This window comes from Bombina bombina, chromosome 4, assembly GCF_027579735.1.
Source record: "Bombina bombina isolate aBomBom1 chromosome 4, aBomBom1.pri, whole genome shotgun sequence".
NCBI lineage: Eukaryota > Metazoa > Chordata > Amphibia > Anura > Bombinatoridae > Bombina > Bombina bombina.
The window spans coordinates 1,055,863,595-1,055,935,683 of record NC_069502.1 but is presented as its reverse complement, the minus strand read 5'-3'; positions in this window follow the sequence as shown (position 1 = coordinate 1,055,935,683).

The window sequence follows — 72,089 nt, the reverse complement described above, 5'->3', positions numbered from 1 at the left end:
CTGACTTTGCATTTTGTTGATTACTAAAAGTAAACTATTAACAGTTCTATTTTGAAAGCATTTTTACTTTACAGCATTTTTTCACACCTGCCTAAAACTTTTGTGCTGTAAAGACTTTACCTTGAAACTTTTTTTATATCAGAATAAGGTTTACATATAGATTTAAGGGACTTTGAGGGCAATGGTCCCAATCACTGTTCCTTATAAGGTGTGCGTGTGTGCGTGTGTGCATGTACACACCTCTTCTCAAGATAACGCACATATAATTTTAAATTGTGCTCTCCCTCTTGAGAATTAATTGCGCTAGAAGTAAGCTTTTTGCACCTGTCGGGTTGTCCTCGTATTATGAGCTGAAAGTAAACTGTTTTCCTCTATATGCGTGCCTCTATTTTGGTTTCTGGGAAAAATATCCATGTGTTGGACTCCGCCACAATGAGTGACCCACGTCTCTATGTGGCTTACGCTACATAGATGACGTGTTCCTCTTGTGGCGGGGTACCAAGTTGCAACTCAAATCTTATGTGATTCCCTAAACAAGTAACATTTAAATTTAAAATTTACACTAACATATGATTTGGTGTCTATCAATTTCTGGATGTGACTGTCACAGTCGATTCAAGGCACTTAATCGCAAAGTTTATCGTAAAATGACTTCTACTAATAGTCCTCTTAAAGGCTGATAGCTTTCACCCTAAGCATCAAATAAGGGAATCCCAGTGTCCCCAATTTTTTCGAGGCACGAAGAAACTGCACAACAAATGAAGATTTTACTTCGGAATCAAATGACGTTGACAAAGGCGGTTTTAAAGACAGAGGGTACCCTAAAAAAAATGATTAGTGCAGCTTATCAACGTCAGTATAAGCGAACACAGGAAGAGAGTATCTTTGATGGCTCAAATAAAAAACCAGAGAAGCAGAGAGGACTAAGTAAGATATATTAAGTCAAAATATAATGAGAGTTGGGAGGATTTGAGGAAAATAATGGGTAGATATTGGCATATCTTATTGTCAGATACTAAACTATGTGAAATTCTGACCTCAAAACCATTAATGGACTACACGAAGGGCACCTAACCTACGTGATAGCCTGGTACATAGTCACTATGTCAGACCTCAGCTAGATGGCAACTGGCTTGACAGGAGGAGTAGGGAGCCAGGGTGTTACCCATGTAACAGTGCAAAGCATTGTAACTATATAGAAAGAATACGTTTTTTCTCAGACAGACAAGGGAAAAATCTATAGGATTCGTTCCAAGATAACGTGCAGAACGGAGGGTCTAGTATATCTAGCTAAGTGTAATTGTCCCCAATATTACGTGGGTAAAACCACAAGGGCTCTACGTGATCGTACACTTGAACACGTGAGAGACATTGAACATGATGTTACAACATCAAGTGTGGCGAGACACTTCACGGAGTTCCATAATTCCTCTCCAAACTGCTTCAAACTTATTGGAATTGACCAGGTCAATTTGGGTATTCGTGGTGGCAATGTAGATAAAATATTGCTACAGCGAGAAAGTAAGGGGATATTCAGGCTAGGGACCCTTACGCCCCATGGCCTGAATGAAGAAAATAATTTAGGACACTTTTTATAATTTTGTATCAGTTTTCCAATGATTGTCACTGTGAGTGAGCATGTCTCTACTCAAGTTAGCAACTTTATGGTAATAAATATTATGTAATAAACACCAGTATGGTTGCCAAGAAGCAATTATCATGTTACTTCAACAATAAATTGTTTATAATTGTAAAAATAATCAGAAACAGATGAATGAGTTTGTTATTAAGTTAGTTTCTTTAACAAAACAAAGTTGATAGGAACCAATATTCACCAGCAAAGTTTCCGGAGATGGTGGCACTGAGTATACCTTTAAATAAGGACTATACTAACTTCTTTTATATAATAGCCCGGAAGAAGCCAAAGTATTGGTGAAACGTACGTCGGCTCAATTTTGGCTCATTTGGATTTGAGCTAAAGTAAGGAATAAGCTTGTGAAGCTGTGTAAGCTAATGAACAGTGTTAGCGGTGTTCACGCAAAGATTCCCGTGACTAACAGCAAGTAAACCAGGTGTAGAGGGAGGTACGAACGCTATCATATCATTTCGCGCCACGGCTTGTGTGTGCCGGGATTCACCGGCCTTCGGCCGTCAAGTGGCTTAAAGGTTTCCCCTCCAGGATCACCGAATTGCTATTTCAAACAAGAGGATTTATATTTACCCTTGAGGATTTGTTTTTCTCTCTCGGATTACAATAACGAGGACATATCGTCACTTACCCGAGTATGGCTCATACGGATGTATAAAGACAGCAAATACACAGCACCTACATTGGCCAACGATAAGTATATCAGTGCTGTATGGCTTTACCTGAACATTCGTATTTACCTTGTTTGAAATCTGTACTAAGAGCTTTCTCCTTAATTTTCGTTTATACTGTTTGCAAACCTACCTGTTTCGATGTTATGCAGGTTGATTTATGTATGACAGATTTAGAATTATGTACACTGTGCACAGTTGATAGTTTATGAAAAAGTGTAAACTATTATTTACTTAGTAAACTTATTGGATCAAGAGTGCTGGTGTGAGATATCTTTATTTCTCTTTAGTTTTATTATAAAGTTAAATATTACATGGAAATTGTCCAAATCACTAAATATTCAAAAGAATGAAAATGCTCTAGGTATTAACAAATCAAAGTAATATGATATCAAGCATATTTTACACAATGTTCCTTGCTAGGAATGAATCTGATAAATTGTAGCAGGTTATTACTAGGCATGTTATGAGGAGGGAATGCTTTTACCCTTTCAGAAACTATAAACACATTTCTTCTGGGGGGTTTTCTGCAAAATACTAAAAGAGGACAGCCACAAGAGAAATAAACCATGCTGATATGTTATTCGCTTGCAGATACCAGCTGATGAGACACATTCTCTAATGTTAGCTTATCTGAGTCTGCCTAATAAAATTTCCTGTCAACTCATCTCCAATTCTCTGAATAGCATCATATTATTCCCCTCTTCTTCCTGATGCCCCCCCTGCCCCTTAGCATCAAAGTACACATATGAATAGAGCCGTATTACCTTTTGAATAATCTGTATGTGTGCTGCAATCCCCTGAAGCTTATAAAAGTTGCATATATTTTACACTACTCTGTGCATTTTGTGAGTGGCAGACAGTTCAATATTCAGCATTAGAAAGATTAAATGGACTTCTTAAATCATAATTTAAATTCAGACATACAACACTAATGCAGAGATGATAAATGACACTAGTAAGGAATACTGCATAATTAATATTGGCCTTCTATCATCCTTTGTAATACATATTTTTAATGATATGTGAATCAGAATAATAACCTTAAATGAATCTGTACTATGATTAAGACCATACAGTTTCTATTCTAACTATATTAGGGCTAGTGATTTTGTATGCACAAGTGTGATCCAAGGTTTGAATAGAAAACAAAGGCCCCCATCTTGGTAAATAGAGGTCTGGTACTGTTTTTGTGCAGATATGTTCATGGGTGTGTTTTGTATCCTTATTCTGAGAAAGATTACAAGTTGCGGCAAATCAGTTGCGAAAACACGCGTGTGGCTTTTTTGCATTTGGGGTTGTGCAGCTATTATAAGTTGCAAAATAACTTTTTTGTACGTGCGGTAATGTAAATCGCGAAATCACGTGCACGTTCACGTATTTCCCCATAGAAGTCAATGGAGAAGGACAAATAAATAAAAAAAAAAAAAACTAATATAATATGTTGCACAAAGCCCATGATGTATTCTCCTTGAACCGTGTACATAGAAAATGCAAATATTTCATATTGCGAAAATGTTTTCACAACGGAATATGTTCTATTTATTTCTAAATAAATATTTCTCTATATATGTTATGATATTTGGAGTGATATATCTATATTTATTGGTAGATATGTATATGAATATATATATATATATATATATATGTCTAGATATCTCAAGATCTATATGCGAATATCGCATTGAAAATACATCTGAGGATAGTGCTAAATGTGCATAAGATTGTAATGAAATATTTTCATTATCTCCCTAGTTAAACATATCTCTATACATATAAATCCGATGTTTCTCTATGTATGTGTATGTGTGTCAATGTAAAATCCCTACATCAGTTTTTTTCTTCTAATGCCTGAGATCTCGCATCTTTGAGCCCTTACAACTTTTGTGTGCAATATTTTTATTTAATAATTTTTATTAGACAATGTTAATATGAGTGTAACTGGTACTTTGTAATGTATTTTTGAAGTGTTTCATGAAACTTCTATGTTGCGGAAAACTCTTGACTACTGCTCTCCCCAACGTGCAAAGGATTGTTGCGTAAAAGACTTGTACACCTGCGCAATGGAAATTGATTGCAAAAATCACATCATGCGCAGAAAACTCATAACACGCTACTTGTAATCTTGTGTCTGTGAGTAAATGCTGAGGTATGCAGATTTTCAGAGATCTGAGTATGTGCGAGAGTGTGCGGCTTGCGTATAAATTTGTTTGCTCATTAGATATGTATGTGTGTGTGACATGGTTTGCAAAAGTGCTGGCGTGAGCGTCTCTGTCTTTGAGTAGGTACTGGCATCTAGGAGAGTTGAGCTGAGAACAGAGGTGTCTGACAAGGATGGCGAGGACTTTTGTCCTTCTCCCTGATTCTCACTGTAGGAATATAGATGTGTTTCATGGGTAGGATACCTATTTAAGCCACATAACAAATTTCAAAGGCCAAAGAATTAATAAATCATGACTAATGGGCTGATAATAAAAAAAAAAAACATCAGCATGGAGAGAAATCTTGCAGAATCTTTGGGGGACTTTGTTTGAGCTTTGTAATGTAATGTATATTCGCCTTCATACCCAGAACCCTGCATAGCTAGATAAACAGCTTGCAAGCTAATATGTGCCTATCTAAATATATTTGAGGGATCTCACAGTACTGAAGAGACTTCTAGATAATCTCATCAGATATTTATCCCATCAGGGCCTAAGAGTAAGCCTGAAATGTCCTTTGGAGGGGCACCAGTGAATCATTGAAGGAATTTGTGAAAATATTGAATACAAATATATTCAATATTCTCTTGACCTTTGAATATATGAGGAGGAATTAACATTTTAGATGTAAAAATTTAAAAAGAGGGAAAATCCCTGGCCACTGAAATCTACCGAAAATAAACTACCACTAATAATATATTGGAGGCATCAAGTCACCATCCCCAAATCCCTGATACGAGGGATGCCAGTAGGACAGTTTCTCCGGCTAATGAGAAACTGTTCGAGTATAAGTAAATTTGATACACATGCAGTTGAGATGTATAATAGGTTTGAAAAAGAAGGTACTCTAAACGTAACTTAAGGTATGCCATTATTAGGGATAGGAAAGAAAAGAGGGATGACCTGCTCTATAAACAAAAGACAGGAACTGTTGATCAAAAAGTGCGGTTTTGTCCCATTTTTTGGTAGGTACCCCTCTGTTTCAACTGTTTTCTCTGTTTTTTCCGTTATCGCACTGCCATGGCTGAGTTATTCAAGTGAAATAATACCTGTCTATCATGAAAATTAACTAGCTATTTAAATGACAATGAACTATGTTTAATAAGAATAAGAAAATGGATTTTTAAATGCTATAATTGATCTATTTAAGATCTAATTGGTATTATAGGTTTAATTCATGTTTATTATTTACTGTTAGAAGAATTATTGTTACGATATAAACGTGTTGTTGTCAAATATTTTCACCAATCCTGGAATAGGGAGCGTCTGGAGACTATCCAATTTGATCTTGTAAAAGCTTGAGGAACGAATCAAATTCTGTTACGGACTTTAAATAAGCTGGAAGTCGTTCCTCCAATGAACGTTTGCCCTGAGGAAGCCCCAATGACGTTGTAGTCAAGTGGGGGGATAAATGCGCATTGGCAGTGACGTCATCAGAGGGGGGGCTCTGTCTTAATACCTGAACGGATGGATGGTCTTCCACTGTGGCCGCATAGCTTAATATTAAATGCAGCTGATTTGCTGGAAGTTCGTTTTGGCACTTGCTTTCCTTTGCATATCTGCCTTATACATTCTGGACACCCACTTGGGAGGATCCTTTCTAAGGAAGCATGCTCTCTATGGAGGACTTAAGGTGGTAACTATACACGCACCTTCCTATGCACCTTCCCATAAATGGACTATATAGGCTCACCATGCTGAGTCTTTTGTCGGCTTAACATTGGGCTAAATATCCGTACCATATATTCTAGCACTTTATTGTTACAGCTTATGTAAAATTCAGCCTTGTACTGGTGGCGTTCTGATATATATGGGGGTGCACAGTTTGTTTCATGATGCCCTAAACTATTGGTTATTTGTGGTGTCCTCTGAAATAGGTGCTGTGCATTCCCCTGTATCACCTACGCTACCTTTGTATTTCTATTGTGTACTTTGTAACTTATGAATAAAAAATCTTTGCATAGATCTTCAAGGATCACTATGGTTGTCACAATTTTCGCTAGTATAGCGAAGCTACCCTCTGGTTGAGGTGTTGCAAGGCTTTTTCATTGTGTTTGCTGATTTATCTGCTACTTGTGTACATACAAAGTACTTTTGCCTCTTAAGGTAATTAATATATTTAGATTGTGTAGAATTTAGGCATAGATCCTCAAGGGTCACAATGGTGGTAATTTTTCGCCCAGATCGTGAAGCCACCCTCTAGTGAAGGTGTTGCCTATTTTCATTATTTTCTTTATTTATTTTTTGTTTGTTTCAAAAAGGCTTTATTATGAATAAAAAAAAGAAAAACAAACACATTACAGAATGACGTGCCACATACCAGTAGAAAATATGGTAATAGATAAGCAAAGGAAAAGTCTATTGTCTAACAGGTAATTATGCCATATATATGTCTGACTTTTATAAGACATTCATTCTATCTAGGTAGACATTCACGTCACACCATTAAGGTTACCTTTTAAAAGAAGATTAAAATTACAAACTTAAAAATAACAACTAACTTAACTACATTACCTAACGACCATTCCTGCTAATGAGAAGGTAAGGGAAGGAAAGGGAATAGGGAGGAAAAAGGGGGGGGGGGTTAGATCCGACTGGGTTATGGATCTACATGATAATTTACTTAATAATCTAGGGTGGTTTGTGAGGAGAATAGAGGAGTGAGTGCCAATAGAACTGAATGTTGTGATATAGCGTCAGGCAGCCATTTTTGTAATATGAATATTCCTCTATTGAGAGGAGTTCAGACGTGTTGTGTAACCAGTCCTGCACCGTAGGCACCTCCAAGGATTTCCACTTACGGGCTATAAGCTGTCTGGCGCTATTTAGGCAATATTGGAGGAGTTTCCATCTAATTTTACACCTCTTACCCGGCTTATAGCTAAAGAGTGCTGTGAGAGGTGACAGACTGAACTGATCTCCCATGACTATTTTCATGTGGCTCGTAATATCCCTCCAGAAGGGAGCAGTTTAGAGGCAATGCCACCAGATATGAGCCATCGTACCAGGAGACCCACAACCCCCTCCAGCAAGTCGCATTAGTGTTGGGATAAATATGTTTAAGCCTGTCTGGAGTTAGGTACCAACGTACGAGGATTTTGTGATTCATTTCCAAAATCCTGGGGGAGGAGATGATTTAGAGGAGTGGTAAATATGTTTTCCCACTGCTCTTTAGATATAGGTGAGACCTAAGTCCGCCTGCCAAAGGGAGTCATAGGATGAGGGGGCAGTGTAAGGGTTGTGTCTAATAGCTTTTTTAAACAATCGATAATGACCCTCTAAGTACAGTCCCCTCATAGCAAAAAAGCGCTTCGAAGCGTGTCGTTCTCTCAGAGATCCTTTCTATGGGGTGAAGATCTCAGCATGTTGTAACAATTGGGCGTATTTAACCACTGGGAGAAAACCCCCCCCTTAGTGTCCTTTAGTTGTTGTTCTTGGTTTCAGGGTTCCCCCTGTCAGTCAGGGCAAGCAAATGGATTGTCTGGTTCATGTCTATTTGGTCTGGTTCTGCGGGAGTATCCCCCCACTAAATTCTGCGTTTATTGGTATTGGGGTCATAGGAGATATAAATGTTGAGATTCCCCTATTTTTGGACCTGAGTGAGTCCCATGTCCGAAAGATGTGAGAGTATAACAATGACGTCCTAGCTTGTGTGGGTCTGCAATTGTGTTTAATCCAACAAAGCTGGGCCCATAAAAGCGGTGCCTAGTAAAGTGTTGAATCGATATGTGTCCAATCCTTTGTTGGAGTGCGGTCATGCCACTCCCACACCCTCTGTAGCGATACCGCTTTGTAGTATTGAGAAATCAAGGGTACCCCATGGGCCCCCCCCCCAGTGGCTTCATGAGGACTCTTTTACTGATGCGGGGGTTTGATATTCCCCCATATAAAGGAGTTTATAACTGATTGAATTTGAGTCAAGTACGATTCAGGTAGATGTACCGGGGCAGCCTGGAGGAAGTATAGGATCTGGGGAAGAGTGGTCATCTTAACCGCTTGAATCCTGCCCCACCAGGATAAAGGTTTGGTTTGCCAGGTATCAAAGTCTTTCTTGATCTTATGTAAGAGGGGTAGGTAGTTGTATTAAATATTGTATCTACAGATGGGGTTATGTATATACCTAGGTATTTGATTTTGTCATAGAAAAGTCTGTAATGACAGTGGGTCTTAAGGGCTTCAAATCTCCTCTCCGCATATTAATATTGAGGATTTCCGATTTTGAGTATTTATTAGAAAGTTAGAGTGCTTCCCAAATATCTCAAATTCCTCTTGTAGGTGGGGCAAGGAGTCAGATGGGTGTGTGAGCAGTGTAAGGACATCATCGGCATAGAGAGTGAGTTTGTACTTATTGTCTCCTAATTGCAAACCAGTGATCATGGGGTTGTTCCTAACATGAGACGCTAGAACTTCAATAGAGATGGCAAATAGTAGGGGAGACAGGGGACACCCCTGTCTCGTCCCGTTTCGTATGTTAAAGCTATCCGATAGGGTACCATTCGCTCGAACCTTCGCCATGGGGAGGGTGTATAAGCTGAGATCCTTTGGATCATAGTGGAACCAAAGCCGAAAGCCGCCAGGCTACATTTCAAAAAATTCCAGTCCAGCCGGTCAAACGCTTTTTCGGCGTCTGTAGAAATTAAAAATAGATGGGATGTTTAGACCGGCTGGACTGTTCAATCAGCTGTAGAACTCTGATGGTATTATCGCGGGCTTCTCTCTTTGGTATAAAGCCTGATTGATCGGCATGGATAATTTGGGGGAGTATATGATTAAGTCTAGTGGCAAGGATTTTGGTGTATATTTTCAAATCTGTGTTCAAGAGGGAAATTGGCCTATAATTACTCACTAACGTGGGATCTTTACCGGGTTTGGGTATCACTGAGATATGTGCCTCGAGGAAGCTCTTGGACCATTGCGTACCCTCATCGATAGATTGAAACATCGATGTCAGGTAAGGAGTTAGCAGGTTCCCAAACTGCTTGTAATACATATTCGAAAAGCCATCAGGGCCTGGGCTTTTATAGGAAGGTAGGGACTTTATAGCTATCAACACCTCCTGGGGTGAGATAGGATTATCTAGGGTCTCGGAGATATCATTAGGGATACACAGGAGTTTAGCAGCTGCAATGTACTGTTCTGTAGCCAGAGGGGCATTTGCTAAGTGTGGTGGGGGGCAGGTTATAAAGGTTACTGTAGTACTTCTTGAATTTATCCACGATCGCAAGATTGCTTACAGCGTGATTACCCTGACTCGTCTAATATTTTATGGACATAAGAGTTAAGTTTACGTTCTTTAAGGGTTCTAGCAAGTGACGGACCTATTTTGTTTGATCTGGCTAAATAGACTTTCTTAAGGAATAAGGCCCTAAACTGGGCTTCTGCGTATAGTAGTTGATTCAGTTCGTTCCTAACTGCCTAAGTTGGGTGGAAAGGGAGGTGTCCCAGGGGGCTCCCTGGTGTTGCCTCTCCAACGTGCGTATAGACCGCAAGTACTATCTTGGCGGATTCTAAATTGTTTCCTCTGTCTGGCTTTAAGCTTGATGAATTCACCTCTCAATACGGTTTTGTGGGCTTCCCAGAGGATGTGGGGGGAGGTGTTCTCTACATTGTTAAGTCTAAAATATTCCTCTATTGTTTCTGTGAGCTGTATGGTTAGGACGTCATTTTTAAGTAGGGACTCATCGAGTCTCCAAACAAATGGGGATAGGGGTTAATTCTGACCATCGTACATGTAAGGAGACCATGGCATGATCAGACCATGTAGTTGAGGTTATGTCAACATCGCTAACCCTGTCGTAAAGGAGTTGGTCCACGAAAATATAATCGATATGGGGAATACGTTTTGTGGGGGTTTGAGTAGAAAGTGTAGGTGTGTTGTGAAGGGTGTTTCGTTCTCCATGTGTCTATTAATGTTAATTGTTGGAGTAGGGATATGGTATCAGAAATTGTCTTAGGGGAAACACAGCTTCGGCCAGATGAGCAATCTAGTGATGGGTCTAATACTAAGTTACAATCCCCTGCTAATATTAAGGGGCCTATTTGATGTGTGAGGATATGGCGCCGTAAAGTGTGGAAGAATTTGGTTTGTTTAGTGTTAGGAGCGTATATATTGGTCATGAGTGATTGGTCGGTTATAGAGAGGCCTGTAACTATGAGCCACCTGCCTCCCCGGATCTGCTTCTTACCTTGTTAACTTGAAACGGGGGTATTCCTGTGAAATAAAATCCCCACCCCCCCATCCTTTTTTGTGTTGTGAGCAAAGTATCCTACTGGAAAATCCCTATTCTGAAAATGAAGGTGGGGAAACTTTGGGAAATGGGTCTCCTGTACAAAGACAATATCCGCCCGTGACCTCTTAAACCAGGCTAAGGCTACAAGAACGTTTTAGTAGGAGAATTCAGCCCCTTGGCATTTTGTGTAACTATGTTAAGAGTTTGGAAGCCATGTACTATAGGTGAAAACAATGCTGATGATATGGGTCTGTAGAGAGGGGATGTTGTAGAAATTCCGTATTTGTGGATAGCCATGTGAATCGGGTGGGGCTTACCTGACAGTCGGAGTTCCCAGCACAATTGTGAGCCCAGTCGGACCAGGGAAGGAGGGTTAGGAAAGGGAGAGGTAGGAAATCACATAGATCAGTAATAGTTCTGGAATGGTAAAAAACAAAGGTTAATATTACATCTTTAGACGCATCATAAATACTTAGATATAACATTTTCAACAGTATAAGATACAGAAATATCTCCTAAAGCGATTACTTAAGTGAGGAAAAGTGACTGCTACAGCTCATGGTAGCAGGTCGGCTAACTAACACATTAGAACCTGGGAAAAATCAACATTAGAATACTAATACTATATTACTGAGTAGTCATTCATTATAGCTAGTGCCTCTAGCTATTACTAGGCTATGTAGACAGAAAGTCCAACAGCATTCATAGGAAACCTTAAAAGGTTAAGACATGGAACATAAAACAAGTCAGAGCGAGATTTCAAGTCTTCCTTCCTGGTCTGGGGCAAACTTTTAGTGGACAGTTTACTACTACGTTTAGGGCGGGTCACTCTACTTCCATTTCCTGGCGTTGAGATCTCTGCTCCAGGGGTTCCGGGGCAGAGTCTCGGACTGTGGTAAACTCCGGGGCTTAATTCCAGTTGGAACAAAAGTCGATCATGTCCTCCGTGTTCTGTAGATTACTGTGGAAATTATTTTTCACGACTTTCAAAGCAAAAGGGGGAACCCCCAACTATAAGGAATCTTCATTTCCCTTAGATGAAGTGTAAGAGGTTTAATTTCTCTTCTCTTGGCTAAAGTCATTTGACTAAGGTCCGCAAAGAACTGAAGGGCGTGACCTTCAAAAGATACTGGGGCTTGCTTCCTGGCTGCAGACAGAATGTTCTCCTTTTCTTTAAAAGCAAGGGTGAATTGAGAATAACATTCCGTGGAGGGGGTCAGGCTTTTTGGGTGGTGGCCGAAGGGCTCGGTGATATCTGTCCAATTGAAATTCAATAGGAGCCCCAGTGTGATTGTCAGCACTTATTAACTCATTGAACAGCTTCTGGAGATAGGGTAGCAGTTCTGCAGATTTGACGGATTCGCGGGATACCTCTGATCCGGATGTTTTGGCGTCTACCCCTATTATCCAGGTCTTCGACCTGATCCTGCAATTGTTGTATAAGAGTAGAGTTTTGAGAGGTATGACAAATTTGCTGGTCTAGGATTCTGTCTGTGTGTTCGACTTCTTCCTCTAGGTGCATAATTCTGTTACCTATCTCGTTTATTTCTTTTTTCACCTCCGAGAGACTCGACTTAATCATAGAGCTGACTTGAGCCGATGAAGTTGGTAAAATCTTCCTTTGAGGGGAGTGCCATTATTGTCTGCTTTTGTGAGAGTGGGTATCTTCCCCAGATGTATTATTAGCTGCGGATTGGTTAGTGTCTGTCTCCTGTGGTTTAGGAGAGGAGATCGGCAAAGGGCCTCTCCATATTTTTAAAAAAGGAGTGTACTTTTGACGTTGTTGGAGCAGGGTCCCTTACCGGGTCTTTCTAATCTGGGCCCTTTCTTTGAAGCCATTAAAAAACAAAGTGAAAGGGAGATTGTATTTGCCCCTCTGTCACAGCTCAAAAAAGGGTTGTATGTCTCACTTCAGTATCCTAGTATGTGCCAAGGTTTCTAGGGCAGATGGAGTAATAAGGAATAAGCCATTTAATCTCTGGCCACCTGTGTTCATCAATCATGAGGTATGGGTGAGAAGATAAGTTATCACACTATAAAAGAGTAAAAGGGCTTATGGAAATCTCCCATTTGCAATACAGTTCACATTAGTTAGGACAAGTGTATCACTCAAGATAACAGCTCGCAAGCCCAGGCCCCACCACATTGTATCAAATTAAGCAGAGAGGGTGACGAGTGACTCCATTTGAAGCCTGAGGCCTAGTAAGTGCGTTAGTGTAAGGGCCGCGCAGCAGTGAGAAAGTCAGTAGCCCACAAAAGCAGAGGATTATCAGTTCCACCCTGGAGTATTGCATAATTACGTGTGTCCAGTAGTTAACAGTAGGAGCTGTGCGGATAATTAGAGGGCTTCATCCTATTGCTTTCATATAGTAACGGTTTTGCACTTACATATAGAGATTGTAAGTTCTGCCTCAAATTCAGTTCATCCAATCCCCGGTTTATCCGGTAGCAACTCTGCCCCTGCGCTATGCTGTGGGGCAATCCTGGTACTCGATCGGGTCTCTCACACGGGCAAGTCTCGCAGTTTAGAGTTGACGGGTAGGAGCGTAGAAGAGATGCGGTCCGTGCCAACCACGTGTCTGCCCTTCTGATCCGTGTAGGATACTTTCCTGTGCTCGATTTTACGGCTCCGGGTGGGTACAAGAGTGGCTAACAGGTGCTCCTGTGCCGTAATTTTCAAATCTAGACCATTTAAGTCTATTCCCAGTCGGTTGAGTGGATATTGAGCCGACCGTCACTCCCGAGCTCTAAAAAACCTGCAGCCATCATGGTGGAGTGCTAGCTCCGCCCTCCCTTCATTATTTTCTATTATTATCTAAGAAGACTGAAGCTGCTCCTCTCTGAATGTGATTTGCGTATTAACCATAGTTCTTTTGTTGGTTTTGACTTATTGATGTTTTTCCCTATGTGTTTGGCACAAAAAAGGATACGCACTGATCCATCATCAAATGTTGTGAATTAAAAAATGTAAAAGTGTAAGTTGAAATCCCTGTCTTTGTGTAGTTACTTTCTTGAGTTTCTACACTCTCTCTCTTCTTTAACACATTAAATAATTGACTTAAGGGGTCTGCATACCTACATCGCTTATAAGGGTCGAATACCCACTTGATATCCTGGGTTTTTTAATAATTAAATTAATTAAAAAGATAAATAAAATTTCCTATCAATTTAAAGCCTGAAATGTCACCTATGTTTTAATCTTTGACATGAAACAAAGAAGCTTTTTATAATTTTGTACAAATGTTGATGTATTTTTTTCTGTGTTTTACTGTGTGTTGGGCAGAAGATAAAGTACTCAGAGTAGGGTGGCAGTGATATTTAAGAGGACTAGATTTTTACTTTATTATGGCAGATGAAATGAATAACTTATTTTAGATTATTATTGTGTCATGCAAGTATTCTATGTATGGAAGTAGATATGGGTTTGTCCAACACTTGCACGTGGAAAATAGGTAGGATGACTTCTCTCAGGCTTATGCTCTCAATAATAAAAAGTAGACCGTGTGTTTTTTCTAAATATGAATATTTGTGTTGGTTTCCTGAAACGATTTATCCAAACAAATGCACTAATTATATAAGAAAATGAATAATATACTAACGAAATTTGTTAGTATATATTAGTTTCCTTAATTACATATAAAATGGTAAAATAGTAATTGCACGCTGGGGGAGCCGCACTAATCCCACGCACTCCTATTAGTGCGCCTCTGAACTCTGAAGAAGGGTCGGGGACTAGCATGGTTCTCCCAGCATGCTGCTGGTAAGAAAAAAAAACAGCAGTAAAGGAACATTACATTTGATTTTAACGAAAATGAATTAAATGTTACAGAATATCAGTATTCATTTTGTGTTAAACAAAAGGAATACTGAATAGTGCAGCAACGAATATTCAGAAAAACTAAATAATTTGTTCTGAAACAAATTATTCAGTGCTGAGCACAAGTCCTAAGCAAAAGCATAACTATTACAATTTGTTTTTTCACTTTTATAAATCTCAGATTTAGCTTTTGAATACTGTAGAAAGATTGGCCGTGTTTCAAAGATGCTTGTTTTATATAGGAATGACTTTGAATTAATCATCCACTAATATGTTTATTACCCGAGGTGCCAAAACATTTTAGTAGTAGTATATATCACAATTAAAGTTGAACTTGCTAATGTATAACATGAATTCATAGGTTTACCACTTCTACTTTATTACATTTTACATGTTGTTGCACCATGCATAAAACACCCAAACGAACATAATTTGATTATTATCAGGTATTTGTAAGAGCGCCAACAGATTCCGCACGGCTGTACATAACACTCATAAAACCACTTTGCTTTAAAAAAATCTGCAAAAAGTGATTATAGTGAAATCAGGTTAAAAGACACATGGAGGCTAGTATATTAGCTTTCTATACAGTTTCTGTGGGTTTTAAGATTGAATGCCATTGTAATCCTTTAAAGCCCAGTTGTGTAAATTTTTAAAGGGACGTGGTATTCAGCATTTTTCTATCATGTATGTGACAGCAGAAACCTAAAAATGTAAAAAGAAATGTGTCAGTGTTAAAGGCATTTAATTATTGAAGTTATTTGCAATGACTATAGACCCAATGATCGAAAGGTCTCCGCTGAGTGAGATGATCTAAGATGATCCTCCAGTACTCGCGAGGATCCCTAGTGAAATTTTCAAAAGGCAGAATTTGCAATACTTTCTCTCTAGATAGACAAGCCCAGTGCCATATAGTTTAGCGATGACATGAGAGGTTTTTGCTGCATTTACACTTTGCACTTTGTATTCTATATTACTTTACACTTTAGATTACATTTCATTACATTTAAGCTTTGCAGTTTAAATTTTTATTTCTCTTGCAAGGTGTATCCAGTCCATGGATTCATCCTTTACTTGTGGGATATTCTCATTTCCTACAGGAAGTGGCAAAGAGAGCACACAGCAAAGCTGTTCCATATAGCTCCCCCCTCTAGCTCCACTCCCCCAGTCATTCTCTTTGCGCGCTCTAAGCACTAGGGTCTCTCCTACGGGAGGTAAAGTGAATGTGGGTGTTAGAATTGTAGTTTTTATTATCTTCAATCAAAAGTTTGTTATTTTAAATGGTAACGGTTTAGTACTATTTACTCTTCGTAGCAGAAAAAGTGATGAAGATTTCTGCTGAGAGGAAGAATGATTTTAGCATGTTGTAACTAAAATGCACTGCTGTTCCCACACAGGACTGAGGAGTACCAGAAAACTTTCAGTTGGGGGGAACGGTTTGCAGGGGTAATCTGCAGATGAGGTTATGTTCAGATCATTTATTCTAGACAAGACTTAGGATAATTCTAGAAGAGACTGACAATATCCTATGAGGGGAGGGTAAGCTATGTTCACAGACTTAGTAAGGAATTGAATGCTTACATAACAGGGGCTAATTATGCATGTGTAGCACTGATTCAGGGCAATCGATTGTTATTCAAGAAAAATATCGTTTTGTAGACACTTTGAAAGCCCTTTGGGGGTTTCTTTCTGGGGTTATTACCCACAGGCTGGTTTTTTAGTCACTTAAGAGTGTGATTTACTAGGCCTCACAACTCGGAGTAGAGTGGGAGGGCCTAATTTCGCGCCTCAGATGCCCAGGTTAGAGGGTCCTGCTGCTGTTTGAGGGGCCTTATAGAAGCTATATTCCCCCAAATCTTGATCCCTAAGGGGCAGGTAGGGGACACCAGCAATGGCTGTGGCAAGGTGCTGTACTGTTCTTAACCGGGTGTTGGCTTTAGGCTGCTCCGGTTGGGGCATTAAGGGGTTAATCGTTTGAAACTTGTGGTGCAATCTTATTAAGGCTTTAGGTACATACTGTGAAAATTAAGGAGAATTGCTGCATTTTTTCACTGTTTTGTAAAATTGTGTGCTCTTTTTATCTCTTAAAGGCACAGGATAAGTGTTTTATTTTTCAAATTGTGTTTTTTATTTGATTAAAGTAGTTTCCAAGCCTGCTGTATATATTACTAGTTTATTAAACATGTCTGACACCTAAGGATAATCCTTGTTCATTGTGTTTAAAAGCCATGGTGGAACCCCCCTCTCAGAATGTGTCCCCCTTGTACTGATATGTCTATACACTTTAAAGATCATATTGTTTGCACTTAAAAATGTGGCCCAAGATGATTCTCAGACTGAAGGTAACGAGGGTAGCCCGTCTGGCCTCTCCCCAAGTTCACAACCAGTTAGCGGCCCGCGCAAGCGACGCCTAGTACCTCTAGTGCGCTCTAACTCTTTTACATTACAAGACTTCGCGGCAGTCCATGGATAATTCTCTTACCAGCCTTCTAATCTAAACTGCCCTGTTGTTACCTCGCAAAGCGTGATAGCTCCGTTTAAGAACAGATTATGAGCATTCTGATGCTTTGGAAACCGTATCCGATATACCCTCACAACGCTCTGAAGTGGGAGTGTGGATTTGTATGACTGAGGGAGAAGTCTCTGATTCAGGAAGGGTTCCTCCTCAGACAGATTCAGATACATTGGCTTTTAAATTTAAACTAGAACACCTCCGCGTAATGCTTAGGGAGGTATTAGCTACTCTGGATGACTGCGACCCTTTGGTGATCCCAGAGAAATTGTGTAAAATGGACAAGTACCTAGAGGTCCCTGTTTTACACGGATACGTTCCGGTCCCTAAGAGGATTGCGGATATCATTACTAGGGAGTGGGATAGACCAGGTGGTTCCCTTTGCTCCCCCTCCTGTTTTTAAGAAAATGTTCCCCATACCTGACCCTGTGCGGGACTCGTGGCAGACGGTCCCTAAGGTGGAGGGGGGCTATTTCTATACTTGCTAAAAGCCACAACCATACCATTGAAGACAGTGTGCTTTTAAAGACCCTATAGATAAGAAGTTAGAGGGTTTACTTAAGAAAATTTTTGTTCAACAAGGTTTTTCTTCTCCAACCTATTGCCTGCATTATTCCTGTAACTACTGCAGCTGCTTTCTTGGTTTGAGAGCACTGGAAGACTCGCTCCAGACGGAGACCTCATATGAAGTAAATTATGGATAGAATTAAGGCTCTAAAGCTAGCTAATCTTTAATCACTGACGCCGCATTCCAAATAGCTAAGTTAGCTGCGAAAAATTCAGGTTTCGCCATTTTGGCGGCGCAGGGCAGCTATGGCTAAAGGTCCTGGTCGGGCCGATGTGTCGTCTAAATCCAAGCTTTTGGAACATTCCTTTCAAAGGAAAGACCCTCTTCGGCCGCTGAATTGAAAGAGATTATTTCAGATATCACCAGGGGGAAAAGGCCATGCTCTCCCTCAGGACAAGCCCTTTAAGACAAAGAACAAAGCTAATTTTCGTTCCTTTCGCAATTTAAGGAACGGCCCCTGCTTCGATCCTCTCCGGCTGCAAAGCAAGAGGGTAACGCGTTCAAAGCCCAAGGCAACTTGGAAACCTTACCAGGGCTGGAATAAGGGTAAACAGGCCAAAAAGCCTGCAGATGCCACCAAGACAGCATGAATGGGGTAGGCCCCCGATCCGGGGACCCGGATCTAGTAGGGGGCAGACTCTCTCTCTTCAACTCAGGCCTGGGGCAAGAGATGTACACAATTCCTTGGGCATTAGAGATTGTAGCCCAGGGATACCTTCTAGAATTTCAAGGACTCTCCTCCAAGGGGAAGGTTCCACATTTCTCGTCTGTCTACAGAACAGACAAAGAAAGAGGCGTTTTTTTACGCTGTGTAGAAGATCTACTTACAATGGGAGTGATCCAGCCCAGTTCCAATTGCAGAACAAGGACTGGGGTTTTTACTCAAACCTGTTTGTGGTTCCCAAAAAAGAAGGAACTTTCAGACCAATCCTGGATCTCAAAATTCTAAACCAAATTCCTCAGAGTCCATCATTCAAGATGGAGACTATTCGGACAATCTTACCAATGATCCAGGAGGGTCAATATATGACTACAGTGGATCTAAAGGATGCGTATCTGCATATTTCTATCCACAAAGATCATCACCAGTTTCTCAGGTTCGCATTATCAGTTTTTGGCTCTTCCTTTCGGGTTGGCCACCGCTCCCAGAATTTCACAAAGGTGCTAGGGTCCCTCCTGGGCGGTTCTAAGACCGCGGGGGCATAGCAGGGGCACCTTACCTAGACGACCCTCTTAATTCAGGCGCCGTCGACTTTCCAAAGAACCAAGTCTCACACGAAGATGGTATTGGCCTTTCTGAGGTCTCACGGGTGGAAGGTGAGACGTCAAAAAGGAGTTCCTCTCTCACCCCCTCACAAGAGTTCCATGCCTAGGAACCCTGATAGACTTGGTAGAAATGAAAATATTTCTGACGGAGGTCAGAAAGTTAAAACTGTTAACTACTTGCCGAGCTCTTCATTCCATTCCTCGGCCATCTGTAGCTCAGTGCATGGAGACAATCGGACTAATGGTAGCGGCAATGGACATAGTCCCTTTTGCTCGGATACACCTCAGACCACTGCAACTATGCCATGCTCAAACAGTGGAATGGGGATTATGCCAGATTTGTCTCCTCAAATTCAGTTTGGACCAGGAGACCAGAGATTCTCTTCTCTGGTGGTTGTCTCAGGATCACCTGTCTCAGGGAATATGTTTCCGCAGACCAGAGTGGGATCATTGTAACGACCGACGCCAGTCTGTTAGGCTGGGGTGCAGTCTGGGACTCCCTGAAAGCTCAGGGCTTATGGTCTCGGGAAGAAACTCTTCTCCCGATAAAACATTCTGGAACTGAGGGTGATATTCCAACGCGCTTCAGCCATGGCCTCAACTAGCTGCGGCCAAATTCATCAGATTTCAGTTGGACAACATCACGACTGTAGCTTACATCAACCAATCAAGGGGGAACAAGGTGTCTCCTAGCAATGATGGAAGTAACCATAAATAATCAGGTGGGCGGAGGATCACTCTTGCCACCTCTCAGCAATTCACATCCCAGGAGTAGACAACTGGGAAGCGGATTTTCTAAGTCGTCAGACTTTTCATCCGGGGGAGTGGGAACTCCACCCGGAGGTATTTGCCCAGCTGACTCAGCTATGGGGGCACTCCAGAGTTGGATCTGATGGCGTCCCGTCAGAATGCCAAACTTCCTCTTTATGGGTCCAGTCCCGGGTTCCCCAGGCGGTGTTGATAGATGCTCTAGCAGCGCCTTGGTCCTTCAATCTGGCCTATGTGTTTCCACCGTTTCCTCTCGTCCCGCGTCTGGTTGCCAGAATCATACAGGAGAAGGCTTCAGTGATTCTGATAGCACTTGCGTGGCCACGCAGGACCTCTTGCTATGCAGACCTAGTGGACATGTCATCTGTCCCACCATGGACATTGTCAATATAGGCAGGATCTTCTGATACAGGGTCCGTTCAAGCATCCAATTGTAGTTTCTCTACATTTGACTGCTTGGAGATTGAACGCTTAATTCTATCAAAGCGTGGGTTCTCTGAGTCAGTTTATAGATACTCTGATTCAGGATAGAAAGCCTGTCACCAGAAAAATCTACTATAAGATATGGCGGAAATATCTTTGTTGGTGTGAATCCAAGGGGTTACTCATGGAGTAAGATTAGGATTCCCAGGATATTGTCTTTCTCCAAGATGGATTGAAGAAAGGATTGTCTGCTAGTTCCTTAAAAGGACAAAATATCTGCTTTGTCTATCCTTTTACACAAGCGTCTGGCAGAGGTACCAGACGTTCAAAACGTTTGCTCAGGCTTTAGTCAGAATCAAGCCTGTCTATAAACCTGTGACCTTCCGCCATGGAGCTTGGAATCTAGTTCTTTCAGTTCTTCAAGGGGTTCCGTTTGAACCTTTACATTCCATAGACATTAAGTTGTTATCTTGGAAAGTTTGTTGTTTTTGATAGCTATCTCTTCTGCTAGAAGAGTTTCAGAATTATCTGCCTTACAGTGTGATTCACCTTACCTGGTGTTCCACGCAGATAAGGTAGTTTTGCGTACCAAGCGCTGGTTTTCTTCCTAAAGTTGTTTCTAACAAGAATATTAACCAGGAGAAATAGTTTGTTCCTTCTCTGTGTCCTAATCGATCTTCGAAGAAGGAACGTCTATTACACAATCTTGATGTTAGTTCGTGCTTTAAAGTTCTATTTACAAGAAACTAAGGAAATTCAGACAAACATCTTCTTTGTTTGTTATCTATTCTGGTAAGAGGAGAGGTCAGAAGGCGACTGCTACCTCTCTTTCCTTTTGGCTGAAAGCATCATCCATTTGGCCTATGAGACTGCTGGTCAGCAGCCTCCTGAAAGAATTACTGCTCATTCTACCAGAGCAGTGGCTTCCACATGGGCTTTCAAAAATGAGGCTTCTGTTGAACAGATTTGTAAGGCAGCGACTTGTCTTCACTGCATACATTTTGCCAAATTTTACAAATTCGATACTTTTGCTTCTTCGGGGGCTATTTTTGGGAGAAAGGTTTTGCAAGCAGTGGTGCCTTCCGTTTAAGGTAACTGTCTTGTTCCCTCCCTTCATCCGGTCCTAAAGCTTTGGTATTGGTATCCCACAAGTAAAGGATGAATCCTGTGGACTGGATACACCTTGCAAGAGAAAACAGAATTTATGCTTACCTGATAAAATTACTTTCTCTTGCGGGTATCCAGTCCACGCCCGCCCTGGCATTTAAGGTCAGGTAAAAAATTTTTTGTTAAACTACAGTCACCACTGCACCTATGGTTCCTCCTTTTTCTTCCTAACTTTTGGTCGAATGACTGGGGGGTGGAGCTAGAGGGGGAGCTATATGGACAGCTTTGCTGTGTGCTCTCTTTGCCACTTCCTGTAGGGGAATGAGAAATATCCGCACAAGTAAAGGTGATTCTGTGGACTGGATACACCGCAAGAGAAAGTAATTTATCAGGTAAGCATAAATTCTGTTTTTGTATACAGCAGTGTATTTAGGTTTGTGATTTTACAAGTTTCTGATTAACCTTTCACAGTTTCTTTGTAACTTTAACAAATTAGAATCTACTTTGTATACTTTATGTGTATCTATAACAATTATATTGCACTTTGCATTTTTTCTATTTAAATAAAAAGAAAAACCTGTTTGTGACCGCTAGCTATCATAACAGCTGTTTCTGGCGAGCACAGGGGCATCAAGCTCCATTCGGAGCTTTGATAGATAGGCCCCCATAAACTTTAAAAACAATCAGAATTTATTAAAATATCTGCTGAGTCTAAAGGTAATAAAATATAAAAGAGAAAGTGCAAAGCTTAAAGGGACACTCAAATCAAAATTAGACTTTCATAATTCAGATAGAGCATGCAATTTTAAACAATTTTCCATTTACTTCCATTAGCAAAATGTGCACAATCTTTTTATATTTCCACATTTGGAGTCATCAGCTCCTACTGAGCATGTGCAAAAATTCACGAGAATTCACCAGAATAAAGCTATATGCATTTGTGATGGCTGATGGCTGTCACAAGGTACAGGAGGAGTGGAATAGACATAACTGAACTTTGTCAGAAAAAAATCTACTACTCCATTTGAATTTGAGACTAATAGGTGCTATTGCATGTCCTTTTTATCATGCATTTGTTGTTTATGCAAAATTCTACTGTATTTACTGGTCCTTTAAATGCAATAATACTGAAGGGGACCCATTATGAAATGTATAGTATATTAAAATACAATACACAAAAGGTAAGTGTAACAAAACTCTCATATCAGTAGTGCTATATTGCACTGGGCTTGCCTCTCCTTTTAAATCACATGCTCTATCTGAATAATAATAGAAATTGGGTCTTATGTCTCTTTAATAAAACAATAGAACCTGTAACTGAGTGTGATTTCTGAATGCAATTGCTACAAGCCATTTCTAGATTGTTGCTAATTGAGTGATTTGAAATTTAAAGGGACAGTAAAATCAAAATTAAAGGGACACTACACCAAAAATTTTCTTTCATGATTCAGATAGAGAATACAATTTTAAGCAATATTCCAATTTATTTCTATTATCTAAATTGTTTAATTCTTTAGATATCCTTTGTTTAAAAAATAGCAATGCACATGGCTGAGCCAATCACACGAGGAGTTTGTGTGCAGCTACCAATCAGCAGCTACTGAGCATATCTAGATATGCTTTTCAGCATGGAATATTAAGATAATGAAGCAAATTAGATAATAGAAGTAAATTAGAAAGCTGTTTAAAATTGCACGCTCTTTCTAAATCATGAAAGAAAAAAAATGACCCTTTAAACTTTTATGATTTAGACAGAGCATACCATTTTAAACAACTTTCCATTTTACTTCTATTATCAAATTTGTTTTGTTCTCTTGGTATCCTTTGCTGAAGACTAAATCTAGGCAGACTGATCAGAGATGAGGAGTGTGCACGTGTCTTTAGTACTCTATAGCAGCAGCATGTTGTTGTTAGCAGTTGCAAACACTGCTGCCATAGTGTACTAAAGAGATGTGCATGCTCCTAATCTCTTATGAGTCTACCTAAAATTACGCTTCAGCAAAGGATACAAGAGAGACAAATCATTTTGAAAAGAAGTAAATTGAAAGTTTAATTTTGACTTTACTGTCCCTTTAATCTCGTATTGATTGTTCACATATATATATATAATATATATATATATATATATATATAATACATTTTTTTATTATTTAAATGTGTCATTGCACATTGCTATCTCAGTGGCTCCGGCCACCCCACTGCGACATACGCTTTTCTACCATTAAGTGCCTGCTTACCCACCCTCTAAACCCAATAAGCCGTGCGTGCATACAGAACACTGTCAGCTGACACTCACAGCTATTGGTTTAGAGGTGCAAACATCCACCTAATCTGAAGGAGAGCGATGTGCCGTGGGCAGGGCCAGAGCCGCTGAGTTTAGCTATAAATTGTTGCTATCTATATGTGTTCACATTAGGATTCGTACCGTATATCTGTTTAAATTTTAACTTTACTACCTTAGCTTTATTTATAAATTTCCCACTTAACTCGCATATATCTTCCCTATTTTCATATTAATAAGTGCCTCAGCAATTCTAAAAGTTCTATAATTTCTAAACACTCTAAAAACGTCTAAGGGTAAGGGTCAGAATGGTCTATAAATAAGGCTAAGCTAAGCCGAAACGCGGTCAGACTGCCTGCCTGCAGGTCTACGCATACAAATGCATTTATGGACTTGATTTGCTTTTAAAGTGTTTTTAATAAAGGAACTCAATTTTTAAACCGTGTCCTTATTTTTTGTTTTAAATTTTTGTTTTTTCAAATAATGTCTTTTTTTTTTTAATCAATATAATTTTCAATAATAAACTAACTTTTTTTTGTCAGGTCTATTTTTGTGGTCTCCTTTCATCAATGCACCCATAAGCGTTGTTCCCTCAGTCACCGCATATTAATAGTGTCTATTGTCTTGCTAGCTTTTTTCATTTCAATTAATCATGTTTAACTTAACATTTTCTAATACTAAAGTAATGTATTTAATTGCTTGTCTTTCATTACACTTGTACAGAGAACATTGTTAAATACATGTTGGAATGTTGAGTGTATTCGAAAGGCTATGGAAGAGCATATGCTGACTGAGACGGTAAAACAGACAGACTCCAAGCTGGTAATCAGCCAGTGGTTGAAGGGCATTATCGCAGATGTTTTTCTGTTCATTCCTTGCATGCTTTACTTTGTTCTACGATATGACATACGCCTTATTCTGACTATAATAAATGCCGGCAGACAGTATTTTGTTTCTAAATGTCTATACTCTGGTTTCTCTGGTTACAGACAATTTAAATGATAATTACTCACACATTTGCAGCTTGACAGATGTAAATAACCTAAATTAATGAAAGCGTGTCCAGTAGAGGTCATTGGAGATAAATGGCAAAAGATTGTATGAACCCAATTTGTTGTTTATTTAAAATTGCTTGAAATTGTGATACAGATTGGCAAGCTTTAATTGACATTTTTTTACTTTAATGAATAAAGTGTTATGGTTATCTTTTAATATGTAAAATGCTCATGTTCTATCAAATAGCTTTCAGATAAATAGATTGTTATCATAGTATTTTTAGCTACCTTGGTTGTATAGGTAACAGTGATATCAGCATTTAATGTGCGCTTTTACACATTTACAAAGAGTGAGCACAATTTGCAGTTATTTTATCATCCTAATTCAGACTTTATATAAACACAAGTGTAACAAATAAATTCATATTGCACTTTTAACATACCCTGTATAAACTCTAGGGCGAGATTACATATGCAGCGTCGCCTGCAAAAGCCAGCGTTTAGTCCGGTTTTGCTATCACATATACGGCACCGCATAAAAATACAGTGCGTATATTTCAGTCGTCGCCTGCTAATTTTTCTCCCATAAGCTAACATAGAACCGTATCGCAAGTTTGTACCACATTTTTCAGCGCAAGGACTTACGCGGCAAAAATGGAGAAATTATACTCCATTTTCACCTCGCCACACAATAGGCAGACGCAGCAAGCCTTACTCTGAAAATGTTAAGCACCGTAAACTTCCTGAAAATATAAACTAACACCAAACGCATGCGCATATTTACCTGTCAACCGCAATCCCCCCACCACAATAACTAATAAAGTAAATTAACCCCTATTCCGTTCAACCCCCACATGGCAATATGCCTAATTAAACTATTAACCCCTAATCCGCCATTCACCCACATCGCAAACTACCTAAAACAAGTATAGTAACCCCTAATCTGCAGAACCCCACCACAACGAAATAAACCTAATAAATCTATTAACCCCTAAACCGGCCAACCCCCCCACAATGCAATTAACCTAATTAATGCTATATAACTCCTAAACCGCCAACCCCCCACACAACGTAAATAAGTAAATTAAATATACTAAGCCCCCCTAACCTAACACCCTCTAAATTATACCCCAATTACATAAAATTAAAAAATACTAAATTACAATTAAAAATAAAGAACCTAGATGTTACTTTAAAAATAAAAAACTAAAGTTTCATTTAATCTAAAATACAAAAAAATAAAAAAGTTTACATTACAAGAAAATAATAAACCAAATTATCAAAACTAAAAAAATTAAACCTAAGACCTATGAAAATAAAAACACCCCCTAATTTAAACTAAACTACCATAGCCCTTAAAAGGGGCCTTTTGTAGGGCATTGCCCTATAGTAAACAGCTCTTTTACATTTAAAAAAACTAAGTTCCCTCTAACAGCTAAAAGCCCCCCCCCACGAAACCCCCAAAATAATAAAACCTAACACAAAAAAAATCCTAAACTACCCATTGTCCTTAAAAGGGCATTCAGCCCTTAATTAAATGGCTAATCTAAAAAAAAAAAAAAGTCTAACCCCCAGATAGGTATTCACAGTTCCTGAAGTCTGGCGGTGAAGTTTTCTTCCAAGTGGCGAACATCTTCTTCCATCGCGGTGACCTTTTTCTATCTTCATCCAGGACAGCGACCATGGAGCATGGAGGATCAAATCAGAGCCAATAGGATATTCAGTAGCGCTCATTCCTATTGGTTGATTTGAATTTAAAGATTCAAATCAGCAAAAGGAATGCAAGGTACACCATATTTAAACACGTAACTTGAAATTCAATATTCAGTGAATGCCGGTGATCGTCATGAAAAAGATCCTCCCGTGCTCCATGACTCTCGCGAGACGCCGGGTCTTCAGTTCCGCGGTCCTGGATGAAGATAGAAGAGGTCGCTGCGATGGAAGAAGATGTCGCCGCTTGGAAGAAGACTTCACTGCCGGACTTCAGGAACTGTGCAGTACCTATCTGTGGGTTAGATTTAGGCTTTTTTTTTAATTAGGGATTTAATGGGCAATTGTAAAAGAGCTGAATGCCTCTTTTAAGGGCAGTAAAAGAGCTGAATGCGGCCTTTTAAGGTCAGTAAAAGAGCTGAATGCCTATACAAATGCACTTTAGGGGCAATGGGTAGTTTAGTATTTTTTTAGTATTAAGTGTTATTATTTTGGGGGGTTTGGTGGGTGGGGGAGGTTACTGTTAGGGGGAACTTATTTTTTTTAAATGTAAAAGAACTGTTTAATTTAGGGCAATGCCCTACAAAAGGCCCTTTTAAGGGCTATTGGTAGTTTAGCTTAGATTAGGGGGTGTTTTATTTTGGGGGGGGGGCTTTTTTATTTTTATATGGATTAGGTTTAATTGTTTTATTTTTGATAATGTTAGACTTTTTTATTTTTTGTAATTTTAGATTAAATTAATTTAATCTTAGTTTTATCTAAGTACCGTTAGGATTTTTTATTTTAATTGTATTTTAGTATTTTATCTAATTTGGGGTTAATTTAGGGGGTGTTAGGTTAGGGGGCTTAGCAATTGAATGAGTTATTTGCATTTTGGGGGGTTGGCTGCTTAAGAGTTTAGGGGTTAATTCGTTTAGTTACTTTGCGGTGTGGTGGTTTGGCAGTTTAGGGGTTAATACTTTTATTAGGTAGATTGCAATGTAGGTGAATGGCGGATTAGGGGTTAATACATTTATTAAGTAGATCGCGATGTGAATGAAATGGCGGATTATGGGGTTAATAGTTTAATTAGGCATATTGCCTTGTGAGGGGGGTTGTCGGTATAGGGGTAATACTTTTATTATTAGTTCCCGATGTGGGGGTAATTGCGGATATAGGGGTTTTTACGTGTCAGGTTTATTTTTTGGGAGGTGGGTTAGACTTTTACGGCAGATTTAACAATTTTTTTTTCTTAGGCGCCAGCAGTTTCTAAAGTGCCGTAAAACCACTGGCGAGCTCCAGGAAATTTGTATTTACGCACATTTCTGGGACATCGCCAGTTTATCCGACTTACGGAACTTTAAGAACTTCCGGCGGGGTTTTAGTGTGATTCCTCGATGTGCGAGGTGAAATTACGGGCGGCGCGGGTTTCAGCATTTTGGGCTGAGGCCTGCACCGCATATGTAATCTCGCCGCTAGACAACAATTTTTAATACTTAGCAAAAATTGTAAACACATTTTTACAATATGCCTTCAGAATTGGGTTCATTATAAAGGACATTAAAGGTATAGTCTAGTCAAAATTAAACTTTAATGATTCAGATTAGAGCATGCATTTTAAGCAACTTTCTAATTTACACCTATTATCAATTTTTCTTTGTTCTCTTGGTATCTTTATTTGAGTATAAGGTTAGGAGCTGGTCCATTTTTGGTTCAGCACCTGGGTAGCGCTTGCTAATTGGTAGCTACATTTAGACACTAATCAGAAAGCGCTACCCAGGTGCTGAACCAAAAATGGGCGGCTCCTATGCTTACATTCTTGCTTTTTCAAACAAAGATGCCAAGAGAATGAAGAAAAATTGATAATAGGACCCATATTTATCAAGCTCCGTACGGAGCTTGAGGGGCCGTGTTTCTGGCGGGTCTGAAGACTCGCCAGAAACACACGTTATGAAGCAGCGGTCTAAAGACTGCTGCTCCATAACCCTGTTCGCCTGCTCTGAGCAGGCGGACAGGAATCGCCGGAAATCAACCCGATCGAGTACGATCTGGTTGATTGACACCCACTGCTGGCGGGCGATTGCCCGCGAATCTACAGGGGGCGACGTTGCGCCAGCAGCTCTTGTGAGCTGCTGGTGCAATGTTAAATGCGGAGAGCATATTGCTCTCCGCATTTAGCGAGGTCTTGCGGACCTGATCCGCACTGACGGATCAGGTCCGCAAGACCTTTAATAAATAGGGGCCTAGGAGTAAATTAGAAAGTTGCTTAAAATTGCATGTTCCATCTGAATCGTGAAAGTTTAATTTGGCTACACTATTCCTTTAAAGTGAATGTCAATTTTGATGCTAAAGTGCCCATTTTTTAAAAATTTGTTTAAAATCAGGGGCACTTTAATTCATCAAAATTTACATTTCACTCTTGTTGAGAAAAAAAACTTACCTTTTAATCTTCACAGCAGCTCCAGCTTCCTCCGGTCGTTGCAAGCCATTTCTGACGTCAAAAATGATGGATAGGCCATCCTCCAATCACGGCTTCCCTCCCGGGGGAATCAGTGTCTGATTCAACGCCGTGATTGGAGGAAAGCCGGATTCCTCCTTTTAGATCCAGGAAGAAGCTTTGCGACGGGCGAGGAAGCTGGAGCTGCCGTGGAAGATAAAAAGGTAAGTTTTTTTATCAACAGGAGTGAAATGTAAATTTTGATGAATTAAAGTGCCCCTGTTTTAATAAAATTTTAAAAACCGGGCACTTAAGCATCAAAATTGACATTCACTTTAATGGTAAAATTTGAATGTATGCATCAGCAATTAGTCTTTGTATTCAAAATATCTCTCTTGGTATTCTTTGTTGAAAACTAAACCTAGGCAACTGTTGAAGGCCGTCCTATTATCGGAGGGCATTTTGACATTTGTTCACAGTTAGACAGTGTTAGTCATATAGATCATTATGCTCATTCCTATGGAGTTATTTTTTCGAGCAGAGACATAGAATAAACGGTTATCATAGTGGTAAAATGTATATTAGTGCGTGCGGAATCTGTTGGCACTCTACAAATATCCGATAATAATAATATTAATATAACCATGTTGGTTATGCAAAACTGGGGAAAGGGTAATAAATATCAATCTTTTTAAACAATACAAATTGTCAATTCAAATAGACTGTCCCTTTAAATCAATTAACATTTTAAATCCAGCCAAACAATTCAATGATTATTAAAATCAATAGTGATATGTGACAACCTTTGGTAGGCCATAGTTCAGGGTATATTTGGATTGCTTTAGGACGTAATTAAAGAAAAGCAGGAGACAGATTTTCAGTCCATATTTAAAGAACATTAAACCCCCCCTTGCCTTTGTGTAAAACTGCTTATGCCACGGTCCCAAGAGATGTCGTAAAGCAAAATCTGTAACATGCAAACCAAATAGCTGCTTTAGGTAATTTAAAAACAATTTAAATAATTTAAAAAACATTTTAAAACCTAGTTTACAGGTTTTGTTTTTTTACACAAAAACAAAAAAGTGTTTATTACGCCTTGGTCACAGAATTTGTTTTTGTTCTCTATAGTGAGCATGGGCACTACAATGTCAGGGATGGAGGTATGAGAAGGTGCAATATACGTCCTGTAATTAGTTATAAAGAAGTGCTATATGGTATTAGGAGTGTAATATCTATATATTTAAAATATTAAAAAAAGAAGTCCAGACTGTACTCATCACTGCACAAGCTCCAACAGTTTAACCAAGGCAGAGTGAAATTTTAAGTTAGCGTGTTTTAAGACATAGGGCACCCACAAGAAAAGGATTTTTGGAAATTACGTCCCTAGGGGGTGAAAAAGTGGGGTGAACTTTTTTTGAGGATACCTAGTAGCTCACAAACTGACCATGTTACAGACTTGAAAATTGGTATTTAGATTCTCCTTGAAAAATAAAGAACCAGGTGTTTTACATTTCCCCAAAATCCACTTAAGGGGGTCAAAAGAGGGAGGCTGATTTATGAGGATACCTATATCTCAAAAACCCACGATGTTACTGACGTGAAAATTGATATTATAGATTCTCCTTGAAAAATAAAGAAACAGGTGTTTTACCATTTCCCCAAAATCCACTTAAGGTTTATGAGGATACCTATATCTCAAAAACCCACGATGTTACTGACCGTGAAAATTGGTATTTAGATCTCTTGAAAAATAAAGAAACATGTGTTATAACCATTTCCCTAAAATTTACTTAAGGGGGGGGTCGAAAGAGGGTGGGGGGGCTGATTTATTGAGGATACCTATATCTCAAAAAACGACGATGTAACAGATGTGAAAATTGGTATTTAGATTCTCCTTGAAAAATAGAGAAACCAATGTTTTACCATTTCCCCAAAATCCACTTAAGGGGGATCAAAAGAGGAGGGGCTGATTTGTGAGGATACCTATATCTCAAGAACCAAAGATATTACAGACGTAAAAAATTGGTATTTACATTCTCCTTGAAAATAAAGAAACGTGTGTTTTATACCATTTCCCCAAAATCCACTTAAGAAGGGTCAAAAAGAGGGGGGGGCTGTTTTATGAGGATACCTATATCTCAAAAACCTACTATGTTACAGACGTGAAAATTGGCATTTAGATTCTCCTTGAAAAATAAAGAAACATGTGTTTTACCATTTCCACAAAATCCACTTAAGGGGGGTAAAAAGGAGGGGCGTGATTTATGAGGATACCTATATTTCAAAAAACCGACTATGTTACAGACATGAAAATTGGTATTTAGATTCTCCTTGAAAAATAAAGAAACATGTGTTTTACCATTTCCACAAAATCCACTTAAAGGGGTGTGAAAAGGAGGGGCTGATTTATGAGGATACCTATATCTCAAAAACCGACGATGTTACAGGCATGAAAATTGATATTTAGATTCTCCTTTAAAATAAAGAAACACGTGTTTTCGCATCTTCCCACAATCCACTTAAGGGGGTCAAAAGAGGAAAGGATTATTTATGAGGATTCCTATATCTTAAAAACCGCCGATGTTACAGACGTGAAAATTGGTATTTAGATTCCCTTTAAAAATAAAAAAAACAAGTTTTTAACCATTTCCTGAAATCCACTTAATGGGGATCAAAAGAGGGTGGGTTATTTATGAGGATACCTATATCTCAAAAAAACAAAAGATGTTACAGACCATGAAAATTGGTATTTAGATTACGAGAAATACAGAGAATTAACGAAAAATCAAGACGTTCAAGTCTGCGAGGTGTACAACCCGAATGGGCACACACGTGAGTGCACATGTTGATTGCGAGTGGTTCCGGTTTTCGATATTTTTTTTTACAAATTACAAAACCATGCGAGCAAAGCCGCGGACAAAAGCGTAGTGTATATAATATATAGTGTTTTGATTTATACAGGTGATATTAAATGTTGGACAGTTGTGGGTCATACAGGTGTGGGAAATAAGGTCACATTGACTACAAATTTGTCTTGCCCAGGGCCCTTCAAATACTAAGAGTGGCCCTGCATGAGGCAGACAAAGTTCCTGCACAAAAGTAATAGTTGTTTAAAGGGACAGTCAAACAATATAATTGTTATTGTTTTAAAAGATAAATAGTCCCTTTATTACCCATTCCCCAGTTTTGCTTAACCAACAGAGTTATATTAATATACTTTTTACCTCTGTGATTAACTTGTATCTAAGCATCTGCTGGCAACCCCTGATCACATGACTGTGACTATTTATTATCTATTGACTTGCATTTAGTTTTTGTGTTGTGCTAAATCTTAAATAACTTCTCAAGTGTGAACACAATGTTATCTATATGGCCCACATGAACTAGCAGTCTCCTGTAGTTAAAAAGCCAAATACAAAAGGCATGTGATTAGCGGCTGTCTATATGGGCTTAGAAAAAGGCAGACATTTATAGGTTTAAATGTTATAAAGTATATTAATATAACAATGTTGGTTGTGCAAAGCTGAGGAATGGTTAGTAAAGACATTATCTATAATTTAAAAACAATACATTTTTTGTGTAGACTGTCCCTTTAATTGCACCTTTAAATGTTTGTAAAGTTGCTCTCAGGCACCAACAGCAATTACAAAACTACCTGATTTAACTAATTTGAAAACATATGACTGCACTTGCCACTATATAGATATGCCATATTTGATATTCGATTTAGAGATATATGATGCAAGACACAATGTAAATATATAAAGTATGGCGGCATAAACCAGCCACCAATCACAAGTCTTAAAAATTCTGTTCTATTCCTACACACCATTCATGGTTTGTTTATACAATCCATCTGTGAATAATTTACTAAAACACAGTCTCATGATTCAGATAATTATTTAGAACGTGCAATTTAAAAAAGAATCTAATTTTCTTTTATATTCATGGAAAGTTTTTAAAAAAAAAAGACACCAAGAAAAAAATGGATTTTATTTAATGTTATGGTTCTATCTATCTGAATCACAGAGGTTTTCAGTTTTGAATTACATGTTCATTAATTCAGTTAAGGGACACTGACCAATTTTTTTCTTTTTGTGATTCAGATAGAGCATGCAATTTTAAGCAACTTTCTAATTTTACTCCTATTATCAAATTTTCTTCATTCTCTTGATATGTTATTTGAAAAGCAAGAATGTAAGTTTAGATTGCCGGCCCTTTTTTGGTGAACAAGCTGGGTTTGTTTTTGCTGATTGGGACAGCACCAATAAACAAGTGCTGTCTATGTGTTCTGAACTGAAAATTTGCTGGCTCCTTAACTTAGTTGCCTTCTTTTTCAAAAAAGATAGCAAGAGAATGAGAAAAATTGATACTAAAGTAAATTAGAAAGTTGCTTAAAATTACATGCTCTATCTGAATCATGTGCAATTTTATAAACAACTTTCCAGTCCTATTTCTATTATCATATTTTCTTTGTTCGCTTGGGTATCCTTTGTTGAAGAGTAAATCTATGTAGGCTGATAGGAGCTGAGTGTCTTTAGCAGTGTATGGCAGCAGTGTTTGCAACTATGCATAAGATTTCTTTAAACAATGTTGTATACACTGCTGCAGATGACTAGAAACACGTGCACGCTCCTGTGCTTCCCTAGGATTAACTCTTAACAAAGTTTCCCACTAGAATTATGCAAAATTGATAACAGAAGGGTAAGGAAAGAGGAAGTTGTTTTAAAAGGGATATGAAACCAAAAAGCTGGCTGCGACGTTGTGGGGGCAGGTTAGGGGTTAATAAATATAATATAGGGGGTCGGCGGTGTTAGGGGGCAGCAGATTAGGGGTAACATAAGGATAACGTAGGTGGCGGGTCGGCAGATTAGGGGGTTAAAAAAAATTAAATCGAGTGGCGGCGATGTGGGTGGGGGCCTCGGGTTTAGGGGGTACATAGGTAGTTTATGGGTGTTAGGGTGTACTTTAGAGTACAGTAGTTAAGAGCTTTATGAACCGCGTTAGCCCAGAAAGCTCTTAACTACTGACCTTTTTTCTGCGGCTGGAGTTTTGTCGTTAGAATTCTAACGCTCACCTTCAGACACGACTCTAAATACCGGAGTTAGAAAAATCCCATTGAAAAGATAGGATACGCAATTGACGTAAGGGGATCTGCGGTATGGAAAAGTCGCGGCTGAAAAGTGAGCGTTAGACCCTTTTTTGAGTGACTCCAAATACCGGAGGTAGCCTAAAACCAGCGTTAGGGAGCCTCTAACGCTGGTTTTCACGGCTACCGCCAAACTCCAAATCTAGGCGTATAATTAATTATATTAACTAAATAACTATATTATATTAGTTATATGTAACTAAATTAACTATATGATATATTTAAACACCCAACCCAACTCAAATAATTTAAATCTACACTAAAAAATTACTAAGTTAGCCAAAAACTAACAACTACAGGGAGTGCAGAATTATTAGGCAAGTTGTATTTTGAGGATTAATTTATTATTGAACAACAACCATGTTCTCAATGAACCCAAAAAACTCATTAATATCAAAGCTGAATATTTTTGGAAGTAGTTTTTAGTTTTGTTTTAAGTTTTAGCTATTTTAGGGGGATATCTGTGTGTGCAGGTGACTATTACTGTGCATAATTATTAGGGAACTTAACAAAAAACAAATATATACCCATTTCAATTATTTATTTTTACCAGTGAAACCAATATAACATCTCAACAATCACAAATATACATTTCTGACATTCAAAAACAAAACAAAACAAATCAGTGACCAATATAGCCACCTTTCTTTGCGAAGGACACTCAAAAGCCTGCCATCCATGGATTCTGTCAGTGTTTTGATCTGTTCACAACAACATTGCGTGCAGCAGCACCACAGCCTCCAGAAACACTGTTCAGAGAGGTCTACTGTTTTCCCTCCTTGTAAATCTCACATTTGATGATGGACCACAGGTTCTCAATGGGGTTTCAGATCAGGTGAACAAGGAGGCCATGTCATTAGATTTTCTTCTTTTATACCCTTTCTTGCCAGCCACGCTGTGGAGTACTTGGACGCGTGTGATGGAGAATTGTCCTGCATGAAAATCATGTTTTTCTTGAAGGATGCAGACTTCTTCCTGTACCACTGCTTGAAGAAGGTGTCTTCCAGAAACTGGCAGTAGGACTGGGAGTTGAGCTTGACTCCATCCTCAACCCGAAAAGGCCCCACAAGACTCATCTTTGATGATACCAGAACCAAACCAGTACTCCACCTCCACCCTTGCTGGCGTCTGAGTCGGACTGGAGCTCTCTGCCCTTACCAATCCAGCCACGGGCCCATCCATCTGGCCTATCAAGACTCACTCTCATTTCATCAGTCCATAAAACCTTAGAAAAATCAGTCTTGAGATATTTCTTGGCCCAGTCTTGACGTTTCAGCTTGTGTGTCTTGTTCAGTGGTGGTCGTCTTTCAGCCTTTCTTACCTTGGCCATGTCTCTGAGTATTGCAACCCTTGTGCTTTTGGGCACTCCAGTGATGTTGCAGCTCTGAAATATGGCCAAAACTGGTGGCAAGTGGCATCTTGGCAGCTGCAACGCTTGACTTTTCTCAGTTCATGGGCAGTTATTTTGCGCCTTGGTTTTTCCACACACATCTTGCGACCCTGTTGACTATTTTTGAATGAAACGCTTGATTGTTCGATGATCACGCTTCAGAAGCTTTGCAATTTTAAGAGTGCTGCATCCCTCTGCAAGATATCTCACTATTTTGACTTTTCTGAGCCTGTCAAGTCCTTCTTTTGACCATTTTGCCAAAGGAAAAGGAAGTTGCTAATAATTATGCACTCCTGATATAGGTGTTGATGTCATTAGACCACACCCCTTCTCATTACAGAGATGCACATCACCTAATATGCTTAATTGGTAGTAGGCTTTCAAGCCTATACAGCTTGGAGTAAGACAACATGCATAAAGAAGATGATGTGGTCAAAATACTCATTTGCCTAATAATTCTGCACTCCCTGTACATGGCAGAAAACAGTGCTGTGATAGTGCTCTTGCAAATGGATAACATTCTTGTAAACTGCTGCCATATAGTGCTTCAAAAACACATGCACGCTCCTGAAGTTAGTTACTTCGCTGCTTTTCATAAAAACATACCAAGAGAACAAAGTAAATTTGATAATAGAAGTAAATTAGAAAGTTGTTTAAATTGCATGGCTCTATCTGAATCATGAAAGAAAGAAAAAAAATGTGTACATGCTCTGTCCCTTTAATTACCGCTCAGTTTTTCTCTCTTGATTGTGAAATATAGGTAAACGTACCCTAAGCAATATAGTCACTAACTGAAATTCTATAGGCACTAACAGGCAATATTTTGTTCATTGATCTATGCAGAAAACCTATTGATTACAGTATGTTAGTTTTATTACCTTCCTTAAGCTATTGGTTGGATTTTATGGGGTCAATTTACTAATGTGTGAGCGGGACATGAAACAATGTAGTGTATCATGTCCGCTGCGCATCGATAAATGCCAACAACATATGATGTCTGCATTTATCATTGCAACGAGCAGTGCAATACCCGCCCCCTGCAGATTCGCAGACAATCGAGTTGATCCGATCGGGTTGATTTCTGTCCGCCGCCTCAGAGCAGACCGACAGGTTATGGAGCAGAGGTCTTTAGAAACACTGATAAATTACCCCTATATGTGAATTGGTCAGCAGATTGAGAAGGTGCAGTAATTTATTAAACAGTACTGGCGTATCCTGCCTGAAGTGTAAACCGCACATCGAGTATTGGAAACAGGAATTGATAAGGTGTCGAATAAAATCACAATAAAGAATTTATGTTTGCCATTTAACATAGCTGCTTTGACTGTTGAGCCACCACAAATATAGAAAATATGATTACTGCAGTATTATGTATAAAAAGTTATTTAAACAGGAACCAGCAGCAGAAATCATTCTCCCAGTGGGGAACGTGTGAGACCGCAACCCTGTAGCAGACCTACTCAACAAATATTTTGGCCCCTTTAAAGATAACTTAGTAAAGCAATAGTAATAATATACATGCATACTCTGTATAATGATTTTGAGATAGATCAATATCCCTGTATTAGGATTATACACATTCTGCACAAGGTCTATAGATGGGCTCATATGGGCCTCCTTCGCATTTGGGCCCTGGTGCCACTGCACCTGCTGCACCCAGAGGAGTAGCTAGAAACCACAGGGCCCAGGTGCAAGAATCTAAGAAGGGCCCCCCACCCCCACCCCTACTCTTTCATTTCTATAATAATTTTTTAGAGTACACTGTCTCTTTAACTTTGAATTGTTTGTTCTCATGAGCTCTTAAAGGGGACAGTGTACTTCAGATTTGTTATTGTTTAAAATGATAGATAATCCCTTTATTACCCATTCCCCAGTTTTGCACAACTAACACAATTATATAATACACGTTTTACCTCTGTGATTACCTTGTATCTAAGCCTCTGCACACTGCCCCCTTATTTCAGTTCTTTTAACAGACTTTGCATTTAGCCAATCAGTTGCCCTCTCATTTGTAACTCCACGGGTGTGGTCACACTGTCATCCTGTATGGCACACATGAACTTACCCCCTCTTGCTGTGAAAAACTGCCAAATGCATTGAAATAAGGGGTGGGCTTCAAGTGTTTAGAAATTAGCATATGATCCCACCTAGGATTAGCTTTTAGCAAAGAATACCAAGTGAACTCTGGAAAGTTGTTTAAAATTGCATTCCCTATCTGAATCATGAAAGTTTAATTTTGAACCAGACTGTCCCTTTAACTCTCTATTTGAAGCCTATAAAAATCATAAATCATTATGACAAGTGCTAAAGTGTAAGGAAATCACATTCATTAGCTTGTTACTCTGCTTTGTGTAAGTGTATCCTACTGGATGTAAGGTAAGTGCATTTATTATACAGTAAAAACACAATGACCCTGTAAACATGGACTGCAAGGCAAACTACTATTTGTCAATACAACACAGACTGTCCTCACAGAGAAGAGTAATAATTTTAGTTTAAAGGGACATGAAACCTGAACATGTTATTTTATGATTCAGATAGAACATGCAATTTTAAACAATTTTCTAATGTACTTATATTATCTAATGTGCTTTGTTCTCTTGGTATCCTTTGTTGAAAAGCATACCTAGGAAAGCTTAATTGCTGGAAACTATCTGCTGATTGGTGTGCTGCTCATATATACCTGCTATCATTGGCTAACTGATGTTTTCAGCTAGCTCCCAGTAGTGCATTGCTGCGCCTCTAAGAAAGGATACAGAGAGAATAAAGCAAAATAATAATAGACCGTGAATTAGAAAGTTGTTTAAAAACTGCATGCTCTATCTGAATCATTAAAGAAAAATGTTGGGGTTCATATCCCTTTAATATTTAAGTTTAGAGATTATTTGTATTCAAGTTTACTAGTTTTATTGTTTTTGTTTTTCTAAAACAAATGTCCTACTCCCAGTAAGTTACCAGTTCACAAAGTTCTAAAGAGAGACCATCTAACCTTTGTATACAGCAAAGATTCCAGCTGCCAAATCAACCAGCTGTAGATCTCATCAGGAGCACAGATGTTTGTCCAGCTGCAAGAGATAAGTAATATGATCAGCTTGGCTCCGTAATAGGGTGGGTCTCTTTAATGTCTTGTACATACGACTCTGCTATTGCATTTCATTTCTAAGATGTAAGAGAAGCATTGGAATATATATATATATATATATATATATATATATATATATATATATATATTTATATATCATTTGTTTTTAATCTGCAAAATTATATCAATCCCTTTGATTCAGATAGAGCATGTAATTTTAAACAAATTTCCAATGTACTTTTATCACCAATTTTGCTTTGTTCTTTTGGTATTCTTAGTTGAAAACTAAACCTCGGAGGTTCATATGCTAATTTCTAAGGCCGCCTCTTATCTCAGGGAATTTTTGACAGTTTTTTCACCACTAGAGGGTGTTAGTTCATGTGTGTCATATAGATACCACTGTGCTCATGCATGTGAGTTCAGGTGAGCCAGCTCTGACTGGCTAAAATGGATGTCTGTCAAAAGAATAAATAAGGGGGCAGTTTGCAGAGGCTTAGATACAAGGTAATCACAGAGGTAAAAAGTGTATTAATATAACTGTGTTGGTGTGCAAAACTAGGGAATGGGTAATAAAGGGATTATCTATCTTTTTAAATAATAAAAATTCTGATGTAGACTGTCCCTTTAAATATACAGTATGTGTTAGTGATGTCCATTAGTATGCAGATATCAGATTATTGTTATCACTTTTCTTAAAGGTAATTTTTTTAATCTTTTATGCTATGCTTCTAAAAGGGAAATATTTAAAAATCTATTTCAGGTATTTTTAATGGATATCTTTGTGCTAAGTAACAACATCTTGGCTTTATATTTTTTTGAGGCATGTTCTGGTTTGCCATAAGTGCTGGGGAAATCGTCCTTATCAGTCTATGAGCAATCAAGAATATGGTAACAGCTGTGCACAAATGTGAATTTCCTGTAATTTCCAGTGTTAAATTAAAAAAAAATAAAAGCATGATAGAGTTTAATTTTTTATGCCTGATAGTTTAATGTCTCTTTGAATAAAACAGTAAGGTTTACAGATGCATCCAGACAGTACGAGTTGATCAATCACTAAACAAACTGAACTGAGTATATACAGTTATAATAACCTAGAAGCAGACCTCAGTTTCAGTGTCACGATCATGATGATTCATGCAGTGTTCATTTTCACAAAGAGGGAGTTTGCCCCCTAGTGATCAGTCATCATAGGTGACAACTTATCAAGTGCCAGCAGACATGATTCTCTGTCGGCATTTTAACATTGCACAAGCATTTCTTGTGAAATGCTTGTGCAATGCCGCCCCCCTCACGTTCGCTGGCCAGTCGGCCGCTAGAAGGGGCCGTCAACTCACCCAATTGGATCGGGGTGATTGCAGTCCGCCACATCAGAGGTGGCGGACAAGTTAAGGAGCAGCTTCTTAACTTAAAATTCAGGCGGACCTGAAACTTTGGGGGTAGAAATCTACCCCTAAGCTGAACTAGGAGTAGCAGAGCAGTTCTTCTCACATGACCGTCAGAACAACAGATATTTAGATACATAGCCCCTATGGCAGACTATAAGGCAATATTACACTGATATCTTCCTCTGCACCCTGTGTGTTCCTCTACTCCATTCACCTGCATTCTCTCTCTCTCTCTCTCTTGCTATACCTGCTACCATCTCTCTCTGTCTTATGTTATACCTGTAGTTCCATACCACTAACTGGGTTTTGTTTAGACGATATCAGGAAAAAACTGGAAAATATTAAGTTAAATAAAACTCCAGGCCCAGATGGAATACACCCAAGGGGTGTTAAGGGAACTTAGCACTGTTATAGACAAACCTTTACTCTTAATTTTCAAGACTCATTATCCTCAGAGCATGGTACCCCAGGATTGGCGTAAAGCTGATGTGGTGCCACTCTTCAAAAAGGAAGCAGGGATGATCCAGGAAGCTATAGACCAGTTAGTCTGACATCAATAGTGGGGAAGATATTGAAGCGATTATAAGGGATTATATTGATGAGCATATTCGTGTAAACAAGATTATGAGTTCTAATCAGCATGGCTTTAGGAGAAATAGATCATGTCAAACTAATCTATTAGATTCTACGAGGAAGTAAGTAAAAATATAGATAAAGGGGAATCAGTTGATGTCATATACTTAGATTTTGCAAAGGCATTTGATACAGTGCCACATGAGAGATTAATGCACAAAATTAAGGGACTGGGAATAGCTGAAAATGTTAGCTCATGGATAAATAACTGGATAAAAGATAGGGAGCAACGGGTAGTAGTAAATGGATCATACTCAGATTGGACAAAGGTAATCAGTGGTGTCCCCCAGGGATCAGTACTAGGCCCTGTTCTTTTTAATATTTTTATAAATGACTTGGAGCAAGGATTAAATAGCGACATCTCTATTTTTGCAGATGATACTAAGTTAAGTAAGGTCATTAGGTCAGAGCAGGATGAACTCTCTTTACAAAGGGATTTGCTAAAATTAGAACTATGGGCAAGTGAATGGAAAATGAGATTTAATACGGAAAAATGCAAGGTTCTACATTTTGGAAGTAAAAATAAGCAGGCTACGTATTTTTTAAATGGGACAAGACTTAGCCAAACCCAGGAGGAAAGGGATTTGGGAGTAGTAATAGATAACAAGCTAAAGATGGGTGCACAATGCAGGGCAGCGGCTCAAAGGCTAATAAGATACTAGCATGTATTAAAAGAGGCATTGATTCAAGGGAGGAAAGCATAATTCTGTCATTATATAAAGCCCTGGTAAGACCTCACCTTGAGTTTGGAGTGCAGTTCTGGGGACCGATTGCTAAAAAAGATATTGCAGAACTAGAAAAAGTTCGGAGAAGGGCCACAAAGCTAATAAGGGGATTGGAGAAATTAACCTATGAGGAGAGGCTAGCCAAACTGGGTCTGTTTTCTTTAGAAAAAAGGCGCTTGAGAGGTGACATGATTACTTTATATAAATATATTCAAGGCCCATATACAGAGATGGCAGAAGCTCTGTTTATTCCAAGAAAATTGTTTCTGACAAGAGGTCATAATTTAAGGTTGGAGGAAAGGAGATTTAATCTCCTGCAATGGAAACGTTTTTTCACTGTAAGAGCAATACAATTGTGGATTTCATTACCAAAGGAGGTAGTAAATGCCAATACCATAGATACATTTAAAAATAGTCTGGATAAATTTCTGTATATAAATAAAATTCATGGATATGATTGCTAGTATTAAATGGGTCACATTTTAATGGGGTTATTTAAGCTTAACTGGAGCTTTTTGTAAGTATTTTAGATTTGTATAGGTTGAACTCGATGGACTTCAGTCTTTTTTCAACCTTATCTACTATGTTACTATGTTACCTGCTACCATCTCTCTCTCTCTTGTTATACCTGCTACCATCTTTCTCTCTCTTGTTATACCTGCTACCATCTTTCTCTCTCTTGTTATACCTGCTACCATCTCTCTCTCTCTCTCTCTCTCTCTCTCTCTCTCTCTCTCTCGCTATACCTGCTACCATCTCTCTCTCATGTTATACCTGCTACCATCTCTCTCTCTCTTATGTTATACCTGCTACCATCTCTCTCTCTCTCTCTCTCTCTCTCTCTCTCTTGTTATACCTTCTACCATCTCTCTCTCTCTTATGTTATACCTGCTACCATCTCTCTCTCTCTCTCTCTCTCTCGTGTTATACCTGCTACCATCTCTCTCTCTCTTGTTATACCTGCTACCATCTCTCTCTCTTTCTCTCTCTCTCTCTCTCTCTCTTGTTATACCTGCTACCATCTCTCTCTCTCTTGTTATACCTGCTACCATCTCTCTCTCTCTCTCTCTCTTGTTATACCTGCTACCATCTCTCTCTCTCTTGTTATACCTGCTACCATCTCTCTCTCTCTCTCTTTCTCTTGTTATACCTGCTACCATGTCTCTCTCATGTTATACCTGCTACCATGTCTCTCTCATGTTATACCTGCTACCATGTCTCTCTCTCTCTCATGTTATACCTGCTACCATCAATCTCTCTCTCTTGTTATACCTGCTACCATCTCTCTCTCTCTCTCTCTCTCATTATACCTGCTACCATCTCTCTCTCTCTCTCTTGTTATACCTGCTACCATCTCTCTCTCTCTTGTTATACCTGCTACCATCTCTCTCTCTCTTTCTCTTGTTATACCTGCTACCATGTCTCTCTCATGTTATACCTGCTACCATGTCTCTCTCTCTCATGTTATGCCTGCTACCATCTCTCTCTCTTGTTATACCTGCTACCATCTCTCTCTCTCTCTTGTTATACCTGCTACCATCTCTCTCTCTCTTGTTATACCTGCTACCATCTCTCTCTCTCTCTCTTGTTATACCTGCTACCCTCTCTCTCTCTCTCTTGTTAAACCTGCTACCATCTCTCTCTCTCTCTCTTTCTCTTGTTATACCTGCTACCATGTCTCTCTCTCTCATGTTATACCTGCTACCGTGTCATTCTCTCTCTCTCTCTCTCTCTCTCTCTCTCTCATGTTATACCTGCTACCATTTCTCTCTCTCTCCCTCTCTCTCTCTCTTGTTATACCTGCTACCATCTATCTATCTCTCTCTCTCTCTCTCGTTATACCTGCTACCATCTCTCTCTCTTGTTTACCTGCTACCATGTCTCTCTCTCTCATGTTATACCTGCTACCATCTCTCTCTCTCTTGTTATACCTGCTACCATCTCTCTCTCTCTCTTGTTATACATGCTACCATCTCTCTCTCTCTCTCTTTTGTTATACCTGCTACCATCTCTCTCTCTTGTTATACCTGCTACCATCTCTCTCTCTCTCTCTCTCTCTTTCTCTCTGTATACCTGCTACCATGTCTCTCTCTCATGTTATACCTGCTACCATCTCTCTCTCTCTCTCTCTCTCTTGTTATACCTGCTACCATTTCTCTCTCTCTCTCTTGTTATACCTGCTACCATCTCTCTCTCTTTTGTTATACCTGCTACCATCTCTCTCTCTCTTGTTATACCTGCTACCATCTCTCTCTCTCTCTCTCTCTCTCTCTCTCTCTCTCGTGTTATACCTGCTACCATCTCTCTCTCTCTTTTTACCTCTTGCAATACCTGCTACCATCTCTCTCTCTCTCTCTCTCTCTCTCTCATGTTATACCTGCTACCATGTCTCTCTCTCTCTCTCTCACACTCTTTCTCTTGTTATACCTGCTACCATGTCTCCCTCTCTCTTGTTATACCTGCTACCATCTCTCTCTCTCTCTCCCTCTCTCCCTTGTTATACCTGCTACCATGTCTCCCTCTCTCTTGTTATACCTGCTACCATGTCTCTCTCTCTTGTTATACCTGCTACCATGTCTTTCTCTCTCTTGTTATAACAGCAACCATGCCTCTCTCTCTTGTTATACCTGGTACCATGTCTCTCTCTCTCTTGTTATACCTGCTGTAACGCTAGTGGGATACTCCTCTATCAGACCAAACACGGCCAGTAGTCTTGTTATCCCAGCGTCGAGCCGGAATGATAGGGAATATCCCAGAGCAGAGAAAGTTAATGAGATGAGGAAAGCGGCACTCACCACAGGCAGGACAGTCCCCAGCGGCAAGAGCAGAGCAGTTCAAGGATGAACCACTAGAATGGTCAGGCAGGCAGGGTCTGGCAACAGCAAAGCAGTCCAAGGATAAACCACTAGAATAGTCAGGCAGGCAGGGTTTGGCAACAGTAAAGCAGTCCAAGGGCACACCACTAGAATGGTCAGGCAGGCAGGGTTTCCAGCAGATTAAGGATTGAGGTAGGTAGAGTAGTCAGACAGGCAGGTTCAGCAACAGTGATCAATCCAGCAAGGTAAGGGTTAAGGCAGGTAGAGTAGTCAGACAGGCAGGTTCAGCAACAATATGAGGCACAAGAAAGAACGATCTGTCACACCCAGGAGCACACAAAGTAACACCTATACTTGGGCAGTGACAGATCGTTCTACAAAGATTTAAATAGGCACAGATTCCTGCCACTGAGGTCCGACCGGCATCCGGAGCGTGCGGCGATGACATCAGCGCCGCATGCATCCAGAGCTGAAAAATGTGAAATGTGTAATATGTTAAAGGCGCCTAAAAAATATGAAATAGTGATGTGTCAATAAAAAGTCGTATATCCCTCTCCAAGGACAACGAATCAAAAATATATATAAAATAATTCACGTGAATACCCAGCTATAAATATGGGATCTTGAAGTGCAATTGTAAAAAACAATATCACTACTGATCAAGCAACATAAGTGCTAAATATTGTGATCAAAAAAATATTAAATATAAATATATGTGATACAGCTTAAAAATAACCACATATAAGTAAAATGCAGCAAAGATGTATTAAAACAATGCTTAAAAAAGCAATGTGATAAGGCAATGCTTAGATGAGCAATGACAAAGGTAAGATATTCTCAAACCACAAATACAGTCCCCATCAGAGTATTCCAAACGAAAGACACCTTGAGATCGATATAGGAGTCCTCAAATGGCCAATAGAATCCGTGTAGAAAACAGGCAGCAATCTTCTTCCAAAGTTGTTTGACAAAAACAAGCAGGAATCTAGAAATAGTGGAAAAAGCAGAGAAGAAGGCGCCACAATAGTGCTCTATGAATGGGGTAATAAAGTCACGCACAAGTCAAATGTGAACTTACGAGATCCAAAGCACTTGAGAAGTGCCACAGGTGCGGGCTGAACTTTTAAAGCTGTCCAGCAAGCTTTCCTCTCAGCAGGAGTTGGTAGCGACAGTCTCGTAGTCGTCAGTCCTGGACCACCGTATTTCAGTATCAATAAAAGTATCAGCAAATGTACCCCAGTTAAAGGATAAATAAATAAAGCTTGTGATGTCAGTATAAAATCAACTTAGTTTAATGTTGAAACACAACGCGTTTCCCGGTCCTCCGACCGTTTCATCAGGCGTATACAATTAAAAGACATCACAGCTTATAAATCATTTGTCGGCGTCTAACAACATTGAGTGCGCCTGCGTAAAAAAGTAACAAACCAATCAGTGCATTATAAAAGTCGGCAATTACCCTTATTTGTCAGAATCGAGGGTGTGTCTGTATATTTTCCAACGAGGCAGACAACATCACTAGACACATTCACACCCACAAATATGAACCAAAAGGAATACAGAGATATGTGGCTCCGTATTCCTGGTGCACAATACTGAGAATTGGTTAATCCCAAAATAGACACACCTAGACTATAGCGTCCTGGCAGATAGTCATTCTAACATCCATAAAAAACATTAAACAATTGCATATATACAAAATTATCAATTCTAATGATATTATTAAAAAACATCCAATTTTGTCTACGTACGAAAGTAACAAACCTTGGTAAATCAGCATGACTCTTATTTGTCAAAACCGAGGGTGTGTCCACACCTGTCGACTCCAGCAAATAGCTTCACTGGATGTATTAAAACCCACATATGTGAACCAATACCAATACAGAGATATATGGCTCCGTACTAAATGGTGCACAGCAGTGGGGGTAATTGCCAACAAAGACACACACACACACTAAAACATCCTAGCAGATAAACATTCTAACATACATGTAGCATTGGTCAGTGAATACATAACAAAAATATATATATATTTTATCTCGACAAAGTTAAAACATTATCGAACATATCACTGGGTACTAAGTATCTCATAATCCCTTGAGTTTAAAATGTACATATTGAATGTAACAAACCAAAGAAATTGAAATAACAATGTGCATTAACCCCTTGGTAAAAGTGTTCCCAAATGAGAAGGTGCTCATTATCAGATATAATAAATTAATTAACATCACCAAAGGGGAAAAAATATATCGATCCTCAATTACATTTCACCATACAAATATCAATAGGACATATGTATTAAAAACATTTCTCCCTCAAATTATTAACGATCAGAGTCAAAAATAAATTGTTAAAAATAATAATCACAAAATATACCGCTAACAAATAAAAGTCATGCTGATTTTACCAAGGTTTGTTACTTTCGTACGTAGACAAAATTGATGTTTTTAACTGGGTACATTTGCTGATACTTTTATTGATACCGAAATACGGTGGTCCAGGACTGACGACTACGAGACTGTCGCTACCAACTCTTGCTGACAGGAAAGCTCGCTGGACAGCTTTAATAGTTCAGCCCGCACCTGTGGCACTTCTCAAGTACTTTGGATCCAGAGCTGACACTGCCCCTGACAACAAGCAGGGAAGGAGACGCCGCGCCCCTAGCAACGGCTAGAGCAGCGCGGCGTGACACCTGCTACCATGTCTCTCTCCTTATCTCTTGTTATACCTGCTACCATGTCTCTGTCTCTCTTGTTATAAATGCTACCATGTCTCTCTCTCATGTTATACCTGTTACCATCGCTCTTTCTCTCTCTCTCTCTCTTTCTCTCACTCTCTCTCTTGTTATACTTGCTACCATGTCTCCCTCTCTCTTGTTATACCTGCTAACATCTCTCTCTCTCTTGTTATACCTGCTACCATGTCTCTCTCTCTCTCTTGTTATACCTGCTACCGTGTCTCTCTCTCTCTTGTTATACCTGCTACCACGTCTCTCTCACTTGTTGTAACAGCAACTATGCCTCTCTCTCTCTTGTTATACCTGCTACCATGTCTCTCTCCCGCTTTCTTCTTATACCTGCTACCATGTCTCTCTCTCTCTTGTTATACCTGCTACCATGTCTCTCTCTCTCTTGTTATACCTGCTACCATGTCTCTCTCTCTCTTGTTATACCTGCTACCATGTCTCTCTCTCTCTTGTTATACCTGCTACCATGTCTCCCTCTCTCTTGTTATACCTGCTACCATGTCTCTCTCTCTCTTGTTATACCTGCTACCACGTCTCTCTCACTTGTTATAACAGCAACTATGCCTCTCTCTCTCTTGTTATACCTGCTACCATGTCTCTCTCTCTTGTTATACCTGCTACCATGTCTCTCTCTCTCTTGTTATACCTGCTACCATGTCTCTCTCTCTTCTCATACCAGCTACCATGCCTCTCTCTCTTGTTATACCTGCTACAATGTCTCTCTCTCTTGTTATACTTGCTACCATTTCTCTCTCTCTTGTTATACCTGCTACCATTTATCTCTCTCTTGTTATACCTGCTACAATGTCTCTCTCTCTTGTTATACTTGCTACCATGTCTCTCTCTCTCTAGTTATACCTGCTGTTATGTCTCGCTCTCTTGTTATACCTGCTACCATGTCTATCTATGTTGTTATAACTGTTGCCCTGTCTATCTCTTGTTATACCTACTCTCTCTCTCTTGTTGTACCTGCTACCATGTCTCTCTCTTGTTATACCTGCTAGCATCTCTCTCTCTCTCTCTCTTGTTGTACCTGCTATCATCTCTCTCTCTCTTGTTATATCTTCTACCATGTCTCTCTCTCTTGTTATACCTGCTACCAGGTCTCTCTCTCTCTTGTTATACTTGCTACCATGTCTCTCTCTCTTGTTATACCTGCTACCATCTCTCTCTCTCGTTATACCTGCTACCATGTCTCTCTCTGTTGTTATACCTGCTACCATGTCTCTCTCTCTTGTTATACCAATTAACTTGTGTGTCTCTCTCTCTTGTTATACATGCTACCATCCCTCTCTCTCTCTCTCGCTCTCTCTCTTTATACCTGCTACCATGTATCTCTCTCTCTTGTTATACCTGCTATCATGTGTCTCTCTCTTGTTATACCAACTACCATGTCTCTCTCTCGTGTTATACCTGCTACCATGTCTCTCTCTCGTGTTATACCTGCTACCATGTCTCTTTCTCTCACCCTCTCTCTCTTGTTATACCTGCTACCATGTCTCTCTCTCTTGTTATACCTGCTAACGTCTCTCTCTCTCTCTCTCCTTTTATACCTGCTATCATGTCTCTCTATGTTATTATACCTGCTACCATGTCTCTCTCTCTTGTTATACCTGCTACCATGTCTCTCTCTTTTCTTATACCTGCTACCACGTCTTTCTCTCTTGTTATACCTGCTACCATGTGTCTCTCTCAATTTCTTGTTATACCAGCTACCATGTCTCTCTCTCTTGTTATACCTGCTACCATGTCTCTCTCTCTTGTTATACCAGCTACCATGTCTCTTTCTCTTGTTATAACTGCTACCATGTCTCTCTCTCTCTCTTGTTATACCTGCTACCACGTCTCTCTCTCTTGTTATACCTGCTACCATCTCTCTCTCTCTCTCTCTCTCTCTCTTGTTATACCTGCTACCATGTCTCTCTCTTGTTATACCTGCTACAATGTCTCTCTCTTGTTATACCTACTACCATGTATCTCACTCTCTCTCTCTTGTTATACCAGCTACCTTGTGTTTCTATCTCTTGTTATACATGCTACCATCTCTCTCTCTCTCTCTCTCTCTCTATCTATCTATCTATCTATCTATTTTTACCTGCTACCATTCCTCTCTCTCTTGTTATACCTGCTATTTTCTTTCTCTCTCTTTTATACTTCTACCATGTCTCTCTCTCTCTTTTTATACCTGCTACCATTCCTCTTTGTTGTTATACCTGCAACCATTTCTCTCTCTCTTGTTATACCTGCTACCATTCCTCTCTCTCTTGTTATACCTGCTACCATTTCTCTCTCTCTTGTTATACCTGCTACCATTCCTCTCTCTCTTGTTATACCTGCTACTTTGTTTCTCTCTCTGTTCTACCTGCTACCATTCCTCTCTCTCTTGTTATACCTGCTACCATGTCTCTCTCTCTTGTTATACCTGCTACCATTTCTCTCTCTCTTGTTATACCTGCTACCATTCCTCTCTCTCTTGTTATACCTGCTACCATGTCTCTCTCTCTTGTTATACCTGCTGCCATGTCTCTCTCGCTCTCTTGCTATACCAGCTACCATGTCTCTCTCTTGTTATACCTGCTACCATGTCTCTCTCTCTTGTTATACCTGCTACCATGTCTCTCTCTCTTGTTATACCTGCTACCATGTGTCTCTCTCTTGTTATAACTGCTACCATGTCTCTCTCTTTAACTCTCTCTCTCTCTTGTTATACCTGCTACCCCGTCTCTCTCTCTTGTTATACCTGCTACCATCTCTCTCTCTCTCTTGTTATACCTGCTACCATGTCTCTCTCTCTCTTATTATACCTACTACCATGTCTCTCACTCTCTCTCTCTTGTTATACCAGCTACCTTGTGTTCCTATCTCTTGTTATACATGCTACCATCTCTCTCTCTCTCTCTCTCTCTCTCTATCTATCTATCTATCTCTTTATACCTGCTACCATTCCTCTCTCTCTTGCTATACCTGCTACTTTGTTTCTCTCTCTGTTATACCTGCTACCATGTCTCTCTCTCTTGTTATACCTGCAACCATTTCTGTCTCTCTTGTTATACCTGCTACCATTCCTCTCTCTCTTGTTGTACCTGCTACCATTCCTCTCTCTCTTGTTATACCTGCTACCATTTCTCTCTCTTGTTATACCTGCTACCATGTCTCTCTCTCTCTTGTTATACCTGCTTCCATGTCTCTCTCTCTCTCTCTTGTTATACCTGCTTCCATGTCTCTCTCTCTTGTTATACCTGCTACCATGTCTCTCTCTCTTGTTATACCTGCTACCATTCCTCTCTCTCTTGTTATACCTGCTACCATGTCTCTCTCTCTTGTTATACCTGCTACCATTCCTCTCTTTCTTGTTATACCTGCTACCATTCCTCTCTCTCTTGTTATACCTGCTACCATTTATCTCTCTCTCTTGTTATACCTGCTACCATGTCTCTCACTCTTGTTATACCTGCTACCATTCATCTCTCTCTTGTTATACCTGCTACCATTCCTCTCTCTCTTGTTATACCTGCTACCATTTCTCTCTCTCTTGTTATACCTGCTACCATGTCTTTCTCTCTCTCTTGTTATACCTGCTACCATGTCTCTCACTCTTGTTATACCTGCTACCATTCCTCTCTCTCTTGTTATACCTGCTAACATGTCTTTCTCTCTCTCTTGTTATACCTGCTACCATGTCTCTCACTCTTGTTATACCTGCTACCATTCATCTCTCTCTTGTTATGCCTGCTACCATTCCTCTCTCTCTTGTTAAACCTGCTACCATTTCTCTCTCTCTTGTTATACCTGCTAACATGTCTTTCTCTCTCTCTTGTTATACCTGCTTCCATGTCTCTCACTCTTGTTATACCTGCTACCCTGTCTCTCTCTCTTGTTATACCTGCTACCATGTCTCTCACTCTCTTGCTTCCCTTGACTTTTAATTAATTAATTAATTAATTAATTAATTTAATGATTCAGTCAGAGCATACCATTTAAAATATATATATATTTTATAAAATTCACTTTGTTCGCTTTGTATGTAAACATTGTAGCAGTGTTAAACATTGTTGCAAATACTGCTGCCATTGAGTACTAAAAACATGTATGCTCCTAAACCTACTAATGTTTATTCTTTAAAAAAAGATACCAAGAGAACGAAGCAAATTTTATAGTAGAGATTGGAAAGTTCCTTAAAATGGTATTATCTTCTCTCCTGAGGCAAATTAGTGACTGAAATAAATATTCTACTACAGCGATCAGGCAGGGTTAGGCTTGTGAAATCTGAACTGATACATGAACTTTCAGTTCTCATAAGAAATGGATAACATAATTTTCAGAGCTAAATTACAGGAAAAGAGGTCAACATTAACAAAGTATTTTGCATATTTTTGCTATATTTAATATATTTTATATAAAAATCTCTAAGGGTTTCATGTCCCAATTTTATGACAATCAACCCTGCGCTCCTGTGTGTTTAATCCCTGTAAAGGATTTAAACACACAGTAGGTCCCTAGTGGAATCCTCCGCTGATCCAATCAGCAATGCTAGGTCCACACAAGAGAAACCAGCTGCAGATCCAATTAGCAGCACTAGTCCAACAATTAAAATGTGCAACTAGATCAGCCAGCAGTTTCCACTCAGGACCTGCAGTGCTCTGTGGGTTCCCAAGCAGCACTTCTACTATGTGTTTAACACCTTTTGCAAGGGTTAAAAACACAGTAGTGCAGGGTTGATAGTTAGAATATTATGTGCTGTTACATATTAGACAGTGAAATTTATTTGGTTATTAAGGCCTTCTAAGTATATACTATTATGTCCTGCACTGGCTGAAATATGTAGTGTTTTATAGACTTAGTAGAGAAATTCCCAGGTATAGTACAATATGTGTTTTGTACGCACTACGATCCAAAGTAACAAAGATTTCTGTAAGGGAAGGGGGAAAAAATGAACGATGGAAGAATGTACCACAGCATGTGTTGATGGAAAGAGAGGTACATGAAGTGTTAAGGGGAAAAATAGAAGCCAAATATGAGTGAGGTCATTGACAAATGTATTAAAAAGGGAACACTGAGTCTTACTTGGATTTTTATCAAGTTGAATTATTTCCAACTGATTATGAACAATGTTAGCAGCACATTCAGGTTCACAATCACCAAGATTACAAGTTGTGTGCTAAACCCTAAACAGAAACCCCTTGTCTAAAAACCCCTAATCTGCCGCCCCCGACATCGCCGACTCTAAATAAAGTTATTAACCCCTAATCTGACGCCCCCAGACATCGGCCGACTCTAAAGTTATTAAGCCCCTAATCCGCCGCCCCTGACATCGCTGACACTAATTAAAATTATTAACCCCTAATCCATCGCACACCTCTAAACCGCACGCCCCCAACTTCGCAAATACTAAACCAAACCTATTAACCCCTAAACCGCCTGGATGAAGATGAAGATGGATGTCCGGACTTCTGGAACTGTGAGTACATTTTTAGGGGTTAGAGTTAGGTTTTTTTGGGAGGGGTGTTTTTTTTTTTAGATTAGGTTTTTTTATATTTTTTATGGGCAGCAAAAGAGCTGAATTGCCCTTTTAAGGGCAATGCCCATACAAATTTGCCTTTGGGCAATGGGTAGCTTAGGTTTTTGAGACAGGTTTTTTTATTTTGGGAGTTTGGTTGGGTGAGGTTTTTTCTGTTAGGGGGTAATTTTTTTATGTAAAATAGATGATTGCTCAGGGGCAATGCTGTACCAAGGCCCATTTAAGGACTATTTGTAGTTTATTGTTAGATTAGGGGGTGTTTTTATTTTGGGGGTATTAGATTAGGTTTAATTGATATTATTTTGATATTATTTTGGATAATTTAGTTTATTTATTTTTTGTAATCTTAGATTTCTTTATTTTTCGTAATTTTAGTGTTTGTTTTTTGTATTGTTAGGATTTTTAATTTTGTAAACAGGTTTTTTATTTTTAGTTTATATACGGGCTAGATTATGAAGTTTTGCGTTATATGAGCGGCTCGGTACTCAACTTGCAAGGTATTTCCACCGCTCACCTCCCTATAGCGCTGCTATTAGAGGTTTGCAAAAACCCGGCGTTAGCAGGCAATATGTGAGCGTTGAGCAAATTGAGGCCATACCTCACACTCAATACCAGCGCTTGCTTTCAGCTGGTTTTACATGCTCGTGCCGATTTCCCAATAGACGATCAATGGGGAAAGCCAGGGTAAAAAAAAGCCAAACACCCTGCAATAATGTAGCGTAAAGCTCCTTAATGCAGCCCCATTGATTCCTATGGGGGAAAGAAAAGTTATGTTTATACCTAACACCCTAACATAAACCCTGACTCTAAACACCCCTAATCTTCCATCCCCGACATTGCCAACACCTACATTACACTTATTAACCCCTAATCTGCTGCCCCCGACATCGCCGCCACCTACATTACAATACATGTATTAACCCCTAATCTGCCGCCCCCGACATCGCTGCTACCTACCTACACTTATTAACCCCTAATCTGCCGCCCCCAATGTCGCCGCTATCTACCTACAGTTATTAACCCCTAAACCTAACCCTAAATCTAACCCGAACACCCACTAACTTTAACATAATTAAAATAAATCTAAATACAAATTACTATTATTACCTAAATAATTCCTATTTAAAACTAAATACTTACCTATAAAATAAACCCTAAGATAGCTACAATATAACTAATAGTTACATTGTAATTATCTTAGGTTTTATTTTTATTTCACAGCTAAGTTTGTATTTATTTTAACTAGGTAGATTAGTTAGTAAATAGTTATTATCTATTTACTAGCTAACCTAGTTAAAAGTAAATACAAATTTACCTGTAAAATAAAAACCTAACCTGAGTTACACTAACACCTAACCTTATACTACAATTAAATACATTACATTAATTAAATACATTAACTAAATTACAAAAAAACATACACTAAATTACACAAAATAAAAAAAGAAATGATCAAATATTTAAACTAATTACACCTAATCTAATAGCCCTATCAAAAAAAAAAAAAAAAACAACCTAGCCTAAAACTAAACTCCAATAGCCCCTTAAAAGGGCCTTTTTGTGGGGCATTGCCCAAGGAAATCAGCTCTTTTACCTGTAAAAAAAAAAAAATACCCCCAACAGTAAAACCCACCACCACACCAACCAACCCCCCAAATAAAAAACCTATCTAAAAAACCTAAGCTCCCCATTGCCCTGAAAAGGGCATTTGGGTGGGCATTTAACTCTTTTTCAGCCAAACCCCTAATCTAAAATTAAAACCCACCAATAAACCTTAAAAAAACCTAACACTAACCCCCGAAGATCCACTTACAGTTTTTGAAGACTGGACATCCATCCTCAACGAAGCGGCAGAAGTCTTCATCCAGACGGCATCTACTATCTTACATCCATCTGGGGGCGCGGGGAGCGGCTCCATCTTCAAGACATCCGGCGCAGAGCATCCTCTTCTCTTGACGGCTAACGAAGAATGAAGGTTCGCTTTAAGGGACGTCATCCAAGATGGCGTTCCTTAATTCCGATTGGCTGATAGAATTCTGCCAATCGGAATTAAAGGTGAAAAAATCTATTGCTGATTGAGCTTCAATCCTATTGGCTGATCCAATCAGCCAATAGGATTGAGCTTGCATTCTATTGGCTGATTGGAGCAGCCAATTGAATGCAAGCTCAATCCTATTGGCTGATTGATGAAGATAGAAGATGCCGTCTGGATGAAGACTTCTGCCGGCTTTGGATGAAGACTTCGGGCCCGCTTGGATGAAGACTTCTTGCCGGCTTCGCTGAGGACTTCTGCGCTTCGTGAGGATGGATGTCTGGTCTTCAAAAACTGTAAGTGGATCTATCGGGGTTAGTGTTATGTTTTTTAAGGGTTTATTGGGTGGGTTTTAATTTTAGATTATGGGTTTGGGCTGAAAAAGAGCTAAATGCCCTTTTAAAGGGCAATGCCATCCAAATGCCCTTTTCCAGGGCAATGGGGAACTTAGGTTTTTTTTAGATAGTTTTTTATTTGGGGGGTTGGTTGTGTGGGTGGTGGGTTTTACTGTTGAGAGGGTATTTGTATTTTTAGTTACAGATAAAAGAGCTGATTTCTTTGGGGCAATGCCCCGCAAAAGGCCCTTTTAAGGGCTATTGGCAGTTTAGTTTAGGCTAGGGTTTTTTTTATTGGGGGGGGGGGGGGGGGGGGGGGGGGCTTTTTTATTTTGATAGAGTTATTAGATTAGGTTTTAATTAGTTTAAATATTTGATAATTTTTATTATTGTGTAATTTAGTTAATTGTTATTAATTAAATGTAATTTATTTAATTGGTAGTGTAAGGTTAGGTGTTAGTGTAAGACAGGTTAGGTTTTATTTTACAAGTAAATTTTGTATTTATTTTAACTAGGTAGCTAGTAAATTAGTTAATAAATATTTACTAAATAATCTACCTAGTAAAATAAATACAAACTTGCTGTGAAATAAAATAAAACCTAAGATAGCTACAATGTAACTATTAGTTTATATTGTAGCTAGCTTAGGGTTTATTTTATAGGTAAAGTATTTAGTCGTAAATAGGTATTATTTAGTTAATGATAGTAATTTTTAAATTAGATTTATTTTAATTACATTAAAGTTAGGGGTGTTAGGGTTAGGCTTAGGGTTAGGTTTTTAGGGGTTTATAACTTTAGTATAGTGGCAGCGATTTTTGGGGCAGCAGATTAGGGGTTAATAACAGTAATGTAGGTTGTGGCGATGTTAGTACAGCAGATTAGGGGGTTAATAATATTTAACTAGTGTTTGTGATGCGGAGGTGCAGCGTTTTAGGGGTTAATATGTTTATTATAGTGGCGGCGATGTCCGGAGTGGCAGATAAGGGGTTAATAATTTTATTTTAGTGTTTTGCAATGCAGGAGGGCCTCGGTTTAGGGTTAATAGGTAGTTTATAGGTGTTAGTGTACTTTTTAGCACTTGAGTTGTATGTTCCGGCTTTGTAGCGTAAAACTCATAACTACTAACTTTCAGTTTACGGTACGAATCTTGATGTTATACGGGTGTACCGCTCACTTTTTGGCCAGTCCAGGCAAAACTCGTAATACTGGCACTATGGAAGTCCATTGAAAAAGAGGACATGTTACGGCCAAAAAAGTGTGCGGTACACCTATACCTGCAAAACTCGCAATACAGCTGCAGTGAAAAAGAGCCATAACGATGCTTTTTTCACTTCATACTGCAAAACCTCGTAATCTAGCCGTTTGTTTTTATAAAATAGTTATATTAGGTTTATTTATAGTTTAAGCTTAGTGTTTTAAATTTCACAGGTTTTTTTTATTTAAAGGTTTGTTATATTGTAAATTTAATTTAAAATTAGGGGGTGTTAGGTTTAGGAGTTAATAGTTTAATTTAGTGTGTCAAAATGTGGGGGCCGGCAGTTTAGGGGGTTAATAGGTTTAGTTGAGTATTTGCGATGTGGGGGGGCGGTGGTTTAAGGGTTAATAGTGTAGTTTATGGGTGTTAGTGTACTTTGAAACATTTTGTTATGAGTTTCGTGAAACATTTTTGTTTCGCAAAATCCATAACTACTGGTTTTCGATCACGGAATGGATCATTGCGGTATATAACTATATCGCTAGCCTAATAGCCTGACCGAACAACTTGTAATACAGGAGACCTGAAAATTCCACACTCAAAAGCCAATGGAGAGTTGCGGTACTGGCTAAAACACAAATCTAGCAGGTATAAGCGTACCACCAACAACTTGTAATACGGGAGACCTGCCATTCTGTGCACAAAGGCCAATTTTTCAGCGGTAATTGCCGTACTACACAACTTGTAAACTTGCTGAGTGAGAACAATGGTTTGCTATTCTCAGTATCTGTAATGTTGTGGTTTTACAGATCTAGATATCAGTTATACAGATTAAATAATATTGATTTTAAAATACAGTAAGTAACTAGGCAAGCACGTTTTGCTGTTTGACCCTGCCTAAGGTTAAAATATTTAGCTATTCTGTATACCTGTTAATAGTGAGCTCATCTGGTCTGGACTGTCCTCCTCTTGGATTAAAGGGACAGTCTAGTCAAAATGAAACTTTCATGATTCATAAAGGGCATGCAATTTTAAACAACTTTCAAATTCACTTTTATCATCAAATTTGCTTTTTTCTCTTGGTATTCTTTGTTGAAAGCTAAACCTAGGTAAGGCTCATATGCTAATTTCTAAGCCCTTGCAGGCTGCCTCTTATCTCAAAGCATTTGACAGTTTTTCACAGCTAGAGGCTTTATATTCATGTGCTCCATAAAGATAACATTGTGCTCACACCCCATGAAGTTACTTATGAGAGGGCACGGATTGGCTAAAATGGCAAGTCTGTCAAAGAACTGAAATAAGGGAGCAGTTAGCAAATGCTTAGATATGAGGTAATCACAGAGGTAAAAAGTGTAACTATTAATATAACTGTGTTTATTTATGCAAACTGGGGAATAGGGTAATAAGGGGATTATCTATCTTTTTAAACAATAACAATTCTGGAGTAGACTGTCCCTTTAACTTTCATTAAGTCTGTTATACATATTGTTTTTATTTTTTTCTATAAATAAATGTCATCATGTTACCCTTATTATTTGAAGTCAGGGTACACATCTAATATTATTTTGTAAAAAGAAGAAATAGTTTGCATGCTCCAGTATTTTCGATAGGTCCTTAACTTGCTGAAATAGATAAAACTTGATAAGGGACAAAGGATCAATCTGGCGTCAGTCATATTAACTAATATAAATATCTATTTGCTGAAAAGGTTTAAAAAGCTGACATAATGGAATTCCTTGCTTTATGACTGCACACCGCAAATGTGATAACACTCGCATAAGCAACACACCTCTGTTGTGGTAACATATTTAAGATTGGCGATGTAAGCTGGGATTGGAGACACCTGCTATCTTCCATCAATATAACAGTATAGTGTAATCTACTCTGGAGGAGCTGCCAAGATTCTCTGAATTCTGGTCCTAATGTGAAATAGCTTCTTTACCCCAAGATTAGAACTTTACACTACTGTACTAAGAAGACCTAGAAAGGTGCCAACATAAATGCAGAATGTACCGGTAATTATTTAATTTTGTTAAACTGAAATATATCTTACGATTATGCAAAAATTATAAAAATATAAAAAGAAGGTAGGAAACAAGGGATACCAATACTTACATTGCTTTAAGGTGGAGAGCTATCTAGGTGACAGTGGGACTGGGACATATGTAACCTGCTAGTAAATGTGTCCAGTCCATAGGTTATCATGTATCTTTTCCATTTTAAGCTTACTTAGGAATAGACTACTAGTGTAGTGCAAAAATTGTGCTTTCGCAGCGTGATATTTGCGATCTACTCAGTAATACAGGGTGCATGCAAGTGTTCACTGGTGTTACAAGTAAATCGAATGCGAACGTGACCTTGCGTACGCATTGCATGAAGCTTTGCGCTCATGAGAGTTTGCTTCCATAGGTTCCAATGGGAGCCTCATTTGATGCCGATTGACACAGCACAGAACCTGGCGTAGCATATTTAAAATTTACAATACATATATATTTATGTGTTTATATGTGTATATACACATATTAGCACAAATATATATATATAGTATACTATATTATAATATATATAGAGCATACATATATATTTTCAGTTTATAAACACAGCTCCCCATAGACTGCAATGTAAATGGCACTTTTCAGTGCCATTTTTTTCTAACACCCACATCCCCCCACTTTAACCCCTTATAACTACTTTGTGCAGTTATTTAAATAAACTAAAAAGGATGTTCATCATTTTAATTGAGAACAAAAGGAACAGTTAACTTTCTTTTGGGTGACATTGGGGGACCTCTGGTTAATGAGTTTGAGCACAAAGTCCTATCGCGAAAACACAGTAGCTTTAGCCAGCCACTTGTAATAGCTGGTTAATTAACGTGTGCCCATAAATGGGCACATTTGCCTAAGTACGGGTGTACATTAAAATTGTGTTCCACTTGTTGTAATCTAGCTCTTAGTAGATTCTATCATGGAAACCAACATGGTACAGATTCAGGCCCTGACGTTAAAAGCATAGTGGTAATTGAGATATTTTAAAAAGGGATCTGTTGTGTGAAAGAGATTGCCAGTGAAATGTTAAAAAGGGCTCATATCAGTGTTTGAAGGTAATCTCAACGAGAGGCGATTTACAATACATCTCTGTGAGTGGTGATGCTTTTCTGATACTGGCGGAATTTTAAAATTAGCATCACAATTCACCACCTACATTAAAGGTGTAATATAAATAATTCCTTTACACAGTATTGTATGGCAATGTAATTTACGTGTTGTACATCCAAAAACTCCACCACTTTTGTTACAAAACAATAGTATAAATAGGAACATTTATAATACACCATAGGAACTCTGGGATTTGGGTATATTATAAATGTATATACAATGTTGTTATTTATATGTATTTTATTGTCTAATAATACAATATGATATTTTAACTCTATTTTTGATTATAAAAATCGTGTTTTGTTTTGTTTTCTTTTTAAGAAAAATGTAGAGATTAACATGAAACCTAATATGTGATGAATCTAATAGATGCATCTTATAACAAAATAATTGCCTGTTGCACGTTAGTTTTGTGGATACAATATCATAAAAAAATAACCATTAAATGTATGTTAAATGTAGAATGATAGATAACAATTACACGAACTTCGACAACATTGTTAGTGGGGGTTTTCAGAGATAAACAATTCTAAAATGCTCTGTTGTTAATACCCCTGAAGCTCAAAATCTTTACCTCACTAAAATATTACAAAATCATTATCTGAATTGTTAAGATTCCCAATTATTCAATCCAAAATCCAAATGCGCAGGCTTAAAGGGGACACTGAACCTTGTGATTCAGATAGAACATGCAATTATAAGCAACTTTCTAAATGACTCCTATTATCAATTTTCTTTCAATCTCTTGCTATCTTTATTTGAAAAAGAAGGCATCTAAGCTTTTTCTTGGTTCCAGAACTCTGGACAGCAATTTTTTATTGGTGGATGAATTTATCCCCAATCAGCAAGAACAACCCAGGTTGTTCACCAAAAAATGGGCCGGCATCTAAATTTACATTCTTGCATTTCAAATAAAGATACCAAGAGAATGACGAAAATTTGATAATAGGGGGTAAATTATAAAGTTTATTGAAAATGTCATGTCTATCTGAATCATGAAAGAAAAAATTTGGGTTCAAGTGTCCCTTTAAGTGCAAACATAAGGAAATAATTTGCAGGGTTAAGAGTTTACATCACAAGTTGTATGCTATAGATCTATTTCAATATTAGGAAGCATCTGGGCAATTAACCTGTTGTGTTCCAATAAAAATTAATTTTTATTTTTTTTACTACTGTAAAAGTGCTCCTTATACAATTTTTTTTTTACTTGATATTGATTGAGCGGTAGTGTTTGTAACTTTTTGGTGGACATTGCTTCTAATGTTATGCAATATGGTGGTGGGGGATATTTTAGTGTATTTTGCCCATGCAAAAAAAAATGTTGGGGCAGTCAGTAAATAAGTCGAAAAGTGCTGTAAGTGATTTATCAAGTGTTTAAAACATTATTTCATGATTCAAATATACGATTTTAACAATATTTAATTACTTCTATTTTCAAATTGCTTTATTATCTTGCTATCCTTTCTTGAAGGAGCAGCAATGCACTACTGGGGACAGAGCTAAAAACACTGGGGTGAGCCAATGACAAGAGGCATATATGTGAAGCCACCAATCAGTAGCTAGATCACAGTAGGTGCATTGCTTGCCTACCTAGGTATTCCTTTCAATAGTAAATTGGAAAGCTGTTTAAAATTGCTTGCTCTATCTGATTTATTAAAGTTAAATTTTGACGTTACTGTCCCTTTAAGTATTGATAATTAAGATTGTGACCAGAAAAACGTGCTTGATCTGCTGAGAAAAAACAATGGGCCCCATTTATCTGCTTTGGGGCCCCAACATTTCAGGCTTGCGTGAATGAGCTTGAAACGCTAGTTAAGTAACAGCAGCTACTTAACCTCTCTGCCACCTAAGATGTGGCATTACGATCGGATTGGGTTGATTGACAGCCCCTGCTCACATGCGATTGGCTCCTCATGAGCAGGGGGTGGCATTGGACAAGAATCAAGGCCAGGCAGACAGGTTTGCGGTAGTGGCCAGGTTTTCAGTAGCAAACCTTGTCCATTTGGCCAGTAATAAATGGGGCCCATAGGTGGCTCTACTATTAGGCCAAATAGGCAGTCCCCTAAGGCATCACTTAAACGGAGCTTCACAGTGTGTCTCTTTCTTCATATAGGGATCTTTTTTTGTGCGGCATGTGTATGACATGAGGACGGGTAAAAAAAAACACTGGTTGGCTAGTTGACAAAGAAGCATAGCAGTGCCTGTGAGCTCTGTCCCTGACATTCTGCTGGTCCACTAATGTTTACCCAGGGACTACATGTTCCATAATCAGGGCCGTCTTTAACACAGGGCACAAAGGGGGCAGCTGCCCAGGGGCCCGTCTTTGTTGAGGGGCCCAAGAGTCCTAAAAAAGAAAAAAAAAAAATTCTTTGGTTCATACCAGACTGCTGATGTGCCATGGGGAACACACCCACAGTCAGTCCTAATACTGTCACAGTCAAAAGTTCTCTGCTTATATTTATTTGTGAGAAACTGTGCCAGACCGTGCCGGAAGTCATGTGACATGCCAGCTATGCCATGTGCTGTTTTAGATGTGCACTGTGCAGCACTGAATGTTAAAGGGACAGTCTACACCAGAATTTGTATTGTTTTAAAAGATAGATAATTCCTTTATTACCCATTCCCCAGTTTTGCATAACCAACACAGTTATAATAATATACTTTTAACCTCTGTGATTACGAGTATCTAAGCCTCTGCAAACTGCCCCTTTTTTGCAGTTCTTTTGAAAGACTTGCAGTCTAGCCAATCAGTGCCCCGCTCCCAGATAACTTCTTCGTGCACGAGCACAGTGTTATCTATATGAAATATACGGTGAACTAACACCCTCTAGTGGTGAAAAACTGTTAAAATGCAATCTGAAAGAGGTGGCTTCAAGGTCTAACAAATTAGGCATATGAACCTCCTAGGTTAAGCTTTCAACTAAGATACCAAGAGAACAAAGCAAAATTGGTGATAAAAGTAAATTGGAAAATTTGTTTAAATTACATGCTCTATCTGAATCATGAAAGTTTATTTTGGCCTAGACTGTCCCCTTTAAGCCCGTAACTCGGCATCCAGGCCATCCCACAGCATCAGAAAAGGTCTGCTGGGGTTACCACTGTTACCAGGTAGCTGCTCTGATGGTGGGGATTGTTTCTGGGTAGGGCTGACTATAGGCGCATGCAGCAGAAAGCTGGAGTGGCAGGCACGTGAGGATTTGAGCATCTGTGCAGCTGCACACACTGCTCTCTTCAGTCTTGAGGCTGTGTGACTTGTCTCACACTGTATCCATGCAGCCTTTGGCAGACAGCATCCAGTCTGCTGGTCCCCTTAACCCTGCTCTTTCTGCTGTGGCCCTAAGATCAACTAACTGAAGTTTGTTAGGGGAACAGTGCTTTGTAGAAAGGTGTCAGTGGGAAGAATAAGTGAGTGCACACATGCCCCTCCCCATGCAGCATTGTCTAGTACAGGGTGAGAGGGAACTTGTTCCTAGCAAAGAAAGGACATGTGCTGATGTGGCTGATGTATAGTGTCATGATGATACTACTCTGTCTCAGATTTTACAGCTTCCCATAGTAGATCTGCTATTCCAGTCAGTAAACTTATATTTGTCTGCACCTCCATGCTTCCTCCTCAGTCTTTACCTTGCTTTGCTCTGTTGGCTGCCCTAAATCTCTTTAACCAGCTAACCTCACACCAGAATCACATTCAAAAGGCATATTAAATTAATCCACAGTGGAGGAATTATATATTTATTTACTTATTGACACTGCTTAGGTCCAGTTTTCACATAATTGCAATTTATTTCATTTTTAAAAAAAAATTATTAGCCCAGCAGTGGATGATCCCCTGCTGGGCTAATATATTTAATATTTTTTAAATAAAATAAATTGATTTAGTTGTTTTTTGGATGTTGGGGGTGGAGAGCCAAATTGCATGGGGTGGGGGGGCCCAATAAATGTTTTTGCCCAGGGTCCAGTCAATATTAAAAGACGGCCCTGTACATAATGCAGTGGTGCTAGAGGAGAAGTATGACTGAGAAGTTCTATTGCACACCCTCCTATCCTGCATGTCTAAATAACACCCCTGTTGTCTCCTAAGTGCCTCAAAACATGAGTTCCAGGTGGGTCACACACAACTAGTAGACATATGCAGGTGTGATTTGAGAGGAGAAGAGTAGAGATTCACTTTTTCTGGCATAGTTTCTAAAGTCTTTCCCCTTTAGAGCAGTATTTTCTTACTCTGAGAAATTGACCCAGAGGTATATATTATTTAAAGGATTTTAAGTGATTTTAAGTGACTACTTCACAGTTATATTTTCTTTGCTTTTATATCTATGTACAGAATGACTGCTTTCATTTTTAATTTCATTTGTTAATTTTCAATAATTCAATTTAGTTTTTTTTATGGTAATAAAAGCAATTATATCAAACATCTATCTGCTATGAGCAGAACATGAATGTGAAATATTTACAGTAAATATACAGTTAACACTTAAAAAATAAATATTGCAAAAATAGGATTTACATGTTTCATCTACTTTGAATGCAAAAGAGGCTCAAATGCATTTATATAAAGTTGTCTATATATTTACACATATGTATTAATGGGTTTATACGTGTATATATGTCTGTTTAATACATATATACACATATAAATACATCTGTACACACATATAAATACACACAAATACTATATATATAGATCCTGAGACATGTGCTGCATGTATCTCAGTGTTAAAGCCCTTTGCCTGCCTTTTTTCTAACACCTGATGAGACCTCATATCTTATAGACTTTTTTGTGCAATATTTGTTTTGGAATAACGTTTATTATGAGTGTAATTCTACTTTGTAGTGTATTTTTAATATGTTTTCTGACACATTTTTGTTTTGTGAAGCAGTTAACCAGACTACTGAGGTTGCGCTATCATGATGCATGTTAACTTCAGTTTGTGCTCAAGCGATCCTTTGACTTCTACTTGTAATACAAGCAAAAAACCTGACGACAAAACCCTTTTCACTTGCGCATAACTGTAAGCGTTCCACTCGTAATCTGACCCTTAGAGAACTAATTTGGGAGCAACTTGAATTCAGGATGAATATTTGGCAAAAACTATAGGAAGGGTTTGGATGAACTTTAATGAACGGAAATCAGAGCAATTGATTTGGTTGTTTTTTTTTCAATTTTGTTTGTGTCTAGGCGCCTCATATTTGAGCCTTGCTTAAGGCCTCACTAACTCAAGAGCTGCCTCTGATGGGGGCCTGATGCATGATTTATGTGGGTAACAGAAATAGCACTGAAGCTGAAGTTAAGTATTAAATGCAATGAGTACAAAAGATTATATAAAAAAAAAAGAATCAACATTGGGGTGTAAAATGAATTAGCTCTAAAGGGGGTTAAAGTTAGTGGTAGCGTTTTGCTTTAGCTATCTTAAAATTCACCATGGGGAAATTTGCAGGAACTTTAAGTAGCTGTCATTACTAACAATGTTGTTATTGCACTCAGTTCTTTAGGGCTCAATTTATCAAGTCCTTCTCCCCCCCTTAGGTGGAGAATTTCAATCTCCCCGGTCGCCGTCTGACCAGCAGATTGACAGCTCCTGTCCACTCGTGATTTGCTGTGCCCAGGCAGGGGGCGGGGTTGTACGCAAGCACACAGGAGAGCTTGTGTGCAATGGTAAATGCGGACAGTGGATTGCAGCCCGCCTGAGGAGAAGTCGGGTGACAGGGGCAAATATGTACACACCTGTTCGTCGGTGGATGATAAATGGAGACCAATTGTTTCTTGCTGTTTTCAAAAGCTATATATATATATATATATATATATATATTATATATATATATATATATATATAAAAATTTAAATGCATTTAAGTGTGTATACTGTGTGTACTGTGTATACTGTGTGTACTGTGTACTGTGTGTATACTGTGTACTGTGTGTACTGTGTTTACTGTGTATACTGTGGTGTACTGTGTGTACTGTGTGTATACTGTGTACTGTGTGTACTGTATACTGTGTGTACGTGTGTACTGTTTACTGTGTGTACTGTGTGTATTGTGTACTGTGTATACTGTGTACTGTGCAGCCATAGTAAGCAGTTTGAGGGAATCATTTTCATTATCCCAGATTTAACCCTAGTAGATTTTACCTTGTGAGTGCTTCTTGTCTAAATATACTGTATATGCAAAGAAAATGTTTTAATAATATGCAAGTGCAATGGTTTTTCAAGTGTATATTTTCTATATTAACATAGAATAAAGCAGTATTTTGTACCTGCACATCTTTTGTTCCACTTTCTAAAAATGTGATTCTCTCTCTTTTACACCACATTATTTCCATAGCAACAGATTGTACTGCCAGGAAAAAGAGTCTAGTTTTTATAATGTATAAAATGCTGTGATACTGACAGCTAAGATAAGACATTTAAAGAAAATAATGAGAAATAGGAATAGTATATTAATACTTAAAAATATAATTCTTGAAGGGTCTAAAGACTATTCAATGCCATACTTCTCTTTAACATAAATTTTTATTTGGTCTGAATTAATAAGAGACCTTGACGTGGTCCTGGGCGTGAACCATTTGGCCAGATGCTGCAACTAACTCTCCATTTTTTCTTTTAATCTTAGCTGTGTGCTTGCAAGGGGAGTGGCCAGACTTTATCTGTGTGTTCTGTGTGTGTTTGATATATATATATACTGTATATTAATATATGAGTCTGTGACTGGCTGATTGCTGTCACATGATTTAGGGGAAAGGGAAATGAAAGGACACTTAAGATTTGTAAATTGTTATTATATTGCATTTTTTGCAAATTTGTTGATGATCCAATTCTGCTGTATTTAATGCTTCTTTAAAGCAGACTCATTGCACAATGTTTTGTCTTAATTTGTAATCTTAAGTAAAGCACTGGAATCTTTTGTTATATTATATCATTATTATTTACAGTATTATCAGTTATTTGTAGAGCACCAACAAATTCTGCAGGCTAATAATGTGTTTATTATTAAACATAATAAGACACTAAGGTAAAGACAATTAAGTGAATTCACAAATGGTACAGCAATTATTTAAAGCACTTGCTTTAACCCCTTAACGACTGAGGACGTGCAGGGTACGTCCTCAGAAAAAAGGCAGTTAATGCCTGAGAACGTACCCTGCACGTCCTCAGTGTGGAAAGCACTGGAAGCGATCCTGCTCGCTTCCATCTGCTTCCGGTTATTGCAGTGATGCCTCGATATGGAGGCATCCTGCAATAACTATTTAAGTCATCCTTGCAGAGAGAGCCACTCTGTGGCCCTCTCTGCACCGGGAGATCGGTTTTGCTCCCTGTGTTGGTGGGTGGGAGCCGGACCGGGAGGGCGGGGTTGGCGGCCATCGGATGGCCCTGTGGATGTGAAGGGGGGCGGGATCGTGGGCGGGGGTGGCTGGGGGCGTGCACGGGAGGGTGGGGGCGGGCGCGTGCACGGGGAGGGAGCGGGTGGGAACCGCTACACTGCAGAAAATGTGGAAATAAAAAAATATAAAAAAATAGAAATTTAAAACAATCAGCAAGGTGGTGGGGGTTGTCTGTGGGGGGTGGGGGGGGGGAAGCTACACTACAGAAAAAACAAAACAAACAAAAAAAAAAGCACTTTTTATTGTAAACTGGGTACTGGCAGACAGCTGCCAGTACCCAAGATGGCCCCCAATAAGGCAGAGGGGAGGGTTAGAGAGCGGTTTTTGGGGGGGATCAGGGAGGTTGGGGGCTAAGGGGGGGATCCTACACAGTAGCATATGTAAATATGCTAAAAAAATTCATTTTTTTTTTTAAAACCCTTTTATTTTAGTACTGGCAGACTTTCTGCCAGTACTTAAGATGGCGGGGACAATTGTGGGGTGGGGGAGGGAAGGGAGCTGTTTGGGAGGGATCAGGGGGTGGGATGTGTCAGATGGGAGGCTGATCTCTACACTAAAGCTAAAATTAACCCTGCAAGCTCACTAACAAACTCCCTAATTAACCCTTTCACTGGCTAGCCATAATACACGTGTGAGGCGCAACAGGATTTAGTGGCCTTCTAATTACCAGAAAGCAACGCCAAAGTCATATATGTCTGCTATTTCTGAACAAAGGGGATCCCAGACAAGCATTTACAACCATTTGTGCCATAATTGCACAAGCTGTTTGTAAATGATTTCAGTGAGAAACCTAAAATTGTGAAAAATTTTACGTTTTTTTTAATTTGATCGCATTTGGCGGTGAAATGGTGGCATGAAATATACCAAAATGTGCCTAGATCAATACTTGGGGTTGTCTAATACACTACACTAAAGCTAAAATTAACCCTACAAGCTCCCTAAAAGCTCCCTAATTAACCCTTAACTGCTGGGCATGATACACTTGTGGTGCGCAGTGGCATTTAGCGGCCTTCTAATTACCAAAAAGCAACGCCAAAGCCATATATGTGTGCTATTTCTGAACAAAGGGGATCCCAGAGAAGGAATTTACAACCATTTATGCCATAATTGCACAAGTTGTTTGTAAATAATTTCAGTGAGAAACCTAAAGTATTGTGAAAATATTTGTGAAAAAGTGAACAATTTTTTGTATTTGATCGCATTTGGCGGTGAAATGGTGGTATGAAATATACCAAAATTGGCCTAGATCAATACTTTGGGATGTCTACTAAAAAAAAATATATACATGTCAATTGGATATTCAGGGATTCCTGAAAGATATTAGTGTTCTAATGTAACTAGCGCTAATTTTGGAAAAAAATGGTTTGGAAATAGCAAAGTGCTACTTGTATTTATGGCCCTATAACTTGCAAAAAAAGCAAAGAACATGTAAACATTGGGTAATATCTAAACTCAGGACAAAATTTAGAAACTATTTAGCATGGGTGTTTTTTGGTGGTTTTTAGATATGTAACAGATTTTGGGGGTCAAAGTTAGAAAAAGTGTGGTTTTTTTTCCATTTTTCCTCATATTTTATCATTTTTTTTATAGTAAATTATAAGATATGATGAAAATAATGGTATCTTTAGAAAGTCCATTTAATGGCGAGAAAAACGGTATATAATATGTGTGGGTACAGTAAATGAGTAAGAAGAAAATTACAGCTAAACACAAACACCGCAAAAATGTAAAAATAGCCTTGGTCCCAAACGGACAGAAAATGGAAAAGTGCTCTGGTCACTAAGGGGTTAAAAAATGTAAAAACATATTTTTAAAAATGTAAAGCAAAAGCCACAAAAGCAGTATCTCAACTTCATCAAATAATTTAATGTATAAAAGGCTAGATTTAGATTTCCAAGTGGAACAATTTGGTTAAGCAAGGAGGAATATGTCTGATCGAATTATCAGAATGGTAGAACAATATAACCCCCTGCAATCTCTCTTGCTAACACCCATATGTCTGTCTATACTGTGGCCCCTATTTAAAAAAGTCTGGCGGACCTGATACTGCAACGCCGACCCCTGCAGTTTCGCAGCCAATGGGCCACCAGCAGGGGGGTGTCAATCAACCCGATCGTACTCGATCGGGTTGATTTCCGGCGATGTCTGTCAGAGTAGGCGGACAGGTTATGGAGCAGCTGTCTTTGTGACCGCTGCTGTCTTTGTGACCGCTGCTTCATAACTGCTGTTTCTGGCGAGTCTGCTGGCTCGCCAGAAACATGGGGCATCAAGCTCCATTCGGAGCTTGATAGATAAGCCCCATTATATTTATATATCTATGTCTATCTATCTATCTACTCATTATTTTGTAAATACTTCTTTATTAATAGTTCAAAATGCTACACTGGCAAAACTTTTGTTATTCAATGTTATTTTGCAGGTGTAAGTTTTCTTTGTATTGTTTTAATTGAATCAGTTATTATTTTGATATGAGAAAATCATGTGGTTTTAATAGATACTAGGTTTCAAGTTATGCTTTTGATCTGTAATGGAAAAAAGTTGTGGGAGCAAGACTATATAATGGTCTCACAGTTGAAAATTAAAACAAAAGCATTGCACGTAATTACTGCATCAAGGAAAAATTAAATACTCAGTTTAGAAATCATTTTTTCTCATCTGTTTAAGTCTAATTAATTTGAAGAAAGGTATAATTTCTTTCATCAGATGTTGAGAGTCCACAAATCATCACATGTGGGAAGATTCTCCACTTGACCACTAGGAGGAAGCAAAAGAAACCCCAACACCCCAGAGTTTTAATTCGCTTCAACTTCCCATGATCCTTAGTCATTTTCTTGTGCCTCCTTGATGAGGAGTGTGGTGAAAGTGAAGTATAAGATCTTCTCATCATTAAAGGGGGATCCTCTTAATTGATCTGAGGCCCAGTCCCTCCTTGAAATAACCTGTCATTCAGAGGGGTAGACAAGGAGTTATCAGCCTGGTAGGAGAAAGTATTTTCTCAGTGAGAAATGTTGCAGGCCCCCCAGGTGAAATGCGTACTTGTCCACCAATCCCCTGGTCTACAGTGAGCTGCTACTTGTGGACCCAAAGCCCTCCCCAGGTAAAATGTGGGCTTGTCCACAATCCCCTGGGTTGTAGTCGCTGTTACTGATTTATTGTTAGGTTCCTTACCTAGCCACCGTCATGGCGAGTGCAGGGCCCCCAGCTTGCCCGCTCTCCTAGCCGCCGTTGTGGCAAATACAGGGTCCCCAGCAATCCGTCTCGGCGTACAAAAAATTATTAGAGTGCACAGTTCTATCAAAGAGACTGATGCAATCTAAAATCTGTGGCGCTAAATGTAGCTTAATATAAACTATGTGGCTAGTAAATATACATATAATAGAATTCAATAATAGATGAGGGTAAAGTTTAAAATTAATTCATTTAATATAAGTCAAGGTTAAACACTTAAATTCCTAAAAAAAAACACACATATATAGCATGCCAAATATTACATTCAAAATACACTTCATAAAAAATGTTTCATAATAAAAAACACTTCTTATAAAAAACACACTTAAAACATGCGAAATATGGTATCCTATCAAAGATACCCTTTAAATGTGCTTGATTGGAATGTAGTAAACAAGAACACTCAGATGATTCCAATATATCCAATTTCCAGATACACAGTCATATAATCAGAAAGTCTCTTTTACGCTGACCTTGCATGGCACAGCGAGGTTGCCGGTCCCGGTGGAATCCAAAGAGATCTGCATTAGAACAAAAAGGACGGTCTGATTTAAGAGCTTTGACACGATTTCCGAGAGACTTCTGACACCTTCCGGTGTAAGTAAAAGTGAAAACCATTATTTTGGACATTTTCCTTGCTGGTGACAAGGGTTTCTTGTCTCTCTCTTCTCCCTATAGGAAGCATTTCTTGCCGTGCAAGATCAGCGTAAAAGAGACTTACAGTCTGGTAAAAAGTCTGGAGCCTCGTATGTATGCTTACATTACAATATTTATCATAAAAATAGGTATGCCCTTATCTGCATAGTCCAGCCAGCACCCCAACATCCATATTATGGCATCTACTTATCAAGCCGTCAACCGCAGATACGCTGGAATTCCACAGCGTAATTGTGGAGAGCTTGATTCCCCTTAGTTATCAAACCCTACAGATCGGCAAAAGTAGAATTTTGTGACGTAACATACGATCCACCGGTCTCAGTCCGACACAGATCGATGCTTACGTCACTACAGATGTTCCGAATGGAAATTCGGCACTATCTGACTACTTTAGCTAGTTAACAAATGTCTACCAGGTACGCTCGGCACTATTCCGGCCCAGCGTACCTGGTTTTCAATCCGCCGCCCTGGAGGCGGCGGATGCCATAGGAATCAATGGGAGTCTGAAAGCAGCGAAAGCTTATGTTCGCTGCTGCCCGATATCCCATTGATTCCAATGGGAGAATAAAAGTCACGTTTACACCTAACACCCTAACATGTACCCCGAGTCTAAACACCCCTAATCTGCAGCCCCCTACACCGCCGCCACCTATATTATACTTATTAACCCCTAATCTGCCGCCCCTACACCGCCGCCACCTACATTATACTTATTAACCCCTAATCTGCCGCCCCTACACAGCCACCACCTACATTATGCTTATTAACCCCTAATTTGCCGCCCAGACACCGCCGCCACCTACATAAAAGTATTAACCCCTATCCCGCCGCAACTAAATAAATTTATTAACCCCTAACCCGCCAGCCCCCCACATCGCCATAAACTAAATTAACCTATTAATTCCTAAACCTAACAACCCGCTAACTGTACATTAAATATTAACTCATCCCTATCTTATAATAAATTAAAACTTACCTTTAGATTTAAATTAAACTATATTAAACTATTAATCTACCCTAACTATTATAATAAAACTACATTAAATTACATTAAACTAGATTAAACTACTAATTAACCTATTCTATTATAATAAAATTAACCTATATTAAATTAATAATTAATCTAACCTAACTTTTATACTAAAATTACATAAAATTACAAATTAAAATAACTATATTATATATTTAAACACCTTACCCTACTCAAATAATTTAATTCTACACTAAAAAATTACAAAGTTACAAAAAACTAAGTTACAAAAAATAACAAACACTAAGTTACACAAAAAAATAAACACTAAGTTACAAAAAATAACAAACACTAAGTTACATAAAAAAATAAACACTAAGTTACAAAAAATAAAAAAGAAATTATCAAAGATTTAAATTAATTACACTAAATCTAAGGGCCCTATGAAATTAACCCCACCCCAAAATAAACCCCCCTAACCTACAATAAACTACCAATAGCTCTTAAAAGGGCCTTTTTGCGGGGCATTGCCCCAAAGTAATCAGCTCTTTTACCTGTAAAATTAAAATAAAAGGGCATTTAGCTCTGTTGCAGGCCCGAGTCCTAATCTAAAACTAAAACCCACCCAATACACCCTTAAAAATAGCTGCATTACAATTCTGATCAATAGAAGCCTCATTAGGAAAAGCCCAAGAAGTAGCAACTGCTCTAATGGAATGAACAGTAAAGAGCTCAGGGGGAGTTTTCCCCAGGCCCAAAGAAGCCTTGCAAATTAAAGTTTTAATTCAAGCTGTTTGCCAACATTTCATTACTGTGTATGATTCTTCTGAAGCTGCCATTTGCAGGAAAGTTATGGGGGTGGTAGTGCCTGAATAGTAACATCTTGCCTGCACTGTTTGTCCCCCATAGCTTGGGTACTGATTCCCACACATGATAGCTCATGGACTCTCACCATCTGCTGAAAGAAAACTTTTAAATTTACCTTATAAATTAATTTCTTTCATGATGGGTGGCGCCCATGAGTCCTGATCTTGGTTTTTATACAGGTGGCGGCAGTACTTGTTTTTGCGCTTCTTTTCC